Source organism: Eptatretus burgeri, chromosome 4 (genome assembly GCF_056783735.1).
Source record: "Eptatretus burgeri isolate ZD-2024b chromosome 4, Ebu_testis_v1, whole genome shotgun sequence".
NCBI classification, from domain to species: Eukaryota; Metazoa; Chordata; class Myxini; order Myxiniformes; family Myxinidae; genus Eptatretus; species Eptatretus burgeri.
In genome coordinates, this window is record NC_140964.1 from 117,344,172 (window position 1) to 117,416,260 (window position 72,089).

General features: G+C 41.8%; 1 long non-coding RNA gene across 1 annotated transcript; it reads left to right on the forward strand.

Moving 5' to 3' along the window:
- Positions 1–17,185: 17,185 nt before the first annotated feature.
- On the forward strand, positions 17,186–38,171 carry LOC147028951 (uncharacterized). The gene is made up of 3 exons (XR_015056963.1): positions 17,186–17,518; positions 17,634–17,708; positions 37,626–38,171. It is a non-coding gene; the product is annotated as an uncharacterized LOC147028951 (long non-coding RNA).
- Positions 38,172–72,089: the final 33,918 nt, after the last annotated feature.

A 72,089-nucleotide genomic window follows, 5' to 3' on the forward strand; every position in this document is an offset into this window, starting at 1 on the left:
CTTGTGTAATTCTTCTTGGGTTGCTTTATGCAGCTACTTTGGCGAGAGGAGTGTGGGAGGGGTCAGTCATGTATATATGTTGGTGCGGCCACGGGTACCGAGACACCAGCTTGTCACTCAGGGGGATTAATCCCCGGTTGTCCTCGGTAGAGCCGGACCTGGGGCCACCACTCACAATTAACGTTGTGGTATGGTGGGTTGTTTTAAAGCCACCACCCAGTCAACCACGAGTTCCAGTGTCCACCGTCTAATTATTCCGTTTAACTAGAGGTCACGTGGTTACCTGAGTGGGGAGCGCACCCTCAGCAAAGCACCAATGTTATCTCGGTTAGATTTTAATTAGGGCGGCCAAGCGTTTTAACCGCTGGTGCGTGCCGCCGATTTTTTGGTCAAATCTCTGGTAATTACCTCCAAGTCTATCTCAGTTCGGACAATGCTCGACCAATGGAAGGAAAGGACAAACACGGACAGGTTGGAAATCGACAAATAATTTATTAATAATAAAATAAATAAATAAAAGCACTTTTTATTTGCTGAGGTAAATAAAGAATGAATTTCAAAGCAAAATCCATCAAAATTCCAGGAAAGAGACAAAGAGCAGAAGCTTAACGGGGGTTGACTTACCCACAGCTAAACACAGGCAAGGGTACCCAACCGGTCATCCAGGGGGAGGAGAGGGAAGAATCGTCTCGCTCACCAGAAAGTCATCCGTGAAGCAAAAACGTCCTGAAATGCATGTGTGCGTGTCACGTCCGTTGCCAGCACCCAGCTTTGCCGTGCACCCTCTCGCGGGGCAGCCTTGAACGCCAGTCGAAGTCTGGAGGGCACCGAGATCATCCATCATGGGTTTAGACGCTGGTGTTGTTGGTGAATGACCCGTGCCTCACTTGTTGGCGGCGCTGCTCACACCCACACGCACAGCACATGCTCACTTGCCGAAGCACTGAGAAGGACGAATTGTCTCATCGGCGCTTGTCAAACACCCGCTTCTTGCTCGCTTCTCTTGCCCTTTGCTTTTTCCTCTCTCCTTTCACTTTCTCTCCTCACGCTTTTCTCTCATCACGCTTTTCTCTCCTCACGCTTTTTTATTCACAACGTACCTCTCGCTCGTTCTTATATCTCCGGGCCGTCTCCACCAGTCAGTCCGCCCAAAACTCACCCCACCCCACTGGCGCACGGTTACCATGATGACCCGTGCACTCTCAAAAAAGGCAGGCGTCGGAGCTCGCGAAAGAATGTTCCTGATGAAAAATGAGGGTGGGCTTCAGAGCTCGTGAAAGAAATGTGTGTGAACCTGTCTGTCGTAAAGAAAAAAGCTTCCCATAAGAGAGGGGATCTATCCTTTACCCTTCTCAACGCATCACATTTAAGATCCCATTAGACAAGGGGCTGGGGCTATACTGAACATGCATTTAAGGAAATAACTCTCTGAGGACCTGGATGTGTGGATGCATTCATCAGACAGGATTCTGAAATCCGTAACTATATATATATATATATATATATATATATATATATATATATATATATATATATATATATATATATATATATATATATATATATACATATTGACGAAAGAAAAAAATACGTTTTCTCAAGAACCAGTTAATTATGTTTCACAGGAGCTGAAGATCATGGCTTGATTACCATGTATTCTATTAAAATAGTCACATGAACAAGGTCACACTATTAATGCAGGGCATGGACTCTGCCTACTCCATAACGTGTCCCTTTCTACATGATAGTGTGTCCACAAAGCGATCTGCAACTTGCATTCAGCACCCAGGTAATTCCCAATACCAAAATCCCCCATAATTTTCGGAGCATATTCGGAGTATTCAAAACGTTTTGTAACTCAAGTACTGTATATAGAAACGAGATAACAGGTTTTCAACTATTCCTTCCTCTACGTAATCATCCTTCATCTCAGCACACTTTGCTCATTTGTTTGTTTTAAACTATAATGTCTTTAACAAAACAAATCATCTGACTGCTCCTTTAACCACTCTTTAATCGTGGACTTCAAGCAACAGTCGTCTTGAAACCATTCACGATGCAGCTTAGAATTTAGATGTCAGAAAAATTATAGTCACTCGAATCAATGACAGCCAGTGAAACTTAGCCTTTGTGAACTCGTGCATTGTCATGGAGCAGAAGAAGACTATTGGTAAACAACCCGTGGCATTTTACATGGATGGCTTCACTTAGCCATGCCTGCAAGACAGAATAATATTGACCAGTTATCCCAGTTTTGTGCAGCATGCAATCTATTAGCTGCACATATTTTGAATCGAGATTACTGGAATCTCCCGTGACATGGCATTCAAGATCGTTAGAATTTCCGACGACAATGCTGAATCTATGGGCTTATAACTTTCCCATTGCAGACAGTTCTGTGAGCTCTGTCTTCTAACCACCTAGCTTCTGCAATTTTACCCTCTGCTCTTTTCATACTGTTCTCCTTCAGGTTTTTGCAGGGAACATGCAGTCCAACAGCAACCCCCATCTGGTGAAATGCACAAAATCCAGAGTCTCTGCTCACCTTCACTCATCCATTCCTATTTTATCCCACCTGTGGAATCAACCTTCACATTCTCTTTAATCTCATTCTTCCATCCAGGCCTTCAAAACCACCATCTATGATCGTCCCCAATCCAAAACAATGATCTTTTCGAGCCCCATTAACCCACGCCAAGCCCACCTCTTTCCAAGTTTCATGGTTTTCCTTCTTCAGTGTTTGTTTCTGAATGTATCCATCTTGTCCATCTTGTGTGTTCTACCCCTCATTCCTCCCTAAATCCTTTATTATATTTGTCCAAGTCTTGCTCTATTTTGTTTCTCAACCCTGCTGTTGGTGTTTCCCCTTCTCTTTCTGCTGTTCCTCTTGTTCTAGTGCATGCTGGTGCATTATGTGTTCTAGCTATTCCATGAGCCTTTGCTTTGCATACAAAACAGAAAATCTCAGAAGCTACTGGCCATAATCGTGCCAGCTGAGGACTGGGTGCAGAACTGCTTCAGGGGAAGAGATACCAGATGCTTTCTCTGCATTGATTCAGTCTTGGTCTCAGGGTCCCAGAGGTGAAGCCACGTCTCATCCCAGAGGTGAAATAACAGGACGTGACAAAAACTCCACTATCAACGTTGAACAGCTCCAGGACCTCATCGAGTGGATTATACTTTCTGGGGGGCGATTAAAATTTTTTTAATTGATTCATTCATTTATTCATTTATTTATTTATTTTTATGATGAGGTTTTCAGCCACCCAACTGGCAGAACCCTTCGACATGCTAAGGTGTTCATGGACAATTGTTTCAATACTTCCAACAAAAATGTCAAACTGTTTCCCAAGTTCTACAAGCAAGATTCACACAATCAGAGATCATCATGCTTTCCATAGCAGAGATTGTTTCTGGGCTGATGATGTCCAAGGGTCATCCAGACCTGATATCTTCCATCATTTCTCGACTATGTCTAAAAATGTCTGCCCATTTTGTTACTGTGATGTCATGAAGTGCATCTGCCCCAAGAAAGAAATCGAGTTTATTTTTTTAAAGTCTATCATTCAATGATCTTTACAAGAAAAGAACAGCATTAGTTAATCGACATTAAATTAGTGATGATTAAAGTTATTATTAAATGAGTGATTAAATGATTAAAGTTATAAATTTGTGATAATGCTTCAGATAAAAGCAGTAATTAAATAAGTTTAAATCAGGATAATGCATTGCTGTGTTGACTGACTGGGTGTGGACACAACTTTGAGGTTATGGGTCCACTTATATTGAGTAATCTACTGATGTGGACCTACGACAAACGTTGTGGATCCGCCGTTTGGAGAGGTTCTGGGCTGGAAGGATCAAAACATCAATGAAAAACGGTACCCAGCTGATTATCCGGGCAGTTGGTAAATCAGTTAATTGCTTACAAGTTAAGATTATAACTTCAAATAAAACAGATTTTGTAAGAAGTTACCAGTGCATAATTTGTGTGTGTGTGTGTATATATATATATATATATATATATATATATATATATATATATATATATATATATATATATATATATATATATATAGTGTGTGTGTGTGTGTGTGTGTGTGTGTGTGTGTGTGTGTGTGTGTGTGTGTGTGTGTGTGTGTGTGTGTGTGTGTGTGTGTGTGTGTGTGTGTGTGTGTGTGTGTATATATTGTTACAGATCTGAAAACCATATGCATTCAAACATACAGATGTCCCAAGAGTCAGTTATTCTGTTAAGTACATGTGAGACAGGTCCCTTCCTTTTGTCTAGTGGGAGAACCAAAGGTGTGCGTTGGGATGTCCTTTTAGGAAGGTTATTACATCCAACGACCGTCCAACAAACGATCTAACGACCATCCAACAGACCATCCAACAAACCATCCAACGAACCCTCCAACGATCATCCAACAGACCATCCAACAGCGAACCATGGTACCTTCCAGCGCTTGCAAACCTCGCCTCGCTGGGCACAGCATACAGGGCAAAAACGTCCAGTCCGCCATTCGTTTGCGCTTCTACAAATGTTCCTTTTCAACGTTGGATCTTCCCCTTGATGAGTCCACATGCGTAGAGGGGGGGGGGTGGGCCTCCCGGTTTAGCCGTGGCCCCGCCCAGAAAGGGCGGACACCATGAAGACCCTGTCCAATCCGGGCGGACAGTGACGTCTGTTTCACCAAGCCACCGCGCCGTTCGGGGAGGTCCATAAAAATACGACGCAATCGTCACATTAAACGTTTTTTGGAGGACTTGAGTTGGTTGGTGTGCGTCGTGCGGTTTGAGCTGGAGTCTGGGGCGTTCGAGTGGAGTTCTGCATTTGGCTGGCGTTTGTTGGAGTTTTCCTGGGTCCCGTCCGTGACCCTGATCTCCGCCCAGGAACTCTGACTGCTCCGCCCGGGTTCCCCCATGGGCACGAGCCCCACGCATGTGACTGTGGGCCGAGCCGCATGACCATTAGCAGGTGCCGTACTGCTGAGCACCCCCTCCCTTCAATGTGCAGGTACCCAAGCGAACTGAGACCCCCAGCTCATCTCTCCCTCTCTGGCTGCGGGGGTCTTTTAATAAATCATCTGAGTGTGCGTCTGAGTGTGTGGGCCTGTCTTGTAAGTAGAAACTGTGAAAGTGTTTTTGAACTTTGTAAATTCTTGCTTGTATATTCCGTGATAAGTCTTGCTCTGTGTCTTCTTTATTGTAAATAAATTACTGTAGAAATGTTCCCAGTTCATTTCCATCCTTTCTTTAATTGGTCCAGCATGGTTCAGATCTGAGTTTTTTCCGGGTCTTTGTTCCCGTTAATCTGCTCATCCTCGCCGGCACGTTCTTGGCAGTTCCGCTCAACTGCACCCGAATCGGATTTGGTAGTTGGTAGTTGGAACTCTACCGCAGTCGGTGGAGTGACCCGGTTGGAGCAAGCGTGCCGAGGGCGTGGTTCCCCGGTAGCCGAGACCACGTGGTTACTTTGGTAAATTGGATCAAGTAAAAAACCCTATCCCACGCGGTTGAGACATTGGCGTTCCACAGACGGTTCAGCGACCCGCCGGCTCACGGAGTTGTCCATGAGCGACGGCCTACAAGTTGGGGGAGTCTGGTGGGAGACGACGTAACCTCCCCCACCTAGTGTTCGTTCTCGCCACCGACCCCCAGCCCTCAACAGTTTTGTGTCAAGAGTGGGAGTCGAACTCCACGCCTCCACAAAAAAACTCAGCGGATTCGGACCAGGGGTGTGCTTGACAACCACCCCCCCTTTCCCTCCAAATTAAGAGCAGGATTTAAATTTTATTTAATTCTCAGCACGGACCATGGCGGACCAAGACGGACTGGTACAGGTGAGTTCTGAATTAATGTTAGAAGAATCCGTGGCCCAGAACAACACTAGGCAGGAAGACCTTTCCCTGTGATCAGACCCAGAGATAACATTGGGGGTGGCAGCGGCAGTGCATGAGCTCCACCTGCATCAAATTCCCCCCATAAAGGACCGAACGTTCCCTGTCGGAGCCGCACCTGATCATGGTGGACCGGCTCCGCCGAGGCCACTTGACATGAGCCAGTTGGTGGAGATACTAATGCAAATGAGAGGGGAAATGCAAAGCATGGGAATGAATTTACAAAACTAACAGAGGCGTGATATGCAAGCATTAAATGGAAATATGTAAACGCTGAAGGCGGGTCAGGAAGAAATGAAGGCGGAGTTGGTAAAAAGTGAAAAGCGAAATGCAGACCATGGACCAGAAAATGGCGGATGAGATCGGTACAGTCTGTGGGGAAATGACCGAGTTGAAAGGGAGTGTGAAAGGTGTTTGGTCCGCAATGGAAACCGTTAAGGAAGAAGTGACAAATAAAATAACGATGGTTGGACGAGAAGTGGATAAACTCGGAGAGGGAATGAAGGAAATAAAAAAAGGACAAGGGCAATTAAAAAAGGACATGGGCAATTAAAAACAGAGATTGGGAAAAACACGACCACGATAAAAAATTTAAAATAAGGCCAGCAGGAAGCAAAGGGGGAATTGGAAGCCATAAAGGAAGGGTGTAAGATGAGACATGAGGAAATGACGGAAATGGTAAAAGATATGGGATGGAAGGTTGAGACGGGGAGCCAAGAATTGGGGGAGCGATTGAAGAAACACGAGGACGAGACAAAGGAGGGGTTTCACATGGCATAGGAAGAATTAACAGAGACATGAAGGGAAATAGAACAGGTAAAAGACGAATTAAATAGAGTGAACGAGGAGCAGACACAGATGGAGGGAATGGTCCGGGACATGGTCGACCGCCGGTTTGCAGGGTCTGGACCATGGCAAGCGGCTCACAGGAGGACACCTGGTGGGGCATTGGCAAATACCCCAATTCGGAATGAGGGGGGGGGTACAATTTAGAATACTGGAGGCATGCACCGTACCCGGATAAGCGCTTTAACTGTGATCGGGTGGGCCACCTGTCGCCGGAGTGTAGGGCCCGCGAAGGGAGAGGCCCCCGCCCACCAGACCACCAACTCCGCCCCGAACAGACCGGACTAGCCGGCCCCCAACACACCACCCCCCACAAGTCCCAGGGAAACTAACGAGTGCCGACCATACAGGGCCGTGTTAGGCAGAACCAGATGGGAAAGAGCTCTCAGCGCTCTTTCATAGCGATTGTGGCCATTCGCTCAGCGACAGATCATTTATTGTGGCCAAATTGGCACTGGCAGTTTGTCAATTAGGTACAAAATTGCCGGTGTGGGAGTAGATGCCGTTGTGGACACAGGAGCAAGCGCCACGATCATCAGCCCTGTGGTCCTTAATTTGAGTGTCGATGGTTGGAATGAGATCCACCATTTGCAAAATCATAGTTTGCAGCTTGCTACCGGGGCAACGATCCCCATCATAGGGCGTGATTTTGTGACCCTTAAATTGGGCTTGGCAAAAAGAAGAATTCAATGACAAACAATGGACTTTTGAAGGCCCTCAAGACGTCTGCCCATCCACAAATGTTGCCTTTTTGTTGTGTTTTCTCTCCTCAAATCACAGGTCCTGAACCATGGGAAGTGTAAATATTAGAAATGTACATAGCCCTAACCCACCTGTTGTTTGCTTAGCACCGGCAATGTAGTTAAGTTGTCTGAATGAGTTTGTTAGTTTAGTTACGCAACGCACTAGGTTATTTATTTTTGGGACATGTATTCAAAATGTCACACTCAGGGATCCGTTGGTAAAACGTACGAGGGGTAAACCTACACCTGCATGCCAAATGGAAATTAACGACTCGGGACGAGTCGATCAAAAGGGGGGGGGGGCTAGTGTTACGGATCTGGAAACCATATGCATTCAAATATACAGATGTCCCAAGAGTCAGTTATTCCGTTAAGTCCATGTGACACAGGACCCTTCCTTTTGTCTAATGGGAGAATCAAAGATGTGTGTTGTGATGTCCTTTTAGGTAGGTTTTTACATCTAACGACCATCCAAAAAACCATCTAACTACCATCCAACAAACCATCCAACAAACCATCCAACAAACCATCCAATGAACCCTCCAATGATTATCGAACAGACCATCCAACAGCCAACCACGGTACCTTAGCAGCACTTGCAACCCTCGCCTCGCTGGCCACAGCATACGGGGAAAAAACGTCCAGTCCGCCGTTCCTTTGCGCTTCCACAAACATTCCTTTTCAGTGTTGGATCTTCACCTTGATGAGTCGACACGCGTGGAGGAGGAGGGGGGGCAGGCCTCCCAGTTTGGCTGAGGCCCCGCCCAGAAAGGGCATATAAAGCATGTATAATATGTATAGCATGTATAATAAATATACATGAAGACCCTGTCCAATCGGGGCGGACGGTGACGTCTGTTTCAGGTCAGGTCAGGTATGGGAGCATGTGCCAGAACAGCGCGTCGCTGCGTCCACTTTCCGCCGGTACTCCAGGGGCCTCCGTCTGGCCATCCCCCAGGCAGATGCCAGGCCCATCCCCATCTCCTTGAGATGATGGTCAACCTGCTGCAACCATGAGGCACGTGGTCTGCCCACTGGCCTCCTCCACTCATGAGACTCCCTCGCTGAGAGAATCTGGTGAGCAGGATCAGCGTCAGGAAAACGAGCCACATGTCCATACAGCCGCAGCTGACGCTCACGGACTATGCAGGTAACAAATCTCATCCGAGTCTCTCTCAGCAACCGCCGTCGGGGAGGTCCATAAAAATACGACATGATCCTCAGAGTAAAAGTTTTATGGAGGAGTTGAGTTGGTTGGTGTGCGTCGTGCGGTTTGAGCTGGAGTCTGGGGCGTTCGAGTGGAGTTCTGCATTTGGCTGGCGTCCGTTGAAGTTTTCCTGGGTCCTGTCCGCGACCCTGATCTCCGCCCTGGGACTCCGACTGCTCCACTCAGGTTCCCCCATGGGCACGAGCGCCACGCGTGTAACTGTGGGCCGAGCCGCACAACCATTAGCAGGTGCCACACCGCAGAGCACCCCTCCCTTCAATGTGCAGGTACCCAAGTGAACTGCGACCCCCAGCTCATCTCTCCCTTTCTGGCTGCGTGGGTCTCTTAATAAATCATCTGAGTGTGTGGGCCCGTCTTGTAAGTAGAAACTGTGCAAGTGTTTTTGAACATTGTAAATTCTTGTTGTATATTCCTCGATAAGTCTTGCTCTTTGTCTTCTTTATTACAAATAAATTACTGTAGAAGTGTTCCCAGTTTGTTTCCGTCCTTTCTATCATTGGCCCAGAATGGGTCGGTTCTGATTTTTAGCCTGGTCTTTGTTCCCGTTGATCTGCTCATCCTAGCCAGCACGGCTTTGGCAGTTCCGCAGGACTGCACCCGTACCGGAGTTGGTAGTCAGAAGTTGGAACTCTACCACAGTCGGTAGAGTGACCCAGATTGAGCAAGATGTGCCGAGGGCATGGTTCCCCAATAGCCGAGACCGCGTGGTTACTTAGGTAAATTGGATCTAGACAAAAAACCCTATGCCACGCAGTTGAGATATTGGTGTTCCACGGTCGGTTCAGAGACCAGCCGGCTCACGGAGTTGTCCATGGGCGACAGCCTACAATTCTGGGGAGCCTGGTGGGAGACGACGTAACCTCCCCCACCTTGTGGTCATTCTCGCCACCGACCCCCGGCCGTCAACAATATATATATATATATATATATATATATATATATATATATATATATATATATATATATATATATATATATATATATATATATATATATATATATATATATATATATATATATATATATATATGTATATATATATATATATATATATATATATATATATATATATGTGTATATATATATATATATATATATATATATATATATATATATATATATATATATATATATATATATATATATATATATATATATATATATATTTATATATATATATATATATATATATATATATATATATATATATATATATATATATATATATGACGAAGTGGAATGAGGAAGTACAGGAAAGTATTAGGAAGAAGGGGTTGGCGAAAAAGAAGTGGAATAGTCAGAGAGATGAAGAAAGTAGGCAGGAGTACAAGGAGTGGCGGCGAAAGGCAAAAAGAGAGGTGGCAAAGGCCAAGGAAAAGGCATATGACGAGCTGTATGAGAAGTTAGATACAAAAGAAGGGGAAAAGAATTTATACCGATTGGCAAGACAGAGGGACCGAGCTGGGAAGGATGTGCTGCAGTTAGGGTGATAAAGGACGTAAATGGGAATGTGCTAACGAGCGAGGAGAGTGTGTTGAGAAGGTGGATGGAGTACTTTGAGGAGCTGATGAATGAAGAAAATGAGAGAGAGAGAAGGTTGGAAGAGGTGGAGATAGTGAATCTGGAAGTGGGGTGGATCAGTGAGGATGAAGTGAGGACTGCTATGAAGAAGATGAAAAGTGGAAAGGAGGTTGTCGCAGATGAAGCAGTTTCTGTTGAAGCAGTTTCTTGACAAGGGTGATCCTGGGTGGTTTCCCATTGCATTCCCAGCAGTAGTTAGGATGGGAGTTTGGAACTTGGCCATGGTGCCAGCTATCTTTTTACGAAGGACAGGACACTTAGTTTATGGGAGGTTTAATGTCCACCAACTAATGCCACCAGATAGGACACCTAGTTTTACGCCCTTACACATTGATGAATCACCCTGCCTGTGAAACACTGGGATGACAGTTTTTTCAAACCCAGGATAGACAGCTTAGTGGTGAGAGTGGGTACCTCTAGGCCTCCCGACCAACCTCACTAGTGAATAGTGACACTTAAAAACACTCGTCAAAATTGACCACTCAATTAAAGTCAAAGTGAAGTGTGTGCTTCACCTGCTCAAACAGACTCTGGATGGCTAACTGTGTTGGAGGCCATGGGATGCCAAAATTGGGACAACAGAGCTAAGCCATACTGTCCCATGGATGAGTATGGCTAATGATGGGCACTTTCCCACTCCAAAGATAGGTGACCTTGGAAATTACTCTTGGCTCATCAGTTGATTGGCACCTCTCTCCAGTACAGCTTCACAAAATAGGCATTAAGGTAAAAAAAAAAACCTTGGGATAATTTTAATTAATGGGTGGCGCAAGGTGCTCAGCCAATGTTGATGTTCCCGACCAGCTTCTGGCTCTGTGCAACAGCCTTCCATGATGATCCCATGAGCATCAAGTGGCTGAAAGACCTTTAATGGTGACTAATTTGGCACACCACATACAGTACAGGTACTCAAACAAGCTTGTGCTGACCAGGGTCCAAGCTGGAGTCGACATATCTTGCAGGTTTTGAGTCGAGGAAATGGTGCTTCTCCACATCCTGTGGTTATCCCTGGCAGTTAATGAAGCCAGATACACTGGCTCTGGGGGTGCACCAGATAAAACTCAAGTTTTTTTTTTTAATGACAAAAAACTCTGCATTGCCTCTTTCGTGTGATTCTGTTAAATGAAGATTTTTTTTTTATTTTCTTCCTAATGTTGTCTTCTGAACAATAATTGAGCAACTTATCTGAAGGGTTCCTGTATTCTGTCCATTTTATTACCCTCGCTGAAGGAGATGGTATTATGTTTGGGTCCATTTGTTTGTTTGTCTGTGTCTGTCTGTCTGTCTTTGTCTGTTTGTTTGTTTGTCCACACAGAATTTTCGGAGTTTTATCCACAACTGCTTGTCAGATTGAAATGCAATTGTCACCATAGGTGGGACTACTCATGCAGAATGATTTAATGATAATTATGACGTCAGAAGTCACGTGTTGTGGCAGCCATGCTGGAAAAACAGAAAACTTTGGACCTCTGTATCTCTGAAACTGCACCAAGGAAAAAATTGAAACCTGGGACATGGCAAGCACTCCCCATGGGGAACAAGTGTGATTTTATATGACATCATATATGCCCTTGTTATGATGTCATAATTGCATATGTAGAACGCTACATCTGATCAGTATGAAACTTTTTGAGGGTAATCTAGGGATAAAATTGTCCACAGAAAAAAGTTGATGTCATCGGTCAGATGATTTGGCAGCCATGTTTTTTTTGTATTTTTTTTTAAACCTTCAAAAATCTTCTTCTCTGAAGTGGCTGAAAAGATTGAGGCAAAACTTTACAGGTCTGACCACTTATCCTTGAGGAACAAAAGGTTCACACATATGATGTAAATGTGACATCATTTGTCAGTCATATTGGATTTACCACAAACCCTATAAAAAATCTTCTTCTCCAGAACAGCTGGACAGATCACAGGGAAGCTTCACACAAATGTTCCCCAAGCCTTGGGTGTAAAAGATTGTTAAGAAATAATTGATAGGTCACATGGATTGGCAGCCATATTGGATTGAAGAAAAATATTAAATAATGTTTTCTCTGGAAGCACTAAATCAATGAATGCAAAACCTTAGCTTTGCTCTAGCCTTGATGAGAAATGCAAGTTTTAAATTTCAACTTGATCGGACACATGGTCTGGCAGGCAGAATTATTTATTTTTTGATCTGGGTTCTGTTTTATTGTTTTTTTTTTGGTAAAGGCTCACTTGGCTGTGCCTGGATGGGTTTGAGGGTGGAGGAGTAACAGCTGAGATGTGACTCCTATCCAGGTTCCTCCTGATGACTTCATCTTTGCTTTTTGCTTGTTCAGGTTCCTTCAGATGATTCCAATGCAGGATTGCACCTATTTGATATTCCATTTGATTTGAATTGAATTTATTTTTATCCCATCCTTAATTAATATTCAATAATAATGAAAAATGTCATGGTTTCAGGGTCAAGCATCCGATCAAAGCTGGGTGGCATCAAAATGGGACGTCTTCATACCCGGTCATCACTGCCAGCAGTTAGAAAGTGGCAGTTCTAATTATGTCTCATTAATTATGTAACAGCAGTACACAAAACGACACATATCCCACAAAAAAACGACTCAAACACCACACAAAACAAGTTGTGGTGAGGGTCTGCAATCTCAGATTGTTCTTTCCAGTTTATTTGTTGTTTTCTTGCCAAAACGAAGTTTTTGCAAGATATGTTAGTCAGCTTGTATGTTTTATTTTTTTTGTTTGTCTGTAATCACATATCGATCACTCTGCAGAGCACAGTTATCATTGGAAATTTTTGTAACTTCGCATATCAGAGTCCTATAGAGGTCCCTTTCAGCGCATAACATTTTCAAGGTCAAGGTCAAAGGTCAAGGTCACTGTCGCAAATCAGGGGAGTCGACGAAACCCTTATTTTTTGAGTAATTTTGATCGGATCGTCTTCAAACTTCATGGGAATATAGTTCATGGTCTGGCGCTCAGCTGATTCATTTTTGGTGGCGATCGGCCTTGACCTTCATGGTTAGCGCTGGAGGTCGAAAGTTTTTGACCCCAAGGTCAAATTTTGAAATCTTAGATACCATATCGAGTAATACCTCATATGAAAGCGCTTGATAAGTGCTTTCCAGATCTGTCAAAAGTTTGACGCTATGACGTCATTTGATGACGTCATGACGAAAAAACTGATTTTTCATGAAAATTTTATTTCCTCAGTTCTCATCAAAATCGCTTGATATTTCATGTACAACGGTCCTGGAGAGATGCCATTAACAGTACAAAAATATAAAGGTCAAGATCAAATGTCAAGATCACTTTGAAGTCAATTATGGAGTTCGATGAAACCCTTCTTTTTGAGTAATTTTCATCGAATCATCTCCAAACTTTGTGGGAATGTAGTAAATGGCTTAGCGCTCAGTTTATTAGTGTTTGTTTGTGATCGACCTTGACCTTCAGGGTTAGCGCCTGAGGTTGAACATATTTGACCCCAAAGTCAAATTTAAGTTTTAGGAACCGTATCCTGTAGTACCTCAAATTGAAGTCCTCGATCAGTGTTTTCTGGATATATCAAGCTTTAGCCATTATGACGTCATTGAGTAATGTTATGAGGCAAACACGTATTATTCATGGTCACTCTGTAAAACGATTATCATCGGAATCTCTCGTAGGGAGATATTCCTCAAGGAGTCACTCCTAGTGGATAGCTGTTCTGTTCACCTCAGTGTGACCTTAAATAAGTCACTCATGTTCACATTTTGGCAAGATACTGGTCACCCTGGGGGTGACATTGGTTCATTTTTTCCTTATACAGATGCTGTCTGCCTTTTCTATTACTGTGTCCTTTTCAACTTAATTTAAGGATCTCTTTTTAAACATTCCTCTAATTCATATTCGCATGGAGGAAATAAAAAAAAATATTCATATAGGACTGTTTTTGCAATTGAAGAATCAGTGTGGCTTAAAGTGCAGTAAATCTGTCATGTTATAGGCAACAGGAAGATGATGTGGTTATGTATTATCAGCTCACCTGGACTTTGGTCTGGTGAGCTTATGCGATCAAGCAGTGTCTGTTGTGAGTGAGTGAGTGAGTCACTCATTCAGCGAGTCTGTAAACACATCAATAATTATCGCAGGAACGAAGGATTTTGTTTAAACTTGGTCACAGGCTTCATATGTAATGCCTAACGGAGATGTATTGACCACATCAAAATATGCGCTCATTAAAGTGGTTTACTGGAGGTGGTGGTGGGGAGTTTGACACCCCCCCCTCCCCCCAAAAAATAGGTACTTGCTCTCTTCTCTGAAAGTACACACACTATTTCAATTAAACTTGACCACAAACTTCATCACCCATGATGTACCAAAGTTTGTTCATGGCATTAAAAAAAAAAAAAATCAAGGTCTGCAGGGGGGGGGGGGTTGAGTGACTGTTGCTCCTGATCCAGGTAAGCTTCAGGATGTGCGATCTTATTTTTTTATTTTTATGAAGCATTATGTTATCCTTTCAGGAAGATGTCAGTTCAATAATTTCAGAAAAAAAAACCACAATGGTCAAATATGTACTGTATATCCCCAATATAAATAATATTTCATTTTCTTTTTTATTCCCTTAGGATGTTCATGAAATCTAAAAACAAATAAGTGCAAGCGTCTGACAGCACTCTAGTTGTTGCTGGACATTAAAGATCCCATAGTGTTTTTCGGGAAGACCAGACGATCTATTCCCTCTCTCTGAACGAATTACAAATTCCCTTCTACTTTCAGTCGGTAATTGTTTTATTTGTATTTAAATGTCTGATAATTGTTTTGTATTTACTTATAGTAGGTGTTTTTGAATATAACTGTCATTAATCAAAAAGGCTTTGGCACTGAAGAGTGATTTAAAAAAATATATATCCTAAAAAACAAGCCAAGCTTTCTCAGGCCAATGCCACAAAAACGTGGGAATAATTGTGGCAAATAAAGAAGAAGAAGAAGAACATATGAGAGAGAGAGAGAGAGAGAGAGAGAAAGAAAGAAAGAGAGATAGAGAGAGAGAGAGAGATAGAGAGAGAGAGAGAGAGAGAGAGAGAGAGAGAGAGAGAGAGAGAGAGAGAGAGAGAGAGAGAATATATATGTGTATATATATATATATATATATATATATATATATATATATATATATATATATATATATATATATATACATATATACGTGTGTGTGTAACTGGCCTGGGCATATACGGTAGGGTATGGTCAAGACAAACCACATTTCAGAGATGAAAATAATGTACCGGCTTTCCACTAAAAATTCTTCAGTGAACAGCTGTGGCTTTCCTGTGGGCCCAATATTTGACAGCAGTTGAGGTGAAACGTTGAACTTCAGCATTGGCATTTTACCACACCTTTGGAGTTTTATTTGATCTCTGTCTGTTTATTTCTTTCCCAAAAACGGTGTTTGCTCTCATAAATGAAAAGCAGGTTTATTCTTACCAGTTTCCCATCATCCTCAGGGAAGCACCACTTGTACTTTGTGCTTTGCTTTTGTGCTTCTCAATCCCACTCACTCAGTCTCATTTCCTTTGACTTGTCCTCTTTGCTTTTCAAATTTTCTCACTTCTTGTCTTTTTCCCTGAGGTCTTATTTTTCAAATAAACTTTCTTCATGCTGCATTGTTTTGATGTTTTCTCCTTAAACCTTTATGTTTTCTTATAAGCTACATTATGTTCATGCTTAACAATTCCAGGACCTTGAATAGCCCCTGCTAAAAGGATGGCAAATACAATTGTATTAACTACTTACTTTTTCATTACCACTATTGCCAGCTCCTCCCCTGGCAATTCATGTTTTCATTGGAGGCTCCAGTCTATAATTTCAAAGGAAATATTTATCGACAATTCAGAGGGAGCAGAGTGGTTTATGAATCACTGAACAGGCATCAAGAAGATTGTAGGTTCAAATGGAGCTGAAATCAGCAGTATTTAAGATTTGGATTATAAGCTACAGTAAACCAAACTAATATAGGGAATATAATAATGTATGCATCAAATTGTCAAAAACAACCCAACTGGTTTATTCATATCCTTACCTGCAACCTGTCAGCATCATTTCAAACAAGACAGGCCAGGAGGGGCTAGCAACCATGGCAACCAAAGAGCAAGTCTTCCATATGCACTGATTGTGAATGCCATCCAGGTGACTTGGAATGGGCAGGACAATGTTTCTTCTGAAAATGCAGTGCTACTCCACAAATAAAATATCCACGAATAAATAACTTTTTTATTGATTAATGCATTTCCTTCTGTCTTGAGGAAGATTTGCACCAACTGCAGCAGTGAAGGTATTCAAATTTGAATGATTCATACATATGTCCTGTGCCTTATCCTCAGTCGATGTTAAATAATTTTGCATTGGCTCATTTTCATTAGTGTTGAAAGGTGAAAATGTGTGATTATCACAGACAGGTGTAGTTCGTGATGTGAGTCTCATTATGAAATGCTGTCTTTAATATAACATCCTGTGCATTAATTTCAAATGTCTTTGTTTGCACTCCTCTTGCCTTTTCTATCCTGCCTTCTGTTTTATTTTTACTTAGTTTCCTTTTGTTTGCTTATCCTTGCTCATTATAAAGTTTTTTTTAAATATATATATATTTTTTTTTAAGAATCTAATTTTATGCCATTTTCATCTTCCACTGTCCTTTGCTGTGTAGTATACATATCTGTCATGATATTCAATTTCCTTGCAGAGAAATGTTCCTATGTTCATGTAATTTTAATTTAAAAAATGATGTACCTTCTGTTTTGTTTTTAATGTGTTGAAATAATATAATTTAAAGTCAGGATTTGATCATCTGAATACCTTTTCAAAGTTTCATATCACCTTTTTTGTCTTCATATTAATTTTTGCAGAGATATTTCTGTGATGTTATGTTTATGATTATTTATAATTATTTGTGTGTCCTAAACCAAAGCTCATGTAAGAATGAAGTTACAAAGAGGAGTGACAAAGCACTGACATTGGGTGCTGGGGCCACAACTGGACACATCAAGCAAAGGGAATGAATGAAACAGAAAGGAGAGAGATGTGAATGCAAGCGTCTCTGCCCTTTGTACACACTGCCCGTCGCGACTCCTGATCAGATGGTTTAGTGAGATCCTCGGATCAGCCACTGCATGGGACCGTCAATGATACACGATACACGTCGTTGTGTCGGCTCATGCCTGAGCTCCGAAAAGATGAACGAACTTGACTACCTGGGAGAGGTAAATGTCGTAACACGAATAATACAGAGGAACCCCTAAGTAAGAGATTTAATGGGGGTAGAAAATATTGTGGGTATGGATGTTAATAGGTATTAACCTCTTCTTTGAGTTTCAGGGCCTGAAGCCATTGCTGAGAGAGGAGCAGCAGCATTTCCAAAGTTGATTGACCAGGACTGAATCCAAACTGAAGGTTTGCAGTTTGCACTGGAAATATCAAACCATTTCACAATGCAACAACTACTAAATGAAAAAAAAAATACACATTTCTTGAATGCGAAGAAAAATCGAACTTTTAACACTATTCAGGTTTTGATGCCGCTCGTCAAACTGTTTGCAGAAATGCTGTCCATTTTGCCATTCAAAGCCAGGGTTCGTCTTGCCATTGGTGCATCAATGCATGTACAATTGATGCACCCCAGCTTTTATTTGTTCCAGAGATGAGGGTAGTTCAAAACAAACGGTGTGATTGTTGATTTACAAACTTCTCTGAGTGAGTGGCAAGTCAGTCAATGCATCTTTACTTGAAATTGCATTGCTTTCTGTGACCGCAGCATGTCATTTTAAAACTCGTCTGTGTTCTTCTCATTCTCTATCTTGTCTGGTGGCATGAAGATTTGTGTGAAAGATGAAAATGCATCGGATGCGGTAACTGACAGCAGCTTTTATGCCCAGAACTTTGAATCCATGATGGCAGCCTCAGATGAAGCCAATACAGGATGTACTGTGCAGAATCCATTTATATCATAAGAAATATATCACCTTTGGGATTTGTTCTTTCACCTTATAATCTCGCTTGGATGAAAATGCCATACCAGCATTTTATTTTTTACATTTCCATGCAAATTTAGCAAAGAAAATATATTTTTAACATGAGATTTCTAAACATTGTCTTAAATAGGCAAAATTGCTCTTATTTTGTACATTAACGTACTATTGAGAACTCGTTTAAGTACATTTAAAATGGTATGGAATATGAGAGAGCCATCGAGGAAGTTGCAGAAACATAAGACTTTCAAACTGATAAAATTGTGCCTTTGTCATTCAGCCATTTCTCTCAGTGGAAACATGCATTTTGGCTCATTTTTCACTGACTGCATTGACTTGGCTATGTGTGGCTTTCGAGGTCCTTCCAATAGAGAATGGACCTGCCTCAAGGGTGGGCAGTCAATCACAGGGCCAATGGCAGGAAAACGTGACCCTGGAGTCTGGAGGACGAGCCAAAAGAACTGGTGTGAAGGAGGAGCTCTGTACAACGTACGGAGAGTCACGGGGGCTGAAGGAAGACACGCACGGAGAGTTGGAACTGAAATTTAAGGCAATACGCATCTCTCACTTTACCTCTGCTTGGCTGACATATTTTCTCTCTGGTCTTCCATAACATCCTATTCTGCCGTCGTCTAGCTCATCGTTCTGGCATGATACTGCCCATTCTGAGTAGCGATTTGCCATTGGGCCAACGAACTGCACACACCAATCACTGTGTGCCATCCAAGACCTCGCTTGCCCCATTTTTCCACTTGTTTATCGGCATTGTCAGTGCCTTAGTGAGGTATGTTTATTATTAATCGTGCATACTGTAGTGTCCAGGGGTTTGACCCTTACCTGGATGGATGGCCAAACATCTCCTTTGGAGGCCTACAGCCGAGACTCTCGGAGATTAATCCATGCACGTGGGAAAACAGTTAAGCACTGCACCAGGATGGCACAAATACACGGACACAAGCAAATTAGATTAAATCAAATAATATTTTTAGTAACACAGAAAACCAACAATTATAATGAAAATGAATGAAGACGTGAGGTAACCTAAATCTAATTCTAATTGAGGTGCCTCCACACAGACTTAAATACACACAATGGGGCAGATAAAATGAAGGAAAATAATCCATCCTTTATTTTGACTCTTAGCTTGGTCCAGATGGTCTTCATGGAACGTGGAATTGGGGCACTTTGTAGACACACCCAAAATGGTGCCAAGTCGTTCTCTCCTAGCAGGAAAAACGTACGCCAGGCAATTCATGAGCAGTATTCAACACCAAGGCTCAGAGACCCCGTGCAGCTGCTTTGTACATCGATCGTCCTCACCAACCTACTATTTGACATACACAATGCTCGGGGTCCATTCCTCACGACTCAACCAAGAGCCAGAGGCCAGCATCTTGTTTCACCACATGAGCCAAATTGCCTCACTCCGAATACAAGAATCGTGTTGTCTTCATCATGCATCAAAGGAAAGCCAGCCATAAAGCCCTGGTGTTCCAGGCCATCTCCTAACTACATTCTTTCTCGACCGCATGCGTCCCTCACTCCGCACTCAACCATTCCTTCCCTGAACTCGTGTATGCACTCTCTCGATCTCTTGCCTCTGAGTGAGGTCACACCGAACCCCCATTTCCTCCTCTGAGGGATGGCTTGCTCGCACGAAACCTAGGAAGCTGGGGCTTCTGCCTGATTGTAGTTGTTTTAGGGACGTGTTCCCCACCTTTATTGCTGATCTTGGAATACAAAACAAAGGGAAAAGTGACATGGGGGCAATTACATACTGGGGGAATTATTCCTAATCCATATCTAATTAACATGGCACCACCTCCACCCCCCACCCCTCTTGTGGTGACATGTAGCACTTAAGCTCACAGTCTCCCTTACTTAGTTTACATCGAGATATCTCCTACACATCCACAAACCAAACAACTCTATGCAATCATATCTTTCTTATGAAATCCCTTAATCTACCCCACAAACATAACAATATATTTGCATGCACCTCATTCCTGTCTGCGTCTGTTGATTGCTTGGTCCATACAGTTTATGATAGTGTCTCATCTACCCTCTTCCCTATACTTTTTTAAAATAATAAATCTCTTTCTAATCATAAGAGACATCTTCCTGCCCATTACCTCTTCTGTGTGTTCCGCCGCCTGGTTCTTGATTATTGAATGATCCTTGGGGAACGGTAACCATAAGTTAGACTTAGTAAATGCAGCGGAGAACAATATACTGCACAGGGTGTCTGGAAATGAATACACCAAAGATAACATTGAATAGTTTTATTGTTTTTCGAGATACTGCCATAAATTTGATATAAGTACATGCAATAGACATCTATGTTTTAGACTGTTGTGAAAATTGATTGTTATTTTCTTTCTATTTCAGGAGAAATCCCATTTTCTGATATAATGACAAGTCCTCAAGATAAAGCAAAAATTGTGAGATTTGTACATGAATGTGGTTCAATCACTCAAGCCCAAAGGCATTTTCAGCATGAAAGAGACAAACCAGCACCTGAAGGACACTCTGCACGAAGATAGTGGATCAGTTTGAGGCTACAGGTTCTGTCTTGAAGGGGAAATGTGCTGGATGGCCAAGAAAGTCAAACGAAAGGGTGACTTCTGTGATGGGGGCATTTACCAACAGCTCTAAAAGTCAATTAGGAGAGAGAGCAATACTTGAGTTAAGCATTCCGAACAGCTCTGTTCATGATATCCTTCATAAAGAATTGAGGTTTAAATGTTATAAAATGCAAACAGTTCTTAAACTTTTAGAAAAGGACGATGAAACAAGAGTAAAAGCTTTCCAAAGGTGAATTGAATGGATAGAATCGGACGAACATTTTTATGTCACTCATTTTTAGTGATGAGGCAACATTTCACATATCAGGCAAAACTAATCACAATTGTAGAATATGGGGAGAAGAAAATCCACATTGTCATGTATTCATGTATGAGATCAACCGGAAGCACAGTCCTCATGAGGTGCGAACATAGCGGCATGATGAAGCTGTGCGCATGGATGGTTCTGAAGTTTCTGTGTGTGGAGCACAATAAAAGATGGGTGGTGCATTAAAACTGCTTACCCTGCCTGATACATTAAATGGCGACGAGGATGGGATTCTGGCGAGCGCATGGAAAGTAAGCTGAGCTATTGCAGTTAGCTGTTGGGCTGCCAACTCATTATTTCCCTGCATACGCTGCTTTATCACCATGCCCCTCGGCCAAATTGACGAGTTCAACCCACGCGAAGCAATCTGGGAGGCGTACATTGAGCGTCCACAGTATTACTACCAAGCTAACGGCATAAACAATGATGCCAGGAAGAAAGCAATCCTGATGTCAGTATGTGGCAGCGAGATGTTTACTATTGCGAAGAATGTCGCCATGCCCAGGACCACGATGGATTTAGCACACACCGAGCTTGTGGCAGCTGTGAAAGAGCACTGCGAACCCACACCCTCAGTCATTGTGAGTCGATTCAATTTTTACATGTGTCGCCAAACATCGACACAGTCCATTTTGGCATTAATAGCTCACCTGAAACACCTTGCCCAGCATTGCCAGTTTGGTATTACATTTGACGACATGCTGGGGGACTTGCTCTTAGTGGGATTGGAGCATGATCAAATTCGCCAGCGCCTATTTGCTGATCGGACTCTAACATTTTCCAGTGCCAAGGACATTGCTATCGCAATGGAGTGTGCAGCCGAAAATGCTGCAGATATTGCTCCTTCCAATGCTTACCAGCCTGGAGCTCACCCGTCATCTGTCAATCACGTGGAATAACATCCAACCAGAAAATCCAACACCAAAATGCCTGGAAACTGCTTGGTGGCTGGTGCTGGTAAATGCTGTTTCTGCTGAAACGGTGATCATTCTCCCACTACGTGCCATTTCAAGAATTCCGCTTGCAACTACTGCCACAAGGTGGGTCATATTGCCTCTGTGTGGTTGTCTCGAAAATGGAGGGCAAGAAGAGAGGAATGCAAAACCCACCTCCTTGAATCAGAGCAGAACCAGGAACACATGACTGATGGAGACAGCTCTTCCAGCCACAGTGTTCAGTCTTATGACCATTTCCAAACACAGTCTGGCAGACAGTCTACTCCTATACTGGTTATCATAGATAGAGATGGACAGACCATGGAAATGGAGGTAGACATGGGTGCTGCCGTCTCACTCATGAGTGAAGCAGCTTCCCGTAACCTGTGGGGGGATTCTGAACAACCCAGACTCTGTTGGTCCCCGATCCAACTCACTACATATACCGGTGAGTCAATGCAATTCCACGGGTCATGTGATGTCACAATAACCTATGGCAACAACACTCACCAATTACAAATCTTGATCATCCCTGGGGATGGACCCACACTTCTCGGATGAAACTGGCTCAATGTTGTCAAACTCAATTGGGAACATATCCATCGATTGCAGGCTTCCAAGCTACCAACCGTACGACAGCACCTCCTCACGAGATACCTGGATGTCTTCACGGATGAACTCGGGACATTGAAGTGTTTCACTAGCAAGCTCAATGTTGAGAAAGATGTGAAGCCAATTTTCTGCAAAGCATGTCCAGTTCCTCTTGCATTGCAAGAGAAGGTTATTGCAGAATTAGCCAGACTGGAAAAGTTAGGTATCATTGAGTCAGTTCAGCACTCAAATTGGACTGCTCCGGTTGTTCCTGTCGTGAAGGCAGACAAATCGATACGACTTTGTGGGGATTACAAAATGTCAAGCAACAATTGTTCCACCTTGGACAAATATCCCATACCAAGGATCGATGACTTATACACAAAATCTAGTGGAGGACAGTCATTCACCAAGCTCGATATGAGATCAGCCTCCCTACAAGTCGCTCTGAATGAGAATTCCAAAGAATATCTCACCATCAACGTGCATCGGGGGCTCTAAAGATACAACCGCCTGAGTTTTGGTGTCAAACCGGCACCAGGAATCTAACAACATTGTATGGATAGCCTGTTCGCTGCTGAACCACACGTTGTTCACCAAAATGACATCCTAGTGTTATATGGCAGTATTATAGACAACATGTTATTCCTTATCTTCATCAATGATCTCACTGACTCTCTGAAAAGTCCTCTTTATCTCTTTGCTGATAACTCCACTCTCTGCCGTGACATCCTTCTGACAGACAGGAAGCAGCCTCTTCCTTGTCCTCCAACCTTGACAAAAGCAAAACTGGTCAAACACTTGGAATATGTCTTTCAATCCTGAGATGTCCCACACAATCAATCAATATATATATATATATATATATATATATATATATATATATATATATATATATATATATATATATATATATATATATATATATATATAATATCTCTCTCTCTCTCTCTCTCTCTCTCTCTCTCTCTCTCTCTCTCTCTCTCTCTCTCTCTCTCTCTCTCTCTCTCTCTCTCTCTCTCTCTCTCTCTCTCTCTCTCTCTCTCTCTGTGTGTCTCTCTCTCTCTCTCTCTCTCTCTCTCTCTCTCTCTCTCTCTCTCTCTCTCTCTCTCTCCCTCTCTCCCTCTCTCCCTCTCTCCCTCTCTCCCTCTCTCCCTCTCTCCCTCTCCCCAAGCCCTCGCATCTACTTTCTTATGAACCCTCTTGAAGAGTTTCAGTCACTCAAATTATTGTGTCCCACTCTCAGCCATGATCAATCTTGGGCAAGCCACATTTCAATGTTGGCCTCCAAAGCCAGACACCATCTGGGTATCCTCCATCATCAAAAGTCTTTCCTTGGCACACCTGTTCTCTTATCCAATTTCAAGGCCTTCATTTTCAGCTTGATGGAGCACTGCTCTCTCCTCAGGGCTGGCTCCCCTACCTCACTTATTGATTCCCTGGAAACCTAGGCTTTCAAAGTAATTGGAATCTCTCACAATGAAGCTGAGTTTATAAGTCTATCACTTCACCATTCCTGACAAGTCAGTGATCTATCTGTTTTCTTCCACCAATTTTCTGGTCTTTCACCCTCTGCTCATTTTCCATGATCCCCCCCCCCAAGTTTCTGCAGGGCTCACATTGTCTAACATCTACTCCCTTCTGGTAAAACTACCTAAATCCAGGATCACTGCTCACCTCCCCTCATTTGTTCCTTTGTTTTCACACATGCGGAATTAACTTCCACATCCTCTTCAATCTCATTCTTTCCTCCAGGTCTTGAAGACAGCTGTTTCCCACCATCTCAGATCTTCCTCAATCCAAAACCACTATCTTTTCTTCCCTTGATAACAACACCCAAATCCCTCCTTCCAATTTTCCAGTTTTCTCTCCTTGGAGTTTCCTTCTCTATCCTTTTTGTCCTCCTATGCATCTGCTGTGTCCAACTTCTCAACCCCATGCATACGTGTTTTGCGTCCTGATTTTGTCTGTTATGTCCTGATCTATTCAGTGTAAGAGCTCTTACACAAGTCTCAACCATGTATACAAAAAATTGAATGAAAATAAGGAGGAAATACTTTAGAAATGTGGAATTTATTTCCCCATTTCTGAAGAATGCGTTTGTATCTTCCCGATTGCTTGTCCAGTCTTTCAAATAAAAACAAAATGGGAAAGGTGGATTCCACTCATAAAATAAATGGAGTCCATACACTTGAGACCATATTAGATCAAAGGGAGCTTGTTGGAAATAAATACTCTGTGGCATGCACAATGGGTTAAGCTGAATTTTCCTTCGAATAGTGTAGGTCATATTGAGGCTATAACGATCCCCCAGCCATTATCTGTGGTGCCAATGTCCAATCATTTCAACATATAATGATAGACTTCTCTAACATCTAAGTAGATTTCAGTGATGGGCAGATAAGACAACTGAGAGCCAATCTGACTGATTTAGTCAACGATAAAACAATATCATGATGACTTAAACACAAGAATATGTTATTTGGGTTGTGAAGTAAGGATGATTATATTACATCCACATCCCATTGGAGGTGGGCACTGTGCCTGTACCTTGCTGAGAAATACCCAATTACTGTTGCATGCCAGGACAAAAGCCAAGCCATGATACATCAGCACACCATTCCCTGGAAGTTGAACACATATTAAAATGTGCCTAAAGGACATCAAGCTTCACTGTACGGAGGACATTAAGAGTCACTTTACAAAGGTGACTCTTGACTTGAGAATGTCTTGATTAAAAAAAGATTATATGTATGTATATATATATATATATATATATATATATATATATATATATATATATATATATATATATATATATATATATATATATATATATATATATATATATAGTTGTGGGAATGATAATTAGGGGTTCAGTTTATGTGTTCAGTTTATGTGTTCAGAATGATAATTAGGGGTTCAATACTGTGTAGTATTGTCCTGCTTAGTTTAGTTCAGTTATCACCTTCAAATTTGTTTACAATAAGCATAACGGAATTCTGAGGTTAGATATGCATTGCTATAATGTGAGAGAGATGTTTGCTTTCCCTGCCCTACTGTTGTTCTATCCCCGATGGCGAACCTCTCACTGTGTGCTTTTATCTTCTTTCTTCTGTTGTTTATTAAAATGTTCTCCTTTCGAAATGCATCTGAGTTTTGCAACTCTAGACAACACGGGGAAATTTGTGTTGAATCTGCGTTGTTAAAACAGCAATTATCAAATCACCGTAGGAGTTGTTAAAACCCTTATGGCGGTTTTTGGCTCAAGGTGCCTGTGAGAAAAGTTGTTAAAGACCAAGAGTGCAGAGCTTTTAATGACTGAGAGTGCAGAGCTGTTATCGACCGAGAGTACAGAACTTTTAAATGATAGCATATTTCAAAAAGTTGTGGACGGATTATGACAAAACTTGGTGGATGAGTTGGGTAGGTGACAAGAGCAAGCCGTTTAAATTTTTGTTGAGGTCTGGATGCACATCCGGCCTATCAGTGAGATACAAAATGTAAACTGTTCAGCCTGGCAGAGGCATGCGCTCTAACGAGTGCTGTCGTATTTACCCCACACACGCGAAGTGAACAGCGGGATTCAGCAATTGGTTTATGTCCGTCCATCTGTCCATCTGATCAGTTTATGATCGTCAATTTATAATCAAGAAACAACTTAATTAAATCGAATGCTATATGTTGAACATGAATCAGAACATGAATAGGAAGACACGTTTCTCATTTTGCAGTCCTTTGAAATCGTCCCAATTGTGCATGCGCAGAGAGGAGTCAGATCATATTTTTACTCTGTCTTCCTGCCTCGCGGTCAAACAAAATTGAAAATCATTCCAAACAGGAAACTTACTGCTTTTAAGGACGTTATATAGGTTACAAACAACAGGCATGTATAACTAATGGAACATATTAGATAATTTGATGTAAAAGACTCAGAGGAAAATGGTAGTAAAACCTGGAATTAATTTATTTATATGCCTTTAAACTTCTTTATACCTTTATTTTAATGTAATTAGACACAGAAACACTGTATAACACGAATCACCTTCATAATACTTCCAACAATGATGTGATATATAGCATGAGAGAGTGTGAAATGTGAGAGGGACAGTATTGGGGTGAAGAAGACTGCTATCGCTATGCAAGTTCCAGGCTGATTGATGCTGTTTCTGGATTTTTAAAAAATGATCTTTAATGTCATTATTTTAGTAAAATTAAAGGATATACACTACATGGCCAAAAGTATGTGAACACCCCTTCAAATTAGAAGATTTGGCTATTTCAGCAACACTCATTGTTGACAGGTGTATAAAATCAAGCAAACAGCCATGTAATCTCCATAGACAAACATTGGCACTAGAATGGGCCATACTAAAGAGCACAGTGACTTAGAACGTGGCACCATCATTCGATGTCACCTTTCCAACAAGTCAGTTCATTAAATTTCTATCCTGCTAGAGCTGCCCTGGTCAACTGTAAGTGCTGTTATTGTGAAGTGGAATCATCTAGGAGCAACAACAACTCAGCCATGAAGTGGTAGGCCACACAAGCTCACAGAACGGGACCTCCGAGTGCTGAAGTGCGTAGCGCGGAAAAATTGTCTGTCATCGGTTGCAACACTTACAACCGAGTTCCAAACTGACACTGGAAGCAACGTCAGCACAAGAACTGTTTGCCGAGAGCTTCATGAAATGGTTTTCCATGGCCGAGCAGCTGCATACAAACCTCAGATCACCATGTGCAATGCCAAGCATCGGCTGGAGTGGTGTAAAGCTCACTGTCATTGGACTCTGGAGCAGTGAAAACTCGTTCTCTGGAGTGATGAATCACGCTTCACCATCTGGCAGTCCAACAGATGAATCTGGGTTTGGTGGATACTAGGAGAACACTACCTGCCCGAATGCATTGGTTCAACTGCAATGTTTGGTGGAAGAGGAGGACTAATGGTCTGGGGCTGTTTTTCATGGTTCGGGCTCAGCCCCTTAGTTCCAGTGAAGGGCAATCTTAACACGACAGCAAACAATGACATTCTAGATTATTCTGTGCTTTCAACTTTGTGGTAACAGTTTGGGGAAGGCTCTTTCCTGTTTCAGCATGACAATGCCCCTGTGCACAAAGTGAGGTCCAGACAGAAAGGGTTTCTAGAGATCGGTGTGGAAGAACTTGACTGTCCTGCACAGAGCGCTGACCTCAACCCCATCAAATACCTTTGGGATGAATTAGAACACCAACTGCAAGCCAGGCAGGCGTCATCACACAAAATCAGTGCCCGACCTCACGAATGCTCTTGTGGTTGAATGGAAGCAAATCCCTGTAATAATGTTCCAACATCTAGTGGAAAGCCTTCCGAGAAGAGTGGAGGCTGTTATAGCAGCAAAGGGGGAACCAACTCCATCTTAATGCCCATGATTTTGGAATGAGATGTTGGATGAGCAGGTGTCTACCTACTTTTGGCCATATCATGTACTTGAACACTTCGTGAGGCTCCATATAGAATATTGTGTGCAGTTTTTGTCACCCCAACTCAGGAAGGACATTGCTGCTCTTGAGAGGGTTGAGCACAGGGCTACGAGATTGATTCCAGGCCTAACGAGGCTCAGCTATGAGGAGAGGCTGAATGAGACAGGGCTTTATTCACGAAGAAGGAGGTGGTTTGGGGTCGATTAATGGAGGTAGAAAAGATCAGGATTTTGGATGGGGGAAGATATGACATGGTGATGAACAGCTGTTTTGAAGACCTGGAGGGAAGAATGAGATTGAAGAGGATGTGGAAGTTACTCAAGGATACAAAAGGAAATTAGATGCAGGTGGAGGCCATTCGGACAATCATGCCTGCACCACATCAATGAACACCAGACCAAAAATAGAAGAAATAAAAAATTTGTTGTTTGTTTTTTTTTGTACATTTTTCTGTAGTTTTTTTTTCTTTCCAGGGAAGGAGGCATGGGCTTGTGTGAAAAACAGACATCAACCACACCACACCCCTTGATAAGACCCCCACAAAGAACACTTCGCACAGATGCATGCAATCACCCATCTATGCTCAAGATACCTAAAATTCCTGCAAAAATCCTTCTACCACTCCACCTGTAATACTTCCAGTTACCTATCTAATTCCAATTTAAACGTATGTACTGTTTCTGATGCCACTACCTTTCCAGTGAGACCATTCCATATATTAACTCGTCTCTGAGTAAAAAAACCCTGCCAATGACTACCATCTTAACTCTGCTCTTCTTTACTCTCAAGCTCTGTCCCATGGTCCAATCACTTTCTACTCTGCTGAATAATTATTCTGCAGTTATTTTGTCTCTACTCTTCATTATCTTAAACATCTCTGTCAATCTCCTCGTAACCACCTCCTGTCTCGTGTAAAAGCCCTCTCTCCTTCAACCGCTCCTCATAGCTGAGTCTAGCTAGGCCCATAATCAATCCAGTAGCCCTGTGCTGAACCCTTTCTATGGCATATATGTCCTTCCTAAGATGTGGTGACCAAAACTGCTCAAACTCTTCTAAAAATGACCTCACTAAATTCCTGTACAATGGTAAAAACACCTCTTTGAATTGAAAAATGATCCCCCTCCCAATACAACCGAAAACTCTATTTTTTTTTTTTTTACCTATAGCTGTCTGGCACTGGTGCTGACTAGTTACCTCCCATATCTATTACCACTCCCAGATTCTTCTGTTGTGACATGCTCCAAAATTACCCCTTGCATCCTGTGATCTCTATTTTCATTATTCTTCCCCATCCCCAACACCTTACACTTACTTGATCAGGTTAAATTGCATCTGCCAATCTTTTTGCCCAATCTATACAAGTATCAATACTTTCCTGAATCTGATCACCACCCCCTCTGCTATCCACCTTACCTCCAAGCTTTGTGTCATCTGCAAATTTAGAAAGCTTACTCATTACCCCACTATCCAAATCGTTGATGTAAATAATGAAGAGTAATGGTCCTCGTACCTCTGAGGTACCCCGCTACTTACATCCTCTCAGCAAGACATCCTCTCACTCACAGCCTCTCTGTTTCCTATTATGCAGCCAGTTTGCAATCCAATTAGACAGCTGACCAACCACTCCACAAGCCTTCACCTTGGCTAACAACCTCCTATTTAGTACCTTATCAAATGCCTTCTTAAATTCTAAATATACTATGTCCACTGCCATTCCCTCATCCATCCAATCAGACACTGCTTCATAGAACTCTAAAATATTTGTTAGACAGGAGCTACCTTTGGTAAACCCATGCTGACTACCTTTAATTAGTTTGTGTTTATTTAAACGGGTCCTCATCTGGTCCCTAATTAATGTCACCAAGACCTTCCCTTTTGTAAAACTCTTGAAAGCATCAACCAAGTTGATTTGACAGGCAGAAAAAGAGGAATAAATGAATGGAGGTGAGCAGTGATCCTGGATTTAGGTAGTTTTACCAGAAAACGGTTGATGGATGGTGGACCGTGTGAGCTCCGCAGAAACCTGAGGGGACAAAACATGGAAACAGCAGAGGGTGCAAGACCAGAAAGGAGGTGGTCGAAGACAGAGAGACCACTGACCTGTCTGTGATGGTGAAGTGATAAGCCCATAGACTCATCTTCAGCACAGGAGATTCCATTGATCTTGAAGGCCTTAGTTTCCACAGTGTCAAGCTGAGCAAGTTGTGAGGCAGGGGAGCCTGGGGAGTGAGACAGGGGAGCCTGGGATAAAAGACTGGGGAGCCAGTCCAGAGGGGAGAGCAGTACTCCATCAAGCTGTGGATGAAGGCCTTGTTGGTAGATGGGAGTTAGGAGTGCCAAGGATGGGCTTTGTACGATGGAGGATGCCCAGTCGGTGGCTGGCTTTGGAGGCCAACTTTGAAATGTGGTTTGCCAAAGAAAGATCATGGCTGATAGTGAGACCTTGGAGTTTGAATGCCTGAACCTCCTCAAGAGAATAAATCAGGCCAGCAAAGCAGCTGACCTGTCCCCAAACCCAAGGGTTGGGGGTGGACCAAAGAAACCATCACTTGGATGTCTGTCTGGATGACTATTCCTGAAGCTGTGAGAGCTGTTAGTGAGCTCATTAAGTGTGGGTGCACATCAGAGAGAGATGCATTAATTGCAAGTTTACAAAGGCTGAAATCCTCTGCACTCACCTCTGTAAATGCAAATGCAAAGTTTGAGCTTTTGATCAAAGTAAAATGCTTCCCTGACAGTTTTCATGTGTAACTGAGTGAACTCATGTGGATCAATCTTGGCAAAATGATACATGTACTGTAGATCAAAGAAAGATGACTGTGCAAATATATAGCCCCAGATGAAAAATGTTTGGACACTGCTTTATATGCTGTTCTGATGCTTAGAGATTTTTAATTATTATTAAAGAACTGCTTTTCAGTTTGTTATATAGACAGCTACATAAAATTATTGAAGCAGTTGTAGTGCTGCATACTTCAAGGGCAGAACTCATGTTGAAATTAACCCTTCTGGTCCTATGTGAGCTTAATATTCTGAACACAATAGGGGTTTGGGGGGCTCCCTCAGGGTAAACGTTTTTGCTCTCAGTAGACTTAATGACCAGAAAATACCCTTTACTACCCCTCTCCATTCAATTCTATCAAATGCAAACTAAATTATGTTGTTTGTATCAATGTTATAGTCTAATCATATTCTCAAACATCAGTCAATTTAACCCTTTAAATGACCAACTGAACTCAGCAATTTCTCGAATGACTAATTATGGTTGGTAAGTCTTTACAGCAAGCGTAAACTTTGAGATGAAAAATTGGGAGAAACATATGTAAATGACAAACTTTAGGGAATGCCTCATTGTTGCCATTTCAAATTTACCCATGATGCTATACTTATTGATGTTATGAAAATACAATACAGCTGAGCCTTTGTAAAACTCTTGTAAGTTACTACTCGGAAAATGTCAGCTGTTGATCTTTTTTTCATTCTAGACCCATGGAAAGGGACAATAGTGGGGCAAACTCTCTCTGCCACCATGTATAGCCCCTTCTCAATCAGAGAGGGTTAAAAACCACTCTATCAGAAAATAAGGTCAGTCACATTCCAGACAGTATGAAATAATAGAAACAAATTCCAATAAAAATAAATTACACAAGTAGCGATACATTCAAAGAACACTGCCCCATTGCCAAATAAATAAAGAAATCTTCCAGCATGCGACATTGCCCGATCGCCTTTGGCGGAATTTGGAGGGTGCAGTGTACTACTGAGGTGAATGTGTACAAATGATGCTGATGTAAACATGTATAAATGATACCTACTTTGTGTGTACAATTGTACTTCTGAAGTAAATACGTACAAACGATAAATCAAATATACTCTTTAAAGCCAAATCACTTGGTCACTGTCATGTCCAAATATCAGCTTCCAAGCGCAAAAGGTGCCTGAAATATTGTCTAGATGAGAAATAAAATTAATACGTAATTAAGAAATAGATAAAAATTAAATAATCAATCAATAAAATAACATTTTTGCCAAAACACATCTTCACTCTTGCACCCAAATTTCAACTTACCTGCTCAAAGGATGGCTAAGATATCGCCCAGACAAGCAAGAAAAAAAATATTGAAACGATTAATTGATTAATCAATAAATCAAAAATATTCTTTATAGCCAAATCCCTTGGTCACTGTCATGTCCAAGTATCAGCTTCCTAGCTTAAAAGGTGCCTGATATATTGCCAGGATGGGAAATAAAATAAATAATTAAGTAATAAATCGATAATTATTAAGTAATTAACTGATTCATCAATAAATCAAAAATACTCTTTGTAGCCAAATACCTTGGTCACTGCCATGTCCAAGTATCAGCTTCCCAGCTCAAAAGGTGCCTGAGAAATTGCCCAGATGAGAAAGAAAATAAATAAGAAATTAATAAATTGATAATAATTATGTAATTGATCAACTAATTGATTGATCATAAAAAATACTGTTTTTGCCAAAGCACATCTTCAGTTTTGTCCCCAAATTTCAGCTTCCTGGCTCAAAGGATGGCTGAGATATCGTCTGGAGAAACAAAGAAACAAACATGAAATCAACCAAGAAAACAAACAAACAAACGGAGTGAAAACTGAATACTCCCTTCCTTCGGTGCCCGATGATAACATCATGCATCACCTGGATATGGAATTGGGATTGAGCGGTGTACAACAAAGACACATTTGCATTACACCAAAAAAATCTCCATGGAGTCATGGGAATTGATGGGAAGGTGAAAAAAAAAAACTGAGTGAGAAGAGTAAGTCAACAAATGTCCTGCATGTATTGAGGTCACAAGATTTTTCGTTTATTTTTCATTTTTTGATAACAAAATCACCTATGAGCTGTCCGGTACTGTGTATGTATCCATCTAAAACAGCTGTCTGGTGCAGTTATGACAGGGAGCAATGTATTATGGATGTTTTCATGTGAATATGTATGGTCCCATATTGTATTTTACAAGGGTAAGCCAAGGAGCCAACAAATGGCCACAAAGACCATTCATTTTCTGTCCTCCTTGTATCAATCAATGGGGGAGCCACTCAAAGGGAACAACTATCAATTGCATTTTAGTTTGTAAAGTGACTTAGTGCAAAATAAAATATAAAGATTGTGAGCTGTCGGACAAGAGTGGTAATTTTTTTTTGTGATAATTTATTGATCAAAGTTGCAAGAGTAATAAAGTCAGTGGCTGCTAGCATAATATAGGATTTCACCATTAGTTATGGCCTTTTCAGTATCTCCTTTTTGGCCATGGTTGAAAGTTCTGTGGATATTGAGGTTCAACTGTAATTTGTGGACTGGCACCCCCTCCATAAAAAAGCGAGCCAGAGGAGTTTCATTTACAATGCAATATCATTATGGTAATTTTCTTAAGACGAGCTCAGCTTGCAGAAGCTTATGCAATGCATTGATTGTCATTTGGAATAACTATTTAGCAGCTGCTCACAAATTTATCAACTTTTTCTTAAAAAGAAAGTCCAATCGAATTCATTCGCCATCACTGGTGCTGAAGTTAGAGAGCTGCTGGTTACCTTTAAGCGGCAGCACTCACGATGTGACCGGCAATGAAAACAGCTACGTTTGTTGGAATGTTTGTTCTGCAATGGATTACTCCGCAGTAGCCGCATGACAGGTAATTGTGGATAATGTGACTCCCTGTCAAAATGACTGCCCATAGAGGCAATCAGTCGTGCTCCACAAGGCATAAACAACTTGTTTTCACAGAAACGAAATGCCTGACGAGCCACATGGCCAGGGCAGAACACACATACAAACACCTGCACACAATCAAAGAATTGTCGAACTTTCTTATCCACTAACTCAGAAGAGCGATAAAGTAGCACTGGTTCAATTACCTTACAATGAGTGAATGATAGTATAGTGTCCATATCGGTGGAAGGTGAAAATATAATTCAAAATAATTTTTCTTCAACAACTGAGGTTTCCAAATTCAGATCCAAAAGCACAGATCATTACACTGTTTTCTGTATTCACATGGTATAACAGATTTATGTCTGTATACCCATATAACTATGAAATGTGAATGTTACAATAAAAACAGTGAATTATTTTTGAATAATATATACAAAGAAATAAAGGAAACTTCGACACAGTGGTAGGCCATTTAGATCTTAAGTCTGTACCATATCCTAAACCGAATTGCATCTACCTATTAACTTGCCCTTTTGCACAAATCAAATCGTTATTATAAACTTCATTTAAAGTTACTTCTTCATCCACTTATAAATAAAAGAAATTACTTTGAATATCTTGGTAGGGAATTCAGCTGCAGTGCAGACCTACAAACATAAACATTTTGAGAGGTACCATGGGATATTGATCATTCACAACTTCAGTGCATATGAAAAAGTCAGTTCGAGGTTCTAAATTGAACAAAGGCATGACCGCAGAGCAACACCTCCAGCTGGCACTGCATAAGAAGAAGTCTTTTCATTAATCCAACATCGGTGAGGATCAGTGGCATATTGAGGAAAAATGACGCTTGGAACGAAATATCAAATTTCAGCCTTTCTAAATAAGTCTCAAATCAAGTTTCAGGTCTTTGAGGGCAAGTCTCAAGTCAAGTTTCAAGTCTTTGAGGACAAGTCTCAAGTCTCTGTAGCATTACTTCAATCTTCAACTTGTGTCAAGTCCCACATTTACTTGTAAACCTTGAGGTACAAGCTATCGAGGCATTAAGACACAGGGTTGCATTCATTGCAATGTATGTTCTGAAAAACTCTGGAACCTCAGCTTATGTTTAAATTGTTTATAAATAGAACCAATGCATTCAATGTGGAACGAGTAAGGAGATTTTAATAATTTACTTGTATATTTATTATGTACGTTAAAATGAAACATATAACTTAACTTCCATCGTCTTTTAAGATCCCATACTTTTAAATATTTTCCTTTTAAAAATAGTTCATGATATGATTTGCAATATTGATGAAGTTTTAAATAATCTAAGTCAACTGACATATTTAAATCATCACAAAATAATTTTATCGGCTCAGGATGTGCACATGGTTATCATCAGGGGCCAGGTTTCATCCGGGATGAATGTTAATGGTTTGAATAAAGTTTTCACAACTAGCCACATTGGTAAGATTGGTGCTTGCTACTTGAACGTGGTGTGCTGTCTGAAGAGTGGACACCCCCTTTAACCTTTGTGGCGAACGATATGTGATCCGGCGGCCATGAGCGCTGGAATGCTGCACATGTAAGTGTACACGTAGAAGCTATTTATCATCATTGACAGAACCTGGCATGCTCACGATGGAAAAAAAAAATTATCAATTATTTCAAACCACGTTTTACGTAGATGTTTATCAATGATTATTTTCTGAACATTGTCAACAAGTCATAATAAACTCAAGTCGCATGTAAGTCACAAGGAAATCATAAGTCCCCAGATATAAAGTCCCAAGTCTGAGTCTCAAGTCAATTTTGTCAAGTCCTTGTGAAGTCACAAGTCATAAAACTTTGCAACTCCAGTGCAACTCGAGTCAGAGTCGTCAACCCTGAGAGAAGCTCCTCTCACACACTGCAATGCTCTCACGCATGGTGAGAAATATCCTCAGTATAATGGGAAGGTTGCGGAAGGATTCCTCGAATTCTCACTTCACAATGTATTTAAGGATTTCATGTGCCTTCAACTCCACCATTTCATTGCTGTGGTTTCCTCATATATTTTGATGTGTTGACAAAGATGATGCATCTTCCTCTGTAGCTCACTGGCAGAGGAGGCAAAGGTTCGTTTTTGAGTTAGTTTCCCAGCATGCCCGTGCTCTTTTTTGCCCAGCCCCTCTCTCAGGCACAATATTGGCCGCAACTATTGGCCAGTGGACTAATGTCCACCCCTTAGACACTTTAAAGACCCCTTAGACCATTTCACCCTTTAGACACCATCCACCCCTTCATACCCATTTAGACATTTGAGAGACCTATCAACCTTTTTTGACCCTTTAAAGTTTAAACACTTTTCTTCAGACCTATAGATATTTTAAGACCCTTCAACAAGTTATGACCCCTTTGGACACTTTGAAACCCTTTGGATACTTTAGACCCATTTTGCTCTTTCACCCTTAGACCCCTTTCGATGCTTTAAACACCCTTTAGACCTCTTAGATCCATTTATACCCCTTCTACCCATCTAGACCCTTTAACCCTTTGAACCCTGAGCTTCTTGGACTTTTGGCTCCCCCATCCTGGGCTCGCTGGAGAAAAAAATCCAGCTGTTTAAGTATATTGATGTTTCCATGGCAGCTGGTAAACCGGCCATTAGGGTTCAAAGGGCGAAACACTTCAGACCACTATAGGACCCTAAATAACCTAATAGACAGTGTGACCATTCCTCATTTTCATAAATGCCAAGGTGAGCCAATGAAAAAAGCCAAGAATTCACAATGTTTTGGAAAAGCGATGACAATGGAAAACCTATACGCCAAGAAAACCTATATAAAACCAAGACGCCAAGGTGAACAACGAATAGCCAAGATCTTGTGAAAAAGCCAAGGAGTGGTCACACTGCTTATAGACCATTTTTAGACATTTGAAGACACTTCAGACCCCTTAGAAAATCAGAAGAAAAAAATCCTTCTAAAAATCATTTTTGGTGACCTTTTTCGTGCACCATTCGGGTCGCTTCACAAGTTGTAATGACGAATCAAACCTGATATCCCAAAGTAAAACTGATGTTGAAACATGAAACTACTGACCCACGGATCTTCAAATGGGGAACCAGAATTAAATGCTGTGAGAAATACCGAATGGAAATTGCCAAAAGCAAAACTATGAGGAGCATAGAGAGGGGTGGGTTGGGACTAAAGAAGTGATGTGGATAGGGATAGGTGTCTGGAGGTGGTCAGTTGGCATCGAAAGAACTTTGTTGATCTTCGGTCAGGCAGTAGCCCCAAAACATGCTTAAATCCATTTCCCAGCCGAGCTTCCATCATTTCACCATCGCTCCCATGCAGTACTTCGAAGGTACAAGCATGAATTGGAAATATTTGCTGGTGGAATGGAGCAGGGTTGCCAGGATTATCTGCTTACTGCAATATCTACACAGGTTATCTACACAGCAATATTGCTTAATATTTAGGCTTAATTCCCGTTTCTACCAATACATACTCCAATAAATTGCTCATTTGAGGTGAGACATCTACAAACCCATCAGACAGGTACGCATGGGTCGTGTTAATAAAGGGAACACGAATATGGATGTTTTCTGTAAATGATACTGACACAAAGACCATTGCTTTCAACATAACCAAACACAATCATCTTTCTCATGCAGCTAACGATTTTACAAATCCCTGTGCTATATAATTCTCCTTCATTTTCTTAAAACACTATATTTTCTGTTTATCTTCTGCTTCCATTCTGTTTATTGTATCCCATCTTCTTCCTTCTGCCTATCGTCCAAAGGTAGTTGTCAATGCAACCATCCACAAACACTGGTGTCTGCCTTGGTGGGCCATCGTGGATTCTGCATGGGGTCATCCATGATTTTAGTGAAGTGCTTCGTTCTCAGACTTTTGCCAAGATGATGGCCTGCAGTGTTTATGCAGGTAATGGAGCATTGGCTCGAACCTTGTTCTGCTAAACAGGAGTGCCATTTCAGGACCCGGAGTCATAATAAAAGCCACTAAATGCCACTTGCAATTTGAGTTAACCCCCTGGCATTTGCAGACAAAGGTTCTGAACTCAGGCACATGTATGGTTCTTTGTACAAAGGTTATAACTTCTGGTTTGTGTACGGTTCTTTCTTGAAAGCTTTTAAGCTCTTGTTGATTTGTAGATCATTTCTATCATTTTTTAATTTTTTTTTAATCTTGTTTAGACTAAAAATATCAATCGTGCTTTGGTCATTTGCAATGAAAATTTGTAATTCTGAAATATTTGATATTTGTTTGTGATGGAACTTGAAGGGACTGATATTTGTTTGTTGTATGTTATTTAAATCATCACAAAATAAACCACCTACAAAATTTAAGAAACAAGTGAATCGATGTTTTTTTTTGCTTTAAATAAAACTGCAACTGGCAAAGTTATGCACCAGACCAATTTTCAAATACGATGTTAATGGCATTTTTACTTTTCCTTGCCAGCACAAAGCAATGCAAGTATGTAGTAGAAAGTCCAGCTGCATCCATTTCTCATTGTTACCTTATCAAGTGAGGGCCTGTGCAATTTCCTGCCTCGACCGTCGTCCACTTGCTAATAAGCAACCATTTGCCTCTGGCATCTGATAAGACATTCAAAATTAGCGGTGCTGCAATTTGGTTTGGCTGCGTCTCTTTTACCCCAAGACTTACCTTAGAGCTATTCGATTATGGCTGATACTTCACATGTGCTTCCCAAACAGAGGTGTAATTAGGGCCAAAAACTGCAGGAAATTTTGTATGATTGCGAGAATAGCTCCATTCAATGAAGGGAAGCTGGGTGGTTGTGGGGGGAAGGCAGTGGTGAAGGGTGGAAGGTGGGGGAATTGAGTGTGGGGGAGGGGGAGGGGAGCACAGGCTTTTAAGTCACAAGCTGAAATGCTGCTTATTGCACTCAGAGGATTTATTCACCATAGACACTCATAATTAAGAGATTAAACTTAGGCAACTTTTTGGGGAACTCCCAGTGAGAGGTTCATAAGAGGTTTCCCCACTAAACTCAGAAAATACAAAAAAACATTGGTGAGCTTTTTGAGATTATGAAATCTGTACATGTGTGTTTAAAACTTTGAATCAACGTCATTGGTATGCTCACTATCTGCTCCCTGATGTCAAAATGTATGGGCCAAAAACTCGTTTGGATTGTGTCAAGTTAATTTCATGATTCCAAACAGTGGTAAAATATTCTGACGCATATTAAGACAAACCAGGCATGACTGTCTTGATCAGGAGTCCAGTCTGAGAAATTACTTCATAAAATAAACTCATCTTGGTTGGCTTGGAGCCAAAATATCATTTTGTTTTGTTTCATTTTTGTTAAAGTACCATTAATTCTCCAGCATCTTCACGATCAGCCTCAGATATTATTTTGGTGAATATATATATATATATATATATATATATATATATATATATATATATATATATATATATATATATATATATATATATATCTATATACACACACACACGGAGTTTTTTTTTTTTTTTTTGTATACCTTGGTCGAGGCTCGTATGAGAGCTAACACACAACTCACAGCAAGGAGGCATGAGACAAGAGGGGCGGGAGTGGAAGGGACAAAACAGTGGGGAACAGACGCATTAGGTGAACTGTGGAAGGGAGAGGGATGGGGATGGGACGGGGAACATGGCGAAGAGAAGATGGACATTACAGGGACTTTCAGGAAGGAAAGCAGGAGAATTGAAGGAAGTGGGCTTGGGTGGATTATCGGGGGTAGAAAAGATCGAGGATTTGGATGGGGGAAGATAAGAGGTGGTGGTGAACAGCTGTTTTGAAAGCCTGGAGGGAAGAATGGGAAAGAATAGAGTGAGGAAGTTTATTCCAAAGGCGGGAAAAAAGAGGAATGAAAGAGTGAAGATGAGCAGTGATTCGTGATTTTGGTAGTTTTACCAGAAGGGGGTTGTTGGCGGACCTTGAGCGCCCTGTGGAAATGTGGTGGGGACAAATCGCAGAGAGAGCAGGGGGGGCAAGGCTGGAGAGGAGTCGGTAGAAGACAGAAAGACCACCGACCAACCTGCGGTGATTGAGTGAGAGGCCCAAAGACTCAGCTTCATTGCGGGAGATGCCGATGATCTTAAATGCCCTGGTTTCAACAGCGTGAAGCCGAGAAAGGTGGGAGGCAGCAGCACCATCCCAGAGGGGAGAGCAGTACTCCATCAGGCTATGGACAAAAGCTTTGTAAGTGGTCAGGAGCTCAAGAGGGCCGAGGAAGGACTTTGCACGACAGAGGATTCCCAGTCGGCGACTGGCTTTTGAGGCGAGGTTGGAAATGTGACTTTCCCAGGAAAGGTCATGGCAGATAGTGAGACCCAGAAGCTTGAAAGAAAAGACTTCTTCCAGAGGATTGTTGAGAAAGTGGATGGGGGGGTTTTGTAAACGGTCCTTTCGAAGAGACATAGTGAGAGTGTGAGATTTGTCTGGATTGAAAGACATGTTCCACGTGTTGGACCAGTTTGTGATTTTATCCAGATCTGCAGTGAGCGAAGAAGCTGCTGCTTGCCGGTCTGAGGGATGACAGATGGTACGGCAGAGGGTGGAGTCGTCGGCAAAGAGAAATAGAGGATTTTCCAGAGAGTCCGAGAGTTCTTTGAGTTCTCTCAAAGTTTGAGTTTGAGAGTTCTCAAATATTACAGCAATGTTTTCATTAATGAGCTAGCTCATCTTCCTCATCTCATCTCGGTGTGCACCTTGCATACTTAACCAACTCCATGTCAATTGGGTCAAAGTTCATTTGCCCCAACCTAACTAGTTTTTAAATATTCTTATCTTCCATAACCCTCGGCATACCTGTTTTGTTGCAAGCATTTCATGCATCATAATTATCATTAACGTTTCTCATAATTGTGCAGAAATATATAATTACAAAAATCTACACTCATTAAAAACTTTGCTGAATCTTCAGCTGGAAGATTTTGAAAATTAGCTGAAACACAATTTAGGATGAGCGAAAACTTTTGACTTGGTAGTTCTACATAATGATATTTTTTGCAAGAAAAACATATTAACTGTACTAAAAGGGATACGTGTGTGTGTGTGTGTGTGTGTGTGTGTGTGTGTGTGTGTGTGTGTGTGTGTGTGTATTTGTGTGTCACAACTTTTTTGTGAGTACTTATAGCGTTACAATTAGTCACAAGGTTCAAATATACAAAACAAAACGAAAAGATCAGGAAATGTGAAAGCCCTGAAAACAAGAGTGTCAGTGATTCAACAAAGACAGCATGCACGCCACTCATCCACTCATCATACACAAATCACTGACACTCATAATATTGATCGAAAAACTTTTCTTCATGACACATCTGAATATCTTTAGTAACTTTTCTTTCTGAAATATATTTGTTGTCGTCACTGCAAGAGTTATCACTTTATTAAAAATTATGAAAAGTTTGATTTTTTGTTTTAGGAAGGCTTGAGATGTTTGTTTTTTTTTGCAGTTTTAGCCGAATTCTGATAACAACATTTGAATTATTTTTGTTACTAGACTGCGTAAGCCACTTGAATCTCATTAGCAGGACAATACATACATTGAGTATACTATGTTGACTCTGACCTTTTAGTTGTCTTCAAAATATCAGTCTAGGACATTAATTGTATTTTTATTTAATGGCTCTGAAAGAAACTTTTTGCAACATTCTTCTGAGAATTTAATAATTTTTCAGCCCTTCATACATTTCAAATTCACTGCTTAATTGGGAATAGCTGCACTAATGACTTCCGTGCACGTGTATATGTATGCAAAACACACAATCATATACAGTATACAGTATACTGTATATATTTGACATTAACGGGTGCCCGTGGCACCAAATTTTAGTGTTGAGCATCCAAAAAAAAAATCGACAAGTGGTTTGGCTTTTGATGCCCGGTTGGGCACCCTCAAAATCGCATTATGAACATCAAATTTGACCCCAAATTTACGATCGCCATGATCAGTGACAAGGTTTTTGAAATCCACTTTGTATGATGAAATATTGCCAAACTTAGAGGAACTATAAATAATTCTCAAATGCACTATGCTCACATGTGGTCTGCAGGGAGACACAGTGGACTTGTAAATATATGAAACAAGATATAAAAACAATTGGTTGATCATGGTTCACAATTTACTGATCACCTCTGACCTTCATCCAAAATAACGTATGTAGCGCTACATGGGCTTAAGACACAAGACTATGGCCCTTTCTAGAAACCTCAGACTACTGGAACCTACCAGTGATTAAAGGGGGATCGTAGTTTTGATTTTTTTTTATGTAATTGGGTCAAAATGTAGAATTTACGTGTTTCAATGACCAAACTTGCAGAAGGTGAGTTTGGATAATTATTTCAATTCATAAGTGACAGAGGTCTAACTAGTCTAGGCCGTATATGCCATTTCGGGGAAGAATTGTGTACATTTGAGTACAAATATGCCCTTTTTCACACAACTTTTTTGAACTTTGCTCTTTCATGTAAGATCAGGAAACACCTTGTCTGGACCATGCAAGCAAGTTAAATTGATCAGTAACCATGGCAACAATTTTTTCTATGTGAAACAAATAAATAAAACATAATCATTCTTGAAAATCTTATTTTGATAGATCAGGAGTAAATTTTTGAGCCCACAAATGAAATAGTTCATGAGCAGAATCCTTCAATTCAAGTTTTTTTTAAAAAATCATTTATAAATGGTTGCTCAGGAATCTGAGGGATAAATTAATTAGAATAATGGATACTTGCTTGTTTTAAAAAACTAAAAGGAAAACACAAAATTGTCAAAATTTACACATGAAGTTAGGTTTGTCACTAATAATATAATCAAACTGAGCATTCTCGACAGTTTCATTTTCAATCGTCTCCATTGTTGTTGCAACGACCTTTGCAGGAACACAAATCAGTGCATATGATCAATTCTGAGAAGCACATGCAACTCCCTGAATAGCGCACCTTGCCATGATATCAAATCAATTCTCCACAACTTTTAACTGTCTCTGGACGAGTCATCCACAGCGGTCTCCAAGCTTGATTTTTTTTTCACAGAATGATATTTCAAGAGGAGAGAGAAAGAGAAAGAGAAAGAGAAAGAGAAAGAGAAAGAGAGAGAGAGAGAGAAAGAGAAAGAGAAAGAGAAAGAGAAAGAGAAAGAGAAAGAGAAAGAGAAAGAGGAAGAGGAAGAGGAAGAGGAAGAGGAAGAGCAAGAGCAAGAGGAAGAGGAAGAGGAAGAGGAAGAGGAAGAGGAAGAGGAAGAGGAAGAGGAAGAGGAAGAGGAAGAGGAAGAGGAAGAGGAACAGGAAGAGGAAGAGGAAGAGGAAGAGGAAGAGGAAGAGGAAGAGGAAGAGGAAGAGGAAGAGGAAGAGGAAGAGGAAGAGGAAGAGGAAGAGGAAGAGGAAGAGGAAGAGGAAGAGGAAGAGGAAGAGGAAGAGGAAGAGGAAGAGGAAGAGGAAGAGGGAGAGGGAGAGGGAGAGGGAGAGGGAGAGGGAGAGGGAGAGGGAGAGGGAGAGGGAGAGGGAGAGGGAGAGGGAGAGGGAGAGGGAGAGAGAGAGAGAGAGAGAGAGAGAGAGAGAGAGAGAGAGAGAGAGAGAGAGAGAGAGAGAGAGAGAGAGAGAGAGAGAGAGAGAGAGGGAGAGGGAGAGAGAGAGAGAGAGAGAGAGAGAGAGAGAGAGAGAGAGAGAGAGAGAGAGAGAGAGCGAGAGAGAGAGATTATTGTTTGTCTTGCACAATTTTGTGGAATTTGTTGTTTGATATTCAGTCCATCGATGATCATGTTTACTATCTGCATGAGAAAAGTAGGTCCTGCCCCTTTCTCACATTCTTCTGGAAATGTTTCATTGAACTGAAAGTTCCTGTCAAAAATATCTCTCCTTACAATTTTAGGCTTCTCTCCGAAGATGAACTGCATCACTGTCCTCATTGGCTTTACATGCTTGAAATGGAGTTTCTCCATCATCATCTTCAAATACAAGATATACATCTCTTCCTTTTGTTTCAGAATGAAGCCCTGGTACAACAATCAACAGCCTGTTTTGCAATGGTGTTGAATGGACATTTCTGTTTTCATCAAACAGGCAAAGTCTCTTGTTATATAGCTCTGTGAAGTAATAAGGCTCTGCCAAGTCTGCTAGTTTACCAAAGTAACAATACCATGTGCCCTTGATTATTCCATATATGATATTCGTTTGGAGAGTATGGCTCCTTCTGCTGACTCATCACTGCTAGCATGTGTATCTTGTTGAATCTGAAGAACTGCAGCTGATTTAATACAGTATTTTTTGAGGCATGTTGAATGATTGGCGGCATATTGTGCTGTTAAGTCCTTATAAGCCATTTGGCTAAAACCTTTGTGACTTGCAGGGTTGTAGCACACTGATGTACTTTTACGTGGAGTTGCTTGGTAGCGGAGATTTGCAATAGAGTGAATGCGAAGCTTTACAAATGTTGTTCATGGAATTTAGAGTAATATGCATCTTTGTGGAGTACATGGTGTATATGTTCACATTTACCAGAAGTTAAAATATATATATATATATATATATATATATATATATATATATGTATGTATGTATACATATATATATATATATATATATATATATATATATATATATATATATATATATATATATATATATATGTATATATATATATATATATATATATATATATATATATATATATATATATATATAAAATATATATGTATATATATATATATATGTATATATATATTTACATCTATATATATATATATATATATATATATATATATATTTTACATATATATATATATATATATATATATATATATATATATATATATATATATATATATATAAACACGTATATGTATATATATATATATATATATATATATATATATATATATATATATATATATATATATATATAAACACGTATATGTATATATATATATATATATGTATATATTTACATCTATCTATATATATATAAAATATATATGTATATATATGTATATGTATATATATTTACATATATATATATATATATATATATATATATATATATATATATATATATATATATATATATATACGTCGTCATGTATGTTCTTCAAACACTGAATCAACTTCCATTGGAACATGTGGCCAGTGAATAAGTTGCCTACAAATCCAGTGACGTCAACTTCATCTGCGAAAGCTGAAGCAGCTGCATTAAAGACAAAACTAAAATATTTTGACTTGGAAGCTAAGAAAAAAACAGGAATTGCAAAGGTTCAAGCACAACGTCAAGTAGAACTTGAAAGGGGTCAAGCAGAACTTGAAAGGGGTCAAGCAGAACTTGAAAGGGGTCAAGCAGAATTTGAAATGGGTCAAGCAGAACTAGAAAGGCTTCAAATTATGAAAGGGCTTGACATGGCACAGGCAAAAGTAAACGTCTTTTGCGAACTCACACGTGAAGAGAGGTCTCTCCCAGATCAAGGACATAGACCGTCACTGCATGATATCGACAAGGAACGGTTCATTGAAAATTATTTCTGCAACCACTGTGTTGCAGATCAGAACTCTATAAACTTGGATCATTTGTATGGTGACATCAGCAATTCATATGCAGAGTCAGACTTAAGAAAGGTCATTCTACCATACCGAGAAACATCTAACCAGAACAGAGCCAGACCCCAGAATTACAAAGATGAACCATGCCCTGAAAATGAATCACGCACTGAAAACACTGGGAATGGGAATCGTACAACCGTGAACAATGCTGTGCTGTCGACTTTAACCAAATGATTTGCTGATCAGGTCAACTTTGGATGTATACCCCAACCTGAGCCTGATTTATTTATTGGAAACGCCATACCTGTCCACCTTGGAAAGAGGCATTTGAAACTTTAATAGAAGGAAAGGAAGTCCCGTATTCAGAAAGAATTTATTATCTCAAGACATATATATAGGGGGTGTTTAAGGTTACTTTCTGATCAATACCACTGAGGCATTTGAGGATGTAAAGAGAGTTCTTGAACGACATTAGGGGGATGTGTTTCTCATGGCCAACTCATTCAGAGAGAAACTATACAATTGGCCTCAGAATGCATCATGATATGGCCCAGCCCTGCGTTATTATGCTGATTTCTTGAGACAGTGTGAAGCGGTTATGAAGAAAATATAGTTGTCAAGTTCTAAACAACAGCTTGGAAAATAGGAAATTGCTCACAAAGCTTCCTGAGTTGCTAACTTTGCGATGGGCAAGTTATGCATCGCAAAGTTTGGGCAATTGATGCGATTGCGATGAAGTTGCGATGGGCAATTGATGGGCAAGAATCGTCTCAGACTGGAAGGAAGACTAGAAACAGTTTCCATCTTTCTCAATGCTTGTCAAGATGATCACCAAAGAAGCAGAAATAGCTTGTGATCCAGTGACTTCACTCCAGGCTGTGAAATCAATACGTAAAGCCAGAATTCAGGAAAGGTGAACATTCAGGTATACCAGAAACCAAAGAAAGGTCGGTGTTGATACTTCTCTCTCCACTGAAGTGACACAGAATTGTGAAAAAGTAGAAGTTGAAAGTGATGGCAAGTTGTGCCTTCTCTGTAATCGTCAGCATCACACTTATGACTGTACATCTTATCAACCCAAAACTTTACTGGACAGAAAGATCTTTACCAAATGTAGAATTTATAGAGTGAATTGCAATAGAGTGAAACGTCTTTGCTTTGGCTGCCTTGATAATGGACATTTAGCCAAGGTGTGTTGCCATGGAAAGGTCTGGACAACGTGCAAAGGATGGCAGTCAACTGCTATTCATGGAGATAGCAGACAGATAAGCAAGTCACAACAGAATACTGTTCCGAAAGTGGTATCAAGAGACACTACCGATAAGTCTGGAGACAAGTATGTCAATGCTCACAATGGATTGAGTCACCTCAACGACACAGGTCAGAGCAATAAATGCTCAATGATAGTTCCTGTTTGGTTATCACACTGTAACAAGCCAGAAGTTAAAGGTTGGTGTATGCATTACTCAACACTCAATCCAACACCACCTTCATACTCGAAGATACTTCTGCTGTATTTTACTTAAAGGGTACACCAGTGAATTTAATCCTGTCTACAATGTCTGCCAGGGACCATCTGGTACAAAGTCAAGGGATTGACAGCTTGCAGGTTAGAGGCTACAATAGCTCATTGTGGATCTCAATTCCAACGACATATTCTTGTGAGATTATGCCAGCGAATATGTCTCATATACCAGCACCAGAAGTTGCGAGGAAATGGCCACACCTGCGTAAAATTTCTGATGAGCTGGTACCACTCCAAGATGCTGAAGTTGGTCTCCCTATTGGTTACAACTGTGCCAGGCCTTAAACACCTCGAGACATACTTCCTCCCACTAAAAATGAGCCATATGATCAGAAGGTGATCAGGTTGGGGAATAGTTGGAATTGTGGACCCAAGTGCTATAGACACTGATGATATTGGAGTGAGTCATCGCATTCTCTCAAGGTTATCATTTTCGGAGCTACCATTATCTGGTAAGGCATGTGAAAGTGAGTATATAGAGGTCATACTCTGTTCAAGAACCAAGGTGAAAGAAGATATCAACCCTCATGATGTCACTCGAATGATAGAAATGGATTTCAATGAAAGACAAGGAGAGGAATAAGCTCTTTCCTTAGAAGACAAAATATTTATTTCTATAGTACAGAAAAGTGTTCATCTCTTGGATCAGCACAACTAAATGCCATTTTCATTCAGAGAATCTGATCTGAAACTACCCATCACCAAGTCCATGGTGATCCATCATTTGAAACAATTGAAAAATCGCTTTGATAGGGTTCAAAAGATACGTGATCACACAGATCCGTTGCAATGGAAACACATACTGACAAATCTAAGGGTTACGAGGTCTTCATGCGGAATGATTTATAAAAAAAAATCCAAGTGGCTTACTGGACCAGATTTCTTGTGGAACCTGGTCTGCAAGGATACTTCTCGGCAGTCTCAAGTTACATTTCAAATTGTGCATGGTGTCAAAGACTGCGAGCTGCAGCCCAAGATTTCTTGTGGAACCTGGTTGTGAGCCTGGCCTGCAACACCCAATGATCATTTCACGACAACATGGCATTACTAGTTTGGTCATTCGACATTTCCATGAACAGGCTGCTCATCAAGGTCGTGGGGTAACCATAAATGAGATCCGAAACAGTGGTTTCTGGATTGTTTGAATGATCTCGGCAGTCTCAAGTTACATTTCAAAATGTGCATGGTGTCAAAGACTGCGAGCTGCAGCCCAAGAACAAAATAAGGCTGATTTGCCTATGAATAGAATGAACCCTGCCCCACCATTCACATACTGTGCAGTGGATTTATTTTGGCCATGGTACATCAGTCAGATGTTAAGAAAAGAAGAGGTATGGAGCCCTCTTCAAGTGTATGGCGTCCAGAGCAATTCACATTGAAGTTGACAACTCTTTGTGGACTGAGGCTTTTATTAATGCCCTTCGTCATCGTTTGGCTATTTGAGGCCCAGTATGCCAACTTCGATCAGACCGAGGCACTAACTTTGTGGGAGCCAACAATGAACTTGAAAGAGCATTGTCTGAAATGAATCATGATAAAATCAACAAGATGATTTTGACAAAGCACAATGAATATTTCAAATTCAAAATGAACATTCCTTCAGCTAGTCACGTGGGTGGTGTCATGGAGGGACAGATACGATCTATATGGAGTGTGCTAGCTACTCTGATACATCAAGCCGGAAACCAACTTGATGATGAGTTACTGAAGACGTTGATGTGTGAAGCTGCGGCCATTGTGAACAGTCGCCCCATGACAGGTGATACAATGAATGATCCCACATCTCTGGAACCCTCTTCACTGAACCAGTTGCTGACACTGAAGTCCAAAGTGCTAATGCCACCTCCAGGTATCTTCCAAGATGCTGACTTGTACTCCCGTAAGCGATGGAGAAGAGGTCAGTACTTGGAAAATCAGTTTTGCACAAGCTGGAAGAAGGAATACCTTCAGAACATAACTTCAAGACAGAAGTAGAGAGCTCCTTGCTGCAACTCAGTAAAGTTGCGGCATCCCACAATTCCCATTGGATAGTCAGTCCGACAACAGGACTGTGTCCAATGGGGATCGGAGAGTGCTCGTCACACTCCACATGTTTCGATTTGCCTGCCAATCACATCACGTGCCTTCTGGCTGAATGGTTTGCATTAGCAGGAACAATAGTCTGGATGGCAGACGGATGGTTGCTCTGTGTGGATTATGTGGTTTTACCATTTGCGACATAATCCCCGGTGATGCTCAACGTAACAGTTAGGAGGTGCATCTGATGTATGTATCATATCTATATATATATATATATATATATATATATATATATATATATATATATATATATATATATATATATATATATATATATATATATATATATATATATATATATATCTAAAGTTGAAAGTGTGTCTGTCTGTGTGTCTGCGTGTGTGTGTGTTTCTCTGTGACCTATGCACGTGAAAAGTACTGGACTGATCCTCAACAAACTTCACATGCTGACAGAACATGTACCCGGGAGTGTCCTGATGTAAAATAATTGTACTTCCGACCTCCGGTTTTCGAATTATGAAGTCATCACCTGATATTGTAACGTTAATTTTTCAAGTTCAGCCAATTGACATGGGGCCAACGCCATTTGCAATAGAATGAAAAAATAATGCTACAGTCAATTGAAGACAATGATTTCCGACTTCCCGGTTTCCGAATTATGACGTCATCACCTGATTGCATAATGTTAATTTTTCAAGTTCAGCTGCTTGACATGGGACCAACGGAATTTGCTAGAGAATGAAAAAATAGTGCTACAGTTAATTCCGAATTCCCGTTTCCGAATTATGACTTATGCATTCGACATACTTATCATAGGCCCTATTCACATCAACAAACGCCTCTTTTAATGCATGATTAACACAAGTCATATTTTATTGGACATACAGGTAGTCGTCGACTTACGATGGAAGAACCTTCAATTTATAACTTACTGGCATTTTTCAAACTATGCGAAATTGATGACTTTGTTCGAACTCTACTGTATGCTCAGGTGCCAACGTATTTCACTTGGAACTCGAGTCAGAAACGTTGGAACAGGAGGAAGCAAGGTTCAGAAGTTCCAGGATATCCCGGTGTTTACAAATCTGATGCATTTGGTCGAGTGTACACAGTACATCCCAATAATTTTGAGTGTTTCTGCGTCCGCCTCCTCCTGCATGTGAAGCGAGGTCCAGTGAGTTTCATAGACCTGAGAACAGTGGACGGGCAAATTTTCAGCACATTCCGTGAGGCTTGCAATCTCTTCGGACTCCTAGAAGACGATGCCCATTGGAACGCCACGCTTAAAGAGGCAACTGTTTCTCAATTCCCATCGACCATGATGTATCTATTTGCTATTATGATAACTGCGTGTGAGATGTCAGATCCCAAGAGCCTATGGGACATTCACAAAGAGGCCCTGTCTGAGGATGTAAAAAAACAGAGTCCAAAGAGAACATCCCCAAGAGGACATCCAGTACACACCAGATATGTTCAAAGAGGCTCTGATATACATTGAAGATTTGGTATTATACATGAGCGGGAAAGATTTAACTAAGTGAGGACTTCCCTCTTCTAATAGGTCTGAAAGTGCAACCATCAGTAGAGAATGGTTCCGTGAAACAAAGTACAACACAGATACTCTCGCAAAGTTTGTTTCTGACAATGAGCCGCTTCTGGTACAGGATCAGAGTAATGCATATCAACTGATTTCTGAAGCGGTTCAAGAGGGAAATGGTGTGATATTTTTCTTGAATGCCCCGGATGGTACTGGCAAAACATTTGTCCTCAACCTTTTGCTTGCTAAGATGAGGAGCCAGAAAAAGATCGCATTAGCCGTTGCTTCATCCGGTATAGCCGCAACACTACTTTCAGGTGGCCGCACAGCGCATTCTGCTTTCCAATTGCCTCTCGACTTAGCGACAATGGAATATTCGGTTTGTGGCATTGGCAAATAAACTGAAGCAGCAAAAGTGCTGAAGAATTGCGACCTCATAGTTTGGGATGAAGGTACGATGTCGCCTAAGGATGCATTCGAAGCATTAGAGAGAGCTATGCGAGATTTAAGAGGAGTAGACCTGCCTATAGGTGGAGTTACGCTGGTTATTTCTGGCGATTTCAGACAAACTTTATATTACATGTAGTACCCCGTGGCACTCCAGCTGATGAAATGAAAGCCAGTATAAAATCTTCATACCTCTGGACATTCCTACAAAATATTCATCTAACAACAAATATGAGGGTCAAATTATATGGTGATTTAGATGCTGGCAATTTCGCACAATTACTTCTCAAACTTGGAAATGGTAAAATCCCGAACACAAATGATATAATATCTATTCCCGATGACTGTGGTACAATAGTTTCATCTATCTAAGAATTAGAGGCTCATGTGTATCCCAATTTAACAACTAATTACAAAAACATACAGTGGCTCTGTGAAAGAACAATCCTGGCTCCACTTAATGAAACAGTCCGTGTAAGAAACCATCAGTTATTACAAGTGGTTCCAGGCGAACAACATAGTCACAAGTCTATTGACACCACACTGGATACTGAGCAAGCCATACATTATCCCACAGAATTTCTAAACTCATTGAAATTACCAGGATTGCCTCCGTACAATCTGTCATTAAAAGTTGGATGCTCTATTATGTTATTACGTAATCGAGATGCACCAAAACTTTGCAACGGAACTAAACTGATTGTGAAAAGACTACTACTACATGTAATTGAGGCCACCATCATGACAGGATGTGCGAAAGGAGAAGATGTGTTCATTCTGCGAATTCCACTCATTCCATCAAATTCAACGATTGAATTTAAGAGACTACAATTTCCTGTATGCCTGTGCTTTGCGATGTCTATCAATAAGGCACAAGGACAGTCATTGAAAGTAGCAGGGCTGGAATTATCCACTCCTTGCTTTTCCCATGGTCAGCTATATGTGGGATGCTCCAGAGTGGGATCATCGGAGGCTTTATACATATTGGCCCCAGAGGGGAAGACATCAAATATTGTTTATCCTCGAGCACTCCACTAAAATTATTGAGCTACTTCAGTTATTTCATCAACGGGAATAGGATGTGCGATGAAGGAAATACATGTTGCTGGTGAAAAATAGAAATGGTGGTGGGAAATTAAAAAAATGGTGGTGGTGGTTTGTATATCCATATTACAGATATAAATAGAATGGTGATGGCGTAAGGCGTATGTGTATAATATTTTATAATTAAATGGTTATGGGCTATGTCCATATTTTATAGAATGATTATGGGCGTAGGTACGTTGTAACTTCGTATACATAATATCACATAATTTTTTATCAGGATAACAGACGTAAATAAATCAAATATGCTGGGCCAGGCTGGGTTATGCCCGACGTATAAATTAAGTCGCAAATGATGACATAAAACCAGCCTCACATTGTTGAGGCATTATGGTTTTTTATCTGATGCGGCAATAAATCTTAACATTTTTGAACTCGAGTCTTCTGCAGATAAAACATGGCGGGGAAAATATAATATTCTAGTGGTGATGAAAAAAAATAATAAACCAATGTCACCCGCAGGGTGACCCGTATCTTGCCAAAAGGTGACCACGTGTGACTTCTTTAAGATCACACTGAGGTGAAGAGAGCTGCTATCCACCAGGAGCGACTCCTTGAGGAATATCTGCCTACGAGAGATTCCGATGAGAATCGCTCTACAGAGTAACCATGAAAAATATGCTTTTGCCTCATAACGTCACCAAATGACGTCATAATGTCTCAAGCTTGACATATCTAGAAAGCACTCATCGAGGTGTTCAATTTGAGGTACTACACGATATGGTTCCTAAAACTTGAAAATTTGACCTTGGGGTCAAATATGTTTGACCTTTGGCGCTAACCATGAAGGTCAAGGCCAATCGCCACCAAAAATTAATCAGCTGAGCGCCAGACTTTGAACAATATTCCCATGAAGTTTGAAGATGACCCAATCAAAATTACTCAAAAAATAAGGGTTTCGTCGACTCCCCTGATTTGCGACAAAGTGACCTTGACCTTTGACCTTGACCTTCAAAATGTTATGCGCTGAAAGGGATCTCTATAGGCCTCTGATATGCGAAGTTACAAAAATTTCCAATGATAACTGTGATCTGCAGAGTGATTTATGCGTGATTACAGACCAAAAAAAAAAAAACATATGAAGGTCAAGGCCAATTGCCACCAAAAATTAATCAGCTGAGCGCCAGACCATGAACTATATTCCCATGAAGTTTGAAGACGATCCGATCAAAATTACTCAAAAAATAAGGGTTTCGTCGACTCCCCTGATTTGCAACAAAGTGACCTTGACCTTTGACCTTGACCTTCAAAATTTTGTGTGCTAAAAGGGACCTCTATAGGCCTCTGATATGCGAAGTTACAAAAATTTCCAATGATAACTGTGCTCTGCAGAATTTTTTTTATACGTGATTACAGACAAAAAAAAATAAAAAAAACATACAAGCTGACTAACATATCTTGCAAAAACTTCGTTTTGGCAAGATAATAATGGTGGCAGGCTCTACAATTTTACAATTAACTGTGACATATACTCCTTCAGACCCGCTGTCATCCACAGGATTCCTGTGTGGAACACGGGTATCCCTGCTGATATATATATATATATATATATATATATATATATATATATATATATATATATATATATATATATATATATATATATATATATATATATATATACATATATATATATGTATACATATATATTGTATGCATTGTCAAGGCTCGTATAAGAGCGAACACACAGAACATGTAAAAAAGGCAGCAGGAGAGAAGAGGGGCCAGGGAGAGACACAAAAATCAGCAGGAAAGAGAGACATAAGGAGATCTGTGGAAGGGAGAGGGATGGGGCTGGGTACACAGGGCAAAGAAGATGGGCACTACAGGGACTTTCAGGAAGGAAAGCAGGACATTTATAGGAGGTGGGTTTGCGGTTGGTCAACAAGGGTAGAAAAGATCATGATTTTGGATGGGGGAAGACATGAGGTGGTGGTGAACAGCGGTTTTGAAGACCTGGAGAGAAGAGGGGGATTGAAGAATGTGTGGGAGTTTGTTCCAGAGGTGCGAAAATAGAGGAATGAAAGAGTGAAGGTGAGCAGTAATTCTTGATTTTTGTGGTTTCACCAGAAGGGCGTTGCTGGTGCTCCTACAGCACCTTGCGGAAATATAGGGGGGGACAGAACGCAGACAGAGCTGGGAAGGGCGAGGCCAGAGAGCAGAGAGTAAAAGACAGGAAGACCACCGACTTGCCTGCTGTGAGAGAGTGAGAGACCCAAAGACTGAGCTTCATCGTTGGAGATAGCAGTAATCCTAAACGCCTTCATTTCCACAGAATAAAGTCGAACTCAGTGTGAGGCAGGAGCACCAGCAAATTGGGTTGACTTTGACTTGACTGCGACAAGAGAGGAAGACCGCAAGCCGAGAGTGTACATTATCATGCATACTATAAGAAGAGATTGCTGAGATGTTTAGGCCAAAATCGCTGGGAAATGAAACCTTAGAGTGTGCGTGTGCGTGTGCGTGTGCGGTCATTCAGCATAACATATCATTCTCTTTCGAAACTCCATTTCCTTCCCTCACTTTTCTCTCTTTTTTTTTTCCTACCACTACTTCCCCCCCCCCACCTCACTCTCTCCCTCTCTCTGTCCCCTCATTAAAATTCAGCACACTGATCCCACATCTACTATCTACTGTCTCTCTACTGTCTCTGTCTCTCTTTCTCTCTGTCTCTGTCTCTGTCTCTGTCTCTGTCTCTGTCTCTCTCTCTCTCTCTCTCTCTCTCTCTCTCTCTCTCTCTCTCTCTCTCTCTCTCTCTCTCTCTCTCTCTCTCTCTCTCTCTCTCTCTCTCTCTCTCTCACATTCACACCCCCTTTCCTCCGACCAATGGGCGAGCGTGGCTCCGCCCCCGAGGTCATCCTGATCCGGATATTTGCATATTGTTTTCTCCTGCCGGACTATAAAACGGCGAGCGCAAGGCGAATCGTGGCAGAGTGAGTTAGTTTTGGTTGGAGAGCAGAGTCAAGTCGGGTGGCGAAGTGATCGGTGTGGCAGGAAGAGTGGAGTCGGGTGGCGAAGTCATCGGAGTGTCATCGAGTTGGGTTCTGGAATCGGCTGAGAAGAGTTGCGGGAAGAGGCAAAGGAGCTCGGGTCCGAGGCGAGAAGGACGGCGGTCGGCGATGAAGTCGCGGTGTGGGATCGCTCGTCGCGGGACCCAAGCCAGCCAGCCATTCTCCCTCCCCCAGGGCATCAACAATTCCTCCTTTCCCCCGCGCTGAGATAGTGCAATAAGGGGGCCCCGTTCCGACCCCACTCCAAACGTCGTGCTAACGAAACCCGCCAAGGAGCACGGAGTCAGGGCACAGCCACGTGGCCACATCTGCGGCTCGTCCGCCAACGCGTCACGAGGACATGGGTAGAACCCCCTGGTCTCGTGAGCCTGGCCGCTTCTTCAGGTCACGCGCACATATTGGCCTACAGGCCTGTCTGCCTCCTTGTCTATGAGGGTGGGTTCTTTCCTTTGCTTTTGTGTAAATGTGTGTTGGCGCCGTCTGTAAAGGAGAACTGTAGAAGTGTTGCTGTGTGTGCCCGTAGTCGGTAGTAACTCTGCGGCGTTGTTGCTTTTGTTTTGGTTGCTATATGTGCATTTTGACTGGTTGGCTGTATATGTGTGCTTTCCGTGTGCTGGGAAATAAATGTGCTTTGTGTGAACTGTTTTCCCGTTTCGCTTCGTCTTTTATTGATTGACCCTCCATCCTGCTTCACATAAAGGGTTCGTAGTGGGCTTAATATGCCCGGTAATTAATCAGAACCGTCGAGGCCGACGATAACACCACTCGGTTATCACTGCAACACCGAACGGACCGCTTAAGCGGTTCGTGTCCGGAGTCAACCTGCGGCGAGGTACGATCGCCCGGTTTACCATCTGCGTGGGTACTTAGGTTGGTCGAGTTTGGCGAACAACCCTATCCTATGCGGGTGGCCGATTGGCACGATTGTGGTGAGGTCGCAAGGCCCACGCATGACTGGATCCGGGCGATAGTTCCGACTGAATTGTCCGTCCGGTGGGCGACGCGGTCGCGATTCGAGTGACGTGGCCGTCTGCACGCCGGCGGGCGAAAATTCGCAACAATATATATAGTGTTGTGGTTGACAAAATTTGCAAACCACCATTCAGGTCCCGTAGGTGAGATATCTCTGTAAGTATATGTGTAGTTAGCCCCAAACCCGTTGTTTAGAGGGAATAAATGTCATTCATTCGGGCTGCGACCCTTTTAGATAGCCGTTTTTCTTTTACTAAATTTATTTTGGACCAACCGCCATTACTACCACCACAACCACCACCAACCGCATCTCGACAACCACGGCCACCTTCTCCAGAACCGCCTTCACAACATCCACCTTCTCCACAACCGCTTTCACACACCAACCACCAACCGCAACGCCGCTTCACAACAACAGCAACGCCAACAGCCACGACCTTTACCGTCACAACTCGCCCTCGCAACCATCGCATCACCGCCATTCCCGCGCCGCTTGTGGGCACCGATACTGGACTCGTACAGGGCACGCACCGAGCAGCGGGTGCAAAAACACCAGCCTTTCCGAGAAATCGGATCAAGAATGATTCACGCCCACTTCTGTTCCGTCCTATCAGCGAGCGTGGGGCGATTTGGCCCCGCCTCCAGGCGCGTCGGAGTATAAACGCTATATGCAGATTCGCGGATCAAGAATGATTCACGCCCACTTTTCCTCCGTCCAATGGGGGAGCGTGGCTCCGCCCCCGAGCCGTTCCTGATCCAAAAATCTGCATATGATTTCTCCTGTAGCACGATAAAGCGCCGAGCGCGGAGCGAATCAGGACAGTTGGACGGAGTTGAGAAGAGTGGAGAGTGGGAGAGTTGGAGAGTTGTGGCGGCGGCGAAGGCAGTTGGACGGAGTTGAGAAGAGTGGAGAGTGGGAGAGTTGGAGAGTTGTGGCGGCGGCGAAGGCAGTTGGACGGAGTTGAGAAGAGTGGAGAGTGGGGGAGTTGGAGAGTTGTGGCGGAGGCGAAGGCAGTTGGGAAGAGTTGAGCAGTTGGGAAGAGTTGAGCAGTTGGGAAGAGTTGAGCAGTTGGGAGCAGTTGGACGGAGTTGAGGAGAGGGAAGAGTTGGAGAGTTGTGGCGGCGGCGAATTCAGAGGAAGGAGTTGAGAAGAGAAGAGAGTTGGAGAGTTGTGGCGGCGATGAAATCAGTCGAGAGAGTGTCTGTCGGGGTCCGGAGAGGCTGGAGAAGCCAAGAATCTTTGTGGAGGTCGGCGCTCGTGTCAGAGTCGGGGAACTGCGGAGAGGGGAGGCCGGTAAGGCGGTCGAGGTCGCAGTGGCGTCGCTCGTCGCGGGACCCAAGCCAGCCAGATATCCTCACCCCCCCTGAGCATCAACAACCCCTCCCTGTTTCCCCCCGCGCTGAGATAGTGTGAGAAGGGGGCCCCGTTCCCACCCCATTCCAGGCAGTGCTAGCGAGGCCCGCGGAGTCGGGGCGCCACCGCCATTTTGCGGCTCATCACCAGACGGGTAGGCTCGACGCGGTGTCGGCCCCAGGCCCGTCTGCCCCCTTGTCATTGAGGGTGGCCCCCTTTTTCTTTTGCTTTGGAGTATATGTGTTGTCGGCGCCGTCTGTGAAGTAAAACTGTATAAGTGATGCCGTGTGCTCGGTAGTCGGTAGTAGATCTGCATTGTGTTTCTTTTGTTGCAATTGCTTTTGGTGCATAATTGTTGTGTTTCTTCTTTTGTTACATTTGCTTTTGGTGCATAATTGTTGTGATTGTATATGTGTGCTTTCCGTTTGCCGCGGAATAAATGTGCTTTATGTTGAACTGTTTTTCCCGTTTCGCTTTGTCTTTTCTTTTATTGAATCTCCATCTTACTTCACGTAAAGGGTTGGTCGTGGGCTAAAAACGCCCGATAATTAATCGAACCGTCGAGGTTGACAATAACACCGCTCGCTTATCCCGATAGTACGGAACGGGTCGCTTAAAGTGGCCCGTATCCGAAGTCGACCTGCGGCGAGGTGCGATCGCCCGGTCTACCCTCCGTGTGGGTACTTAGGTAGGTCGAATTTGGCGAGCAACCCTATCCCACGCGGGGGGCCGATTGGGACGATCGTGGTGAGGCTGAAAAGCCCACCTGTGACTAGATCCCGGCGTTAGTCCGAGAGGGTCACGACGGGATTGTCCGTCTGGTGGGCGACCTGCCGCGATTCGAGTTACGTGGCCGCTCGCACGCCGGCGGGTGCGAAACCGCAACAATATATATATATATATATATATATATATATATATATATATATATATATATATATATATATATATATATATATATATATATATATATATATATATATATATATATATATATATATATATACAAATATATATATATATATATACAAATATATATATATATATATATATATATATATATATATATATATATATATATATATATATACATATACATATATACACATATCTTCTTCTTCTTCTTCTTCTTCTGTCGGCTGCTCCTGTTTGGGGTCACCACAGCGGATCAACCATCTCCATTTCGCTCTATCCTCCACATCTTCCATTGACACTCCAACCACCTGCATGTCTGCCCTCACCACATCCATGAACCTCTCATTTGGCCTTCCTCTTCTCCTCCTGCCTGGCGGCTCCATCCTCAGCATCCTTCTCCCGATATACTCCGCTTCCCTCCTGTGCACATGTCCAAACCATCTCAATCTCGCCTCTCTCACTTGGTCTCCAAACCGTCCGACCTGCGCTGTCCCTCAAATATACTCATTCCTTATCCTGTCCATCCTCGTCACTCCCAACGAGAATCGCAGCATCTTTAACTCTGCCACCTCCAGCTCCGCTTCCTGTCTTTTTGTTAGTGCCACCGCCTCCAAACCATACAACATAGCTGGTCTCACTACCATCTTATATACTTTCCCCCTCACTCTTGCAACTACCCTTCTCTTACAAATCACTCCTGCAACTCTTCTCCACCAACTCCATCCTGCCTGCACTCTCTTTTTCACTTCTCTACCAGACTCTCCGTTACTTTGGACAGTTGATCCCAAGTTTTTAACCCATCCACCTTCCCCACCTCAACTCCTTGCAACCACACCATACCACCACCCTCCATCTCATTTGCGCACATGTACTAAGTCTTACTCCTACTGACTATCATGCCCCTTCTCTCCAGTGCGTACCTCCACCTCTCGAGGCTCGCCTCAGCCTACTTCGTACTCTCCCTACAGATCATGATGTCATCCGCGAACATCATAGTCCAGAGAGACTGCAGTCTGATCTCGTCCGTCAACGTGTCCATCACCTTTGCAAACAGGAAAGGGCTCAGAGATTATCCTTGGTAAAATCCCACTTTTACCTTAAACTGGTCCGTCATTCCTCCCGCACACCTCAACGCTGTCACACTGTCCTCATACATATCCTGCACGATCCTCACATACTTCTCCACCACTCCCCACTTCCTCATACAATGCCACAACTCCTCTCTTGGCACCCTATCATAAGCTTTCTCTAAATCCACAAACACACAATGCAACTCCTTCTGGCCTTCCCTTTACTTCTCCATCAACATTCTCAAAGCAAACATCGTATCAGTGGTGCTCTTTCCTGGCATAAACCCATATTGCTGCTCACAGATCATCACCTCTCCTCTCAACCGAGCTTCCACTACTCTTTTCCACAACTTCATGGTGTGGCTTAACAACTTTATCCCTCTGTAATTTCCACAGCTCTGCACATCACCCTTGTTCTTGAAAATTGGAACCAGTACACTTCATCTCCACTCCTCCGGCATCCTCTCACTTTCTAAGATTTTATTAAACAATCTGGTTAACAACCCCACTGCCATCTCTCCTAAGCACTTCCAGGCCTCCACTGGTATGTCATCTGGGTTAACCGCCTTACCACTTTTCATCCTCTTCATAGCAGTCCTCACTTCATCCTTTCTGATCCACCCCACTTCCTGATTCACTATCTTCACCTCTTCCAACCTTCTCTCTCTCGCATTTTCTTCATTCATCAGCTCCTCAAAGTACTCCATCCACCATCTCAACACACTCTCCTCGCTCGTCAGCACATTCCCATTTGCGTCCTTTATCACCTTGACCTGCACATCCTTCCCAGCTCGGTCCCTCTGTCTTGCCAATCGGTATAAATCCTTTTCCCCTTCCTTTGTGTCCAACTTCTCATACAGCTCGTCATATGCCTTTTTCTTAGCCTTTGCCACCTCTCTCTTTGCCTTTCGCCACCACTCTTTGTACTCCTGCCTACTTTCTTCATCTCTCTGACTATCCCATTTCATTTTGGCCAACCCCTTCTTCCTTATACTTTCCTGTACTTCCTCGTTCCACCAACAAGTCTCCTTATCTTCCTTCCTCTGTCCAGATGTCACACCAAGTACCTTCCTTGCTATCTCCCTCACCACTTCTGCTGTAGTTGCCCAATCATCCCAACCATCTTTACAACCATCCAACACCTGTCTCGCCTCCTCCCTAAATTCCACGCAATAGTCTTTCTCCTTCAGCTTCCACCATCTGGTCCTTGGTTCAGCCCTCACTCTCTTCCTCAACCTCACCTCCAAAATCATCCTACAGACCACCAATCGATGCTGTCGAGCTACACTCTCCATGCCACCACCTTACAGTCTCTAATCTCTTTCAGGTTGCATCTCCTGCTTAAGATGTAATCCACCTGTGTGCACTTTCTTCCACTCTTGTATATCACCCTGTGTTCCTCCTTCTTCTTGAAATACGTATTTACCACTGCCATTTCCCTTCTTTTTGCAAACTTTCCCACCATTTGGCCTTCCACATTTCTCTTGTTGAGACCGTACCTCCCCATCACCTCCTCATCCTCTTTATTCCCTTCCCCAACATGCCCATTGAAATCTGCTCCAATCACCACTCTTTCATCATTGGATACACTGTCCAGCACTTCATCTAACTCACTCCAGAAATCTTCTTTATACTCCATCTCACACCCCATATGTGGGGCATATGCACTGATGACATTCATCATCACCCCTTCAATTTCCAACTTCACACTCATCACTCGGTCAGACACTCTCCTCACCTCCAATACCCTCTTGACATAATCTTCATTCAGGATTACCCCGACACCATTTCTCCTCCCATCCACACCATGGTAGAACAGTTTGAAACCACCTCCAATGCTCCTAGACTTGCTCCCCATCCACTTGGTCTCTTGTATACACAGTATGTCCACCTTTCTTCTCTCCATCATATCGGCCAACTCTCGCCCTTTGTCAGTCATCGTCCCAACATATATATATATATATATATATATATATATATATATATATATATATATATATATATATATATATATATATATATATATATATATATATATATATATATATATATATATATATATATATACATATATACACACATATACACATATATATTTGTTTTATTTTGGGGAAGAATGGGATTAGGATCTTCTTTCTGCAAGTCATAATTTCTGTTCTCCTGCTATGCTTCCAGAGAATCGCATGCTTTGTCTCTTTTGTCTTGTATTTTTGTATTTTGACCCCTTCCATTTATTCTGGAATGCAAACAGACCACTTCCTCCTATGTTAAACCATGCCCAGGTCGGTCTTTATCATGTGCCTTTACTCCGAAGATTGTTTGTGACTAGTTGTTGGATATTCTTACAATAATGTGCTGCAGCCATTAACAGGTTTAAAAATTGCATGTAATTGTCTGGATGAATAAGTTCAGCACCATAATTATTTAAAATGTTAATAAGACACAGTCCAGACAAATGGACATCCAAGCAAAAGTTTCGGCAACACGAGTAGGTTTCTGACCAAGCCTGACATTCCAATTGTCAAATGCAGTGCTTAAAATAACAAAACTTGCTCCAAAAAACTTCTTCCAACTGCCCCCCCTCCCCACGCCCTATAATTCCCCAAAAATGCACTCAAAGGAAGACATAAAAATAAGGTGCTGACAAGTATTTGACATATGACAGCTGTTCTTTGTGAGGTCCACATATCATTCCAAATTTTTTAGGAATAGTGGAATAAAAGCATCCAATCAGAATTTTATTCATCGGTGTTATAAACTCTACATAATTTCTGAAATGACTTGAATATTGAAATATATTTGGGAAATCTTTATTCATCATACCTTCTATTAAATGTATCGTAGTAAGTTCAAGTTCTGTTCGAAGTTGCATTTGTTGTTTTTTCTGTGGCTGGAAACGATGTGTGTCATTGAATAAATAGGATTTTTCAAAAATTCAGAACCATAGGAATATTTATTTTACAATCTTGTTGTAATAACTGCTTAAATTGTGAGCCACTGGCATCCATACATATATACATTATTGTTTGTATGTTTATTTGAACGTTTCTGAACATTGACATACATCGATTTTAGCACATTCGTTTCTAATTTAATTCTTTAGAGCTTCAATAGTGTGTGGTCTTATTGTATAAACCGCTGATGCCAGGTGTCCCCAACCGAAAGAGTCAAGTGGCATTAAATTTGGACAACGTGGGGAGGGGTTACTCGATCGGTCCATGACATATTATCAGTGCCGGATTTTGGGAAGGACCAACGGGATATTTGTCCAGGGCCCAAACTTCAGGGGACTGATGAAAAACATATGATACATTTATTTATTTATAAAGCTCATATTATTTATTCCCTTGTTGACTCAAAGGTAACAGAGCGAGGGAAGTGGTATATGGGGTCACATCTGCGATGTAAGGCTCGCAAATCGAGTTTCTCCATCCAGTTTTAAAAATAAATTTATGTTATTGTTCCGTCAAAATCACTATCTTAATTCGATATCACTTTATGAAGCTCAAACTGATAATTACCTCTCCCCACCGAAGGTGGGCGGAAGTTATGTTTTCACCCCCTGTCTGTTTGTTTGTGCACAAAATATCTCAAAAAATTGTGAACGGATTCGATCGAAATTTGGTGGAGAGCTTGGTTATATGAGAACGATGAAAGGATTAGATTTTGGTGAAGATCAGAATCCGGATCCAGATCCGAGAATTTTTACAATGATTTTTCACCATTCAGTGATGGGGCTAAAAGGATATATTGTACAATATATCAAAAGGTTGTGGACGAATTGGGACGAAACGTGGTGGGCAGGTTGGGCATGTATCATGGAAGAATTGCTTAGATTTGTTGAAGATCTGCATCCTGATCCGAGAATTTCAAAGTGTTTTTTCACCATTGAAATGATCGGACTAAAACGATATATAGCAAAATATCTGAAAATGTTGTGGACGGATTGGGACGAAACTTGGTGGATGAGTTGGTTAGGTGACAAGAACAAGCCGATTAAGTTTTAGTTCAGGTCTGCTTGCAGATACCGGCCCATCAGTGGGATACAAAACGTAAACTAATCAGCTTCGTGGAGGTATGTGTTATACCGAGTGTCCTTATACTTTCAACTATTTTTACTTTTATTGCATCTTCAATTAAAAAAAAAAAAAAGTGTTGCAGTGAAATGTTTATAGATCACTACACAGCTATGCTCTTTTAAAATATATTTTCTCTTCCCACTACATTTCAAGGTTGGTGGTTAGGAGGGGGGGTGGGGTGAAGGGGGCCTCCACTTCTCGAATGTCCTGGGGGCTGTTAAACTTAAATTCTGCTCTACAACTTATCCACCTCAATGATATTGTCTCATCGCAAAAAATTTACACGATTGTGGCATAATGTTGTGGAGTCCCATCCTGTTGAAAGAACACTTTTCACAACCCCAGAATTGAAAATTAATCCAAATAAGGAACCAAAATCTCTCAACATCAGGAGATAGCTATCACCTGTAACATTTTCTTCGTAGAAAATAGGGGCCTATAAGACTGCCCCTGTGAATTACGCACCACACCAAAAATATTCCCTGTGATTCCAGTCTTTTTAAACACCCTGTATAAATAACAGTAAAATAAGTAATGTAGACACAAATCAGAAATGACAAAATGTAACTATTTTAAGATAATGTAATTGGCTGGTTTAACTTGCCTTTTTAAGGCGTATATCTACTTTACCTCCTGATGGTACCTCTTCTACATAATCTTCCTTTCAGCAAACTCTATGTTGCTTGGCACCATCTATTGGCCTTGCGTTTGAATCAAGAGCAACCTGTCTAGCCCATGCTCTCCACAATGGAAGCCAAACATTGTTAACATGATGTCTTTGCAGTAATGCTAGGAGATAAGTGGTTATTTTAGCTTTGCTAATAGTATATAATGACCTGTGCTTGGCCTCCTGTGTCACTATAGATGCTGTAAGGTCATGGTGTCATTGCTACCTCTACACTGCTGTTCTTCAGAGATGAGAATGCAGCTGGACTGGGCAGTTTCAAGAGAATTGCTTTGAACATTGATAACAATTATTGGCATCAGAAAACCAATGCTGGACCATTCATCGTCCAAAGTGGCTCACATTCTAAAACGACTCCAAACTTGAGTCCAATTTTGTGCAACAAACAGTTGTTTGTGCATGCTTTTAATCGTGTTTCTCTTAAAGTGAAGTTTTCGCCCTTTCAGTTTTTGTCTGATATTTATTTTATAGTCCCAATATTATTATCACATTGGCAATAGGGATAATGAGCAAGGTGCTTGTCATTTGATCAAACAGTTAACGAGGACAATAAGCAATTGATCAGCAGTTTAATGAAAGGCACCTGCCAAGCCAAGCTTGGCAAGCAGGCACTTCTTCTTCTTTCTTTCGGCTGCTCCGATTAGGGGTTGCCACAGCTGATCATCCGTTATGATCTGCATACTGATTTGGCATAGGTTTTTGTTTTTTTTACGCTGGATGCCCTTCCTGACGCAACCCTGGTCGCCTCTTACGACACAGGGATAAGGATTGGGGTTCGCCATGATTCCGGGCTGCCCTTCACCCTCTCATAGCGTGGCCCAGCACAGAGCAGAGCTCCTGTCCTCAAGCGATCCTCCAACCCAAGCCTCCGAGTAGCCGGATTACAGGCGCACGCCACTACGCCTGATCCAAGCCAAGCAGGCACTGGTATTCAAAAAACACCAGTCTTTAACAATGCAGCAAATGCCACCTGCTCTAATTACAATACAGTTCAATCAAATATAAAACCTGCAAAGCACAGGGAACTTGCCAATTCAAACAGTAAGCTTTACAAAAAAATTTGTTTCACTTAAAGATTTTTCAACCTGATATTTTTCCATGTAAACTGAATTCAGAGAGGTATTTGAGCTTGAATGGACAATTATTTTGCTACACATGTCAAGACATCTTCGAGAGCGAAAGGACAAAACTTGAAGGGGAAAGGACAAAATAAATATTAATACAAGATGAGAGAAAACAGATGGGAAAAAGAGGGACAGGCAAATATTGTTTGAAAAAGAGTGTCAAAATTATGGAGAGGTATAATACAGGAGCGTAAGGGAGAACAACAAGATTGGTAATGGGCAGAGTTAATTCCCAAATTGGCAGAAACCAAGGAACAAGAGAATGAAGGGGATCCTTTATTTTAGGAGGTTAAAGAAGGAGCATGTTCATCAGTGAATTTATGGAAACTTGTCATGTCAGAAAAAAGATGATCAACTACACTAATATATAGTTCAAAGAACACCTTACCCCATGTAGTCTTGAGAAAAAAAGACGCAGGTGGGATCTACGAGCAGTAAATTTGATTGGTTGAGATGAGGGAAGATGCCGTACTGTTTTGTCCAAGTACTGCCAAGTTAAAGGATTTTCGAAAGTGCCAATAAGGCAATTTGTGTTCTCCAGTGTGCAAGTATACAAGTCAATTAAAATAAAATAACGATTTCAAAAGTCACAGTAAAAAAATGATTCTTAAGTTTACCACAATTGATGCAGCATCTTTTACACCACCTTATTTAACACATTACATTAGTTCTTCGTGCCTGTTGTTTGTGTCCTTTTTGACATCCTTAAAAACAGTAAGTTTTCTGTTTGAAATGTTTTTCAATTTTGTTTGACTGCCAAACAGGCAGCCAAACAGAGGAAAACAATTATCTCACTCCTCTGGCATGTGTGATCGGAAAGTATTCAGAGCCAAAGTCCTGCTAAACTACAGGTTCGTTTTCCACTTCATCTTCAATTGAAATTTAGTTGTTCCTCGATCATAAATTGAAGTCTATAGACAGGCAGACAGACAGACAGACAGAGACAGAAAATGAATAAAATGCTTAAAGCCAAAGTCACATTTGCCACGGCGACCGTGGGGTCTCCAAAATCTACGGACACTAGCAATTATACGGCGGCCGCAGTATTTCCACGGTCACACAATGTAGCAGTCACATATGTTTTTATTTTTCGGGGAGCCACACGGCGTATTTAGAAATTGTGGAGACCGAAAACGTGGGGTTGCCGTACGGTCTTTGATTTGATGTCGCACGGTGACCTTAAGGGGGCCCTGCGGCGGCCATAGAATTGTCAAGGCAGATGCAAGGTAGCCTCAAGGTGCCCGCAAGGGACCGCAGGGGGGGCCCTAAGGCGAACGTGTGCGGCCAGACGGACGGTAACGAGTGGGTTAATTTTATTTATTTATTTTTTTACCAGGTTTTTTTTTCAGCTTGTCGAATTGATACGGCGAACGTAGAAATGAAAAAAAGTTATAACTCCACGTTATAATTCCACGGCGACCCCTATGGCCTGTAAAAGATAGCCAAACGGTGTAGGGCCACCCTGAGGCCACCCTGAGGCCACCGCAGAAAGTCTGTGGGCACCGCACGCTTCTGTCAATTCAGAGGGCGTACGGCCGCCGTATCCTCGCCGTAGAGCAAATGTGACTTAGGCCTAACCACACTTTCACTTCACACTTGGGGTTAAGAAAAGGGACAACAGATGCAGTGAAAAGAATGAAAGGCCAAATGCTTGTGCACAGTGATAAAGCAGAACACCCTGTGCCTTGGAGATACTGACAATGATTCAAATGATATTGATAATGCTTGGCACCAAAGGCTTCAGCATTTCCAGGGGCATAAAGTATGAAGATGGATATATCGTTGACACTTCTAATTTTGAAGACGAGAAGCTACAAATATTGTGCTGATTCTATATATCTTTAGGCACTAAATACAGTTGTATTTTCTCACAGGAATTTAAATATTTATACATATCCTATGTCTGACTGTTCTTTGGCTGTTCACTCCAGTGACAACTTCAACTCAGATGGACAAGTAACTCAAGGATCCACCTCCAAACATGATATCTTTCCAGCACACCGATAAATGAAAACAAAATTGAGAGCATGAGCATACATTAACATGGTAATTAAGCCCAACATTATTCATTCTTAAACAACAACGACAATTATATCCTGATTGCTAGGATGACCATAACCAATATGGTGACGCACATAAACTCATAAAGCCATATTATCTGATGGTGTCAACTGCACAAGGTCCATTAGAGGGTCAGCTAGAATGGTCAGGGGATAACACATAAATGTAGTGTGACATGTTATGAGATGTCTAACTTGGGTATAATTCCTGACATAGTGATAATCTCTCTTCGTCATGCTTCACATGTGGGATGCTGGATCAATGAGTATGTTGTCTTTGAAGGGGATATTAATCCAGCTCTCATGGATTACTACTGATTTGCATGCAGACACTGATCCTAAGGTACCTTTCAAAAATGGTAAGCAATCTTTGCCAATACTCTGTTTAATTTACAAATTCCTGCCTGGTCTACATAGTCCGGGAGCCAACCGATCAAAATTAAAAAAAAATTGCCCGGTCTGCTATAAAATTTTTGTGTTGATTTTCATAAAGAGACACCCTTTGAGTATATGAAAACCAATGTTGGCAATGGTGAAACTCTTGCGCAACAACACAGTCAACACTTTTGCGAGCCCCCTCTGATAACAAAATGTTGGCAAAAGCGAAGATGTAGGATGGGGGTAGGGGTAATTCATATTGTCCTAAAATCATAACCACTAAACCTATATACACAAATGACCCCTCATATTAAAGAGGAGTTCATTTCCTATATCACAATTGGTGTAGATTTAACCTACCTTCAATTGACAAGGTTATATGTCAAACAACAAAAGATTTATGTAACTCAGAAATGCTTGACTATCAATGGGGTCAGGAACAAGAACATACTTTTACATGCCATGGTTTTAAGGAAGATAAAATTAGAAATGGATTAACACAATATTGTGACATGAAACATCCTCTTCAGAGGAAGAGTCACTCTCTGAAACAACTCCACCACATGAACCTCTCTGACCAAGGCATATGCATGTCACTCAGCAAGGCACAGCAGCCTTTTGCATGAACATCGTTTCAGACATTTGGATAATTTGCACATGCAAGACACCGTTTTGTCTATGTTTGGCTTGGCTGGCTTAGACATGAGAATTGGGACCAGTTTTCCATTGATAAGGGTTCTGCCAAATGTTGTGGCTGGGGGAAGTGCTCGCACACTGAGATGTGCACGTCTATACAGAAGCAATTGATACAATGCTCTTAAAACAAGGAAGTAAAACGCATCTTCTGTTGCTGGCAGTGACCTAAGGTCTAATTTTGAAGAGACAAACATATGCTGCCTGAGGGTATCCAAACAGCTGAACCCTTTTTGGCCATGCAGAGCAGTCCAGTATACTCTGGCCTCATCAATGACACATTCTGTTGCTGCCATTTCACTATCTCTTCCAAAATCAACAAGGTGGGGAAGGTTTCCTATCAGTCCCAGAGAAACCTGTGCCGCTCTTCTTTTCACAGGAACACAGGCATCATCCCAACTGACTGGAAGAGGGGCCTTGTTGTCCCTCTCTGGAAAGGGAAGGGTGATCGCCAAGACTGCAAAAACTACCGAGGGGTGACGCTGCTCTCAGTGCCGGGCAAGGTCTTTGCTCGGATAATTCTTGATAGGGTTTGCCACCATCTGCTTGAGCACCAGCGTCCAGAGCAGTCAGGCTTTACACCAAAGAGGTCAACGATTGACCGTATCCTTGCACTTCGTGTCCTCACCGAACACAGACGAGAGTTTCGGCAGGGGCTGCTTGCAGCCTATGTTGATCTCTGTAAAGCGTTCGATTCAGTGAATCGGGATGTCCTCTGGAGGATTCTTGGTCTTCGTGGGGTGCCACCGAAACTGATCGATCTGATGTCTGAACTCTACTCTGGTACTGAGAGTGCTGTGAAGTGTGGTGGTACCATCTCTGACTTATTTCCAGTTGTTACTGGAGTTCGTCAGGGATGTGTACTTGCCCCCACACTTTTCAGCACTTGTATGGACTGGATTCTAGGGAGGATGTCGGAGAGATCAAGTTGCGGTGCATCGTTTGGCAATGTCAAGATCTCAGACCTTGATTTTGCAGATGATGCAGTCATCTTTGCGGAGACTTTAGACATCCTCTTGGGGGCCCTCGAGGTGCTGAATGAGGAGTCGGAGCCGTTGGGATTACGGATTTCTTGGGTCAAAACTAAGATCCAGGCTTTCGGTGACATCTTGGATGCTGCTGTCCTGTCTGTGTCTGTTTGTGGTGAGGATGTTGAGGTCGTGGAGAGATTCACTTACCTTGGCAGTGATATTCATGTCTCCGCAGGTTGTGAGCCGGAGGTCAATAGACGTCTGGGTCGGGCCTGGGGAGTCATGGATTCACTGGATCATGGGGTGTGGCGCTGCCGGTACCTGTGCGGGAGGACGAAAGTCTGAGTCTTCAGGTCCTTGGTACTTCCAGTCTTGCTCTATGGGTGCGAGACTTGGACTTTGACCAAGGATCTGAGACGGAGACTTAATTCCTTTGGTACCAGGTCTCTTCGGAGAATCCTTGGCTATCGCTGGTCGGATTTTGTGTCCAACGAGCGGTTGCTGAGAGAGACTCGGATGAGATTTGTTACCTGCATAGTCCGTGAGCGTCAGCTGCGGCTGTATGGACATGTGGCTCGTTTTCCTGACGCTGATCCTGCTCACCAGATTCTCTCAGCGAGGGAGTCTCATGAGTGGGAGGCCAGTGGGCCGACCACGTGCCTCATGGTTGCAGCAGGTTGACCATCATCTCAAGGAGATGGGGATGGGCCTGGCATCTGCCTGGGGGATGGCCAGACGGAGGCCCCTGGAGTACCGGCGGAAAGTGGACGCAGCGACGCGCTGTTCTGGCACATGCTCCCATACCTGACCTGACCTCTTCTTTCCCCTTCTGAATGGGTAGCTCACTGTGTCACATCCACACAACACATATGTGCACAGAAGTGTAGCTGCGACATCAAGAGGATTTTCTGGTACTTCTTGCTCAACACTTCTACCAGCTCATGAATAGGTAGGTATTGATTCTGCCGTTGTATCCAGAGTTCTTGCAATGTGTTCAAGCAGCAGAAGTGATATATACACAGCATAATTATGTCTGTATCTGTTGCATGCACAACAGCTCGATGGTGATCAAGATATTCCACACAATACGCAAGATGAGCAATAATCCTTGTGTCTGCCTCTTCATGTTCTTCACAAGGTAAGTCCAGAACTGAACTTGATGCTGATGTGATGGAAAGAGTGTGACCTTTGTTTTCCATCATACTACCAAGAATGATGGTCACTCCATCCGGAATAGCTTCAGGACTCTCACAAAGGGAAGTGCCAATGAAGTTCTGAAGATTTCCTTTATTTCTTGGATTCTTCATGAATAAATTCCAGTCCGGAATTTCTAGACTCTTGGATGGTGAGAATTGTCTTGCCTGGTCTGTCTGGTTTCTCCTCTGCTGCTCATCACCCTTCAAAGTATGGCTATCATCAAAATCATACTGATCACCAATGATGTTGACACAGTTGCACATTTCAGGTTTCAACTGCAGGATACACCTGCTTGCGAAGATACAGCTGGGGAAGTTCACCAAATGTTTTCGCACCCATTTTGGTATTTATTTACAAATGCCATTGTGTCTACCAGATAAACTGTGTATAGGTCACTCTGTGGTAATGATGGCAGCTGTAAAACAACATCCTGCTCAGTTTCAGCAATTAGCACTACCACGAAATCAGACTGCTTGCCTTTGCGCATTACAACCCCCTGTGCTAAGCGTGGATCAACCTCAAACAGGGATGATGGATAGTCTGTCCACTCATGGGAAAATGCAATCTGTCTTGTGACTGGGTCGGCATCTCGATAGAAACACAGCACACGTGTAGTTGCAGTCTCATCTTGATAGATCCTGATTAAACTCTGTTTCCTTGATGGTTTTGATTTCTTCTGTGAGGAGAAAGTTACCAGCTTCAGTGGTTCAATCTTAATAGAGACCACCTCTTCTGCTTTCATAATGGCTTCCATGCCCTTAGCTTGAGCATGGACCAAGTCTTTGAAGCAGCCTTCTCACTAGTTGCTCTATTGAGCAGAACCACTTGGTTGTTACACTGGAATGGGTTTATCATCTGCTGGCATATCACTTTCTTGATCTCCTCAACATGCATATGTTCTTCTGTTGCCTGCTTCTGTGTTTCTCCATGATGAGTAGATTCCTGTTGGCCTAGATTAGCCATAGACTTTATGTTCTCTGATACAGCTGTGAGAAATGGTGCTGTTTTCACATATTTATCTCGAGCAGCTGGTGCCTGAGATATGCGTTTGAACAGAGATGTCTTCCCTTCATTGTTGTATGTCTTCTCCAGGGCCATGTCACTCCAAACACCATTGAATTTTCCTTTGGAAGAGTGAACTGTGAAGTACCCAACCTGGATCCAGCAAACCTTAACCGAACTGTGTTCAATAGAGTAAGAGGATTTTGGGGGTAGGGGTAACTTTGGTTGACAAAAATGTTAATTTTCTCTTTAAAAATTGATAGAACTCAATCAAATTTGCTGTTTTAATTAGCCATGGATACCATGTTCATATCACATTAAGAGAAATTAGTATTCTAATGCAGCATCTGCCTATGATAAGAAAAATTCTAAAGGCCATCTTCAAAAAACGTTATTTTTAAGGCATTTTTCACAAAATTATGTACTTTTACGAGGTTTACTTTCACAAAGGCAATTTTTTTTTGTCATTTTACAATGCACTGATTGAATTCTTACATTTAGTTCACATTTATTTTTCATGAATGTGATTTTTTA